Genomic DNA, 64,663 nt, shown 5'->3' with positions numbered 1-64,663 from the left:
GTTACAGGCTAGAAATTCTATACCATTATACATATATATTGTAATTAAACAATTAAGTAAATGAATGGTAGATCAGAGAGTCAAGTCTCTCACTGATTGAGTGGGAGGTTATAGATAAGCAAAGGAAGAGGCTTGAATTATTCCTGTGGTAATGATTCAGAGTTAGAGACATTAATTTGAACTCACTGTCAGCTCAAAATAAATACAGATGGTTTCATATATTAAATATTTGTAGACATGTATATACAGAAGTTAACAGACACATGTATGTCCTTGTTCTGTTAGTTGAAAGGAACTAGAAGCAATGAATTCCCCAGTAGCAAAAAACACTCCAAGCAGTTGAACTTAGATTTTTAAAATCACTCTCTAATAAATTAACCAAGGCTTCTTGCAAAAATGATTCTAGGACTGAAACAGGAAATATATGCAGTGATTCAGAGCATCTTGTAGTGTTAGAAAATAATGAAGTGATTAAAAATAAGTCTACACTGATGGGAGTATATAAAAGGGACAAAGTAGCCAACTGAAAGAGCTCCCAATGGCCAGAACTAGAACTTTGAGCAACAAAATAAACTAGTATTAGCTAATAGCCTAAAGTCTAAAATAAGTTTTAATGAGTCCATATGGATATAATTAAATTATTGAATAAATAAATAGGTAGGGGAGAAGAAATAACCATTGCAGAAGAATTTCAGATAATTTTGTTGATACTTCAACTTCAAGGAGAGGGAGTATAAATCCTCGTTATGTAAGTATGGGTTGTGAATAGTAGCTTTCTTGCAAAATATGGGAAGGGGAAAATAAGAATAATTTCATATGGGAGAAATCTGACAACTATTGCCTTAGCTAGATGGCGAAAGTTAATATCAACAAGTCACGTTGATAGTATGTACCCTTGATAGGATGTGATGACTATGGCACTTCACCTCTGTGGTCTTCTTCCCCAAATGCATAACCCCGGTTTAACTGTTCCAGGCACAGATGGCTTTACTGGTGAATTTTATCAAACAGCTGTTAAAGAAATAATAATAATTTCACAAAAATTCTTACAGAAAATTGAAGAAGAGAGAATATTTTCTATCTCATTTCTATGAAACTCTCCTCACCCTAAACAGAAAAAGACATTATAAGAAAAATAAACTATAGACATATGTCCTTTATTAACATGGATGCACCAATTTCAAGCAATTTTTTAAACAAATTGAATCCAACAATGTACAAAATAATGATATACCTGGAACAACCTTGATTTATGTCAGAGATGCAAAGTTGTCAACATTTGAAAATCAGCCAAGTCTCCATATTAACAGACAAAATGAAAGATGGTATGGTCCTCTCAATAGAAAAGAAATTATTTGAGAAATCTAACTTTTATGATAAAAACATTCTACAAACTAAGAATAGAAGAGGAAACCTCCCCAACTTGATAAAGGCTTTCTGTGAAGACCATAAACAACATTATAGTTAATGTTGAAAGACTGAATGTTTTCCTCCTAAGATCAAGAACAAAGCAAGGAAATCCACTCTCACCACTTTTACTTAACACTGTACTAAAGGTTCTAGCACAGCCAAATAAGCAAGAAAAAGAAATGAAAAGCATTCGTTTTTGAAAGGAAATAATACAACTGCATTTATTCACAGAAAACATAATCATCTACTCATATATCTGATGAAACCTTTAAGACTTATTATAAGTAACACATAAATTTGACAAGTTTGCAAGATACAAGATCAATATAAAATGCATTTTATTTCTTTTTTATGTTATGTTATGTTATGTACTACCAATTAGCAATCAGAAATTGAAATGGACAAAGATAACATTAGTTATAATAGATCAAAAATACCAAAATATCAAACATTTTAGAGAAAATATCACAAAGTATTGGCAAGATATATATACTAAAAACTCTAAAACATTGTTAGGAGAAATTAAAGAAGACCTAAAAAATGGACAGAGACATTCTGCCAGTGGGTCTCAAGACCAAATATTGTTAAGACATTAATTTTCCCAAATCCTTTTATAGATTTACCGCAATCCCAATCAAAATAAGAGTAGGCATTTTTTTTTTTGCAGACTAGACAAGCTAATTCTAAAATTTATATGGAAACACAAAGTAACTGGAATAGCCAAAATAACCCTGATGAAGAAAAACAAAGTCAGAAGACTTACATCTCCTAATTTCAAGATTTATTATAATGCTAAAGCAATAAAGCAAAATACACTACAGTAATATACAATTACACAACTGTTAGAATGAGAATCCAATGTGCTGGGAAACTTGATAGTCCAGGAAAATCTAAGAGGTTGGTCACCCTAATTACATTTATATAAAATTTTATAAAATACAAACTAATATATAGCGACAGAAATTATATCAGGGGTTGCCTGGGATAGAAAAGGGAAGAGCCCAGGGCCAGATGGCTTCCCAGGACAATTCTACCAAGCAATTAAAGAAGAATTAATACCTATTCTCCCGAAACTGTTTCAAAAAACAGAAATGGAAGGAAAACTTCCAAACTCATTTTATGAGGCCAGCATAACCTTGATCCCAAAACCAGACAAAGACCTCATCAAAAAGAATTACAGACCAATATCCCTGATGAACATGGATGCAAAAATTCTCACCAAAATACTAGCCAATAGGTTCCAACAGTACATTAAAATGATTACTCACCACAACCAAGTGGGGATTTATTCTGGGGCTGCAAGATTCGTTCACGATCTGCCAGTCAATCAATGTGATACCATACTTTAATAAAAGAAAGAACAGGGGCACCTGGGTGGCTCAGTGGGTTAAGCCGCTGCCTTCGGCTCAGGTCATGATCTCGAGATCCTGGGATCGAGTCCCGCATGGGGCTCTCTGCTCAGCAGGGAGCCTGCTTCCCTTCCTCTCTCTCTCTGCCTGCCTCTCCGTCTACTTGTGATTTCTCTCTGTCAAATAAATAAATAAAATCTTTTAAAAAAAAAAAAAGAACAAAAACCAAATGAAAAAGTATTTGACAAAGTACAGCATCCTTTCTTAATCAAAACTCTTCCTAGTGTTGCAATAAAGGGTACATACCTCAATATCTTAAAAGCCATCCATGAAGAACCCACAGGAAATATCATTCTAATTGGGAAAAACTGAGAGTTTTTCCCCTAAGGTCAGGAACATGGTAGGGATATCCATTATCACCACTGCTGTTCAACATAACACTAGAAGTCCTAGTCTCAGCAATCAGGCAACAAAAATAAATAAAAGGCATCTGAATTGGCAAAGACGTCAAACTCTCACTCTTTGCAGATGACCTGATACTTTATGTGGAAAATCCTAAAGACTCTACTCCAAAACTTCTAGAACTCATACAGGAATTCAGTAAAAATTGTCAGGGTATAAAGTCAATGCACAGGGCACCTGGGTGGCTCAGTGGGTTAAGCTGCTGCCTTCCGCTCGGGTCATGATCTCAGGGTCCTGGGATCGAGTCCCGCATCGGGCTCTCTGCTCAGCAGGGGGCCTGCTTCCCTTCCTCTCTCTCTGCCTGCCTCTCTGCCTACTTGTGATCTCTCTCTGTCAAATAAATAAAATCTTTAAAAAAAAATCAATGCGCAGAAATCAGTTACATTTCCATACACCAACAGCAAGACAGAAGAAAGAGAAATTAAGGGGTTTGATCTCATTTACAATTGCACCCAAATACACAAGATACCTAGGAATAAGTCTAATTGAAGAACAAAGAACCTGTACTCAGAAAACTAAAGAATCCTCATTAAAGAAATTGAGGAAGACCAAAGAAATGGAAAACGTTCCATGCTCATGGATTGGAAGAACAAATATTGTGAAAATGTCTATGCTACCTAGAAAGATCTACACATTTAATGTAATCCCTATCAAAATACCATCAACTGTTTTCAAAGAAGTGGAACAAATAATACTAAAATTTATATAGAACCAGAAAAGATCCCAAATAAATAGAGGAATGTTGAAAAAGAAAATCAAAGCTGGTGGCATTACAGTTCCATACTTCAAGCTCTATTACAAAGCTGTATTCATTAAGACAGTATGGTACTGGCAAAAAAACCTGATGCATAGATCAATGGAACAGAATAGAGAGCCCGGAAATAAACCCTCAACTCTATGGTCAACTAATCTTTGACAAAGCAGGAAAGAATATGCAGTGGAAAAAAGACAGTCTCTTCAACAAATGGTACTGGGAAAATTGGGCAGCCACATGCAAAAGAATGAAAATGGACCATTTCCTTACATCACACACGAAGATAGACTCAAAATGGATGAAAGACCTTAATGTGAGACAGGAATCCATCAGAAATCTTGAGGAGAACACAGGAAGCAACCTCTTCGACCTCAGTCACAGCAACTTCTTCTTAGAAACATCCCCAAATGCAAGGGAAGCAAGGGCAAAAATGAACTACTGGGGTTTCATCAAGAGCAAAAGCTTTTGCACAGCAAAGAAAATAATCAACAAAACCAAAAGACAACCAACAGAATGGGAGAAGATATTTGCAAATGACATATCAGATAAATGGCTTATATCTAAAATCTATAAAGAACTTCTCTAACTCAACACCCGAAGAACAAATAATCCAATCAAGAAATGGGCAGAAATGGGGCACCTGGGTGGCTCAGTCACTTAAGCAGCTTCCTTTGGGCTTGGGTCATGATCCCAGGATCCTGGGATCGAGCCCTGCATTGGGTTCCCTGCTCAGCATAGAGCCTGCTTCTCCCTCTCCCTCTGCCTGCAGCTCTGCCTACTTGTGCTAACTCTCTGTCAAATAAATAAATAAATAATCTTAAAAAAAGGAAATAGGCAGAATACATGAACAGACATTTCTGCAAAGGAGACATCTAAATGGCCAACAGACACATGAAAAAGTGTTTAACATCATTTCACATCAGGGAAATACAAATCAAAACCTCAGTGATAGACCACCTCACACCAGTCAGAATGGCTAAAATTAACCATTCCAGAAACAACAGATGTTGGTGAGGATGTAGAGAAAGGGGATTTCTCCTACATTGTTGCTGGGAATGAAAGATGGTGCAACCACTCTGAAAACCAGTATGTAGGTTCCTCAGAAAGTTGAAAATAAAGCTACCTTATTATCCAGCAATTGCTCTATTGGGTATTTACCCCAAAGATACAAATGTAGTTATCCAAGGGGGCACATGCACCCCAGTGTTTATAGCAGCAATGTCCACAATAGCCAAACTATGGAAATAGCTTAAATGTCTATCAACAGATGAATGGATAGAGAAGATGTGGTATATATTAAAATGGAATATTATGCAGCCATCAAAAATGAAATCTTGCCATTTGCAATGATGTGGATGAAACTAGTGGGTATTATGCTAAGCGAAATATGTTAATCAGAGAAAGACAAATATCATATGATCTCACTGATATATGGAATTTGAGAAACAAGACAGAAGATCATAGGGGAATCAAGGGAAAAATGAAACAAGATGAAACCAGGGAGGGAGACAAACCATAAGAGACTCTTCATCTCAGGAAACAAACTGAAGGTCTCTGGAATGGAGCTGGATGGGAGGGATGGGTAGCTGGGTGATGGATACTGGAGAAGAATATGTGCTATGATGAGTGCTGTGAATTGTTTAAGACTTATGAATCACAGACCTGTACCCCTGAAGCATATAATACATTATATGTTAATTAAAAATGTGCAGTTTATTGTATGTAAATTATATATCACAGTTTTGCTAAAATAAAAATATTGTCTTGGTTGTATCTTGAAGTCTTAATATATGTTGTTTTCACTATCATTAAGTTCTGAGTATTGTTATATTTCCATTGTGATATGATTAAATTCCTAAGTTACTTAGAAGTACATTTTAAAATAATTTCTAAATGCATGGTCATTTGTCTTTTTTGGTTATTACTTTCATATCTCATTTTGCAGTGGCAAAAGATCAGTCTGTATGATATCTAATGCTTTAAAACCTACTGAGGTTTTCAGTAGACCATGATCATTTTTGGGGGGTGTGAATATTTTATACATGAGAAAAGTCTGTGGTCTGTAATAGTTGGCTAAAAATTTATATATGTCATTAGGTCAAGCTATTAATACCTTTCCCCACTGTTTATGAAACTGGTTCTTCTCAATCTAGCTGAACTTGACAACATTCTCTACTGTCTGCCCATTAGTATATTTTTGTTACCACTATTGTAACATTTATTGTAATATGACTTGATTGTGGAGATTTTACAGTGTACTTTGATGGAGCAAGAGTAGAATTCTTACTTAGTATCAGAAGTACCTACTACGAAAAGCCCTTACCTGCAGCTTATTAATAGAGGTAGTGCATGGGGCTATGTATATACCCTATGGAAGTAGCTAACAAACTGAACGACATCTCCATCTGAATAAAGAAGGAAAACAGTCTCACAGGACTCACTAAGCCTAGGTGGGCTAGAACTCAAGACTGCCATGAAAAGGGTACAGTTTGGAGGGTCGCAAACACTAAAGTTGCACTACAGATGCAGGACATGGAATGCTGGCACTAGAACCATGGAGACCAACTGCTGGCTAAAGAAACAGGTGGTGCTAACTAGCTCCACTGCCATTACTTCCAACCAAGTGGATTCTGTACAGTTCTGCTTCTTTCCTTCTCTAGCCTTAGAGCCTAGGCAGTCAAAATGAATGACAAATGGCCATTAAAGTTTATCACTTTGCTTTGTAATATCGACCTTTCAAGACACACACACACACACACACACACACACACACACACACATCTTTCTTTCCCTTACTGAAAATAATGGTATTTAATACCTTCACAATTGAAAACAAAACAAAACAAAACACTCAACCTCATCCCACAAAGCATAGATCCAATTTGTTCATGCATCTAATTCCAAGTCGGGGATCTCTACATGGTATCCAACTTTCCCTTACTTACATCAGGCTCCTGTACTAATAGTGTAACCTATGAACTAAATTTTCAAAATAAATATTCCCCAACACTCCTCATATGTATAATTCAGTATCCAGGTAGTAGCCTGGAACCACAGCAATTTTTCTTAACAGAGAGAATGTTAATTAAAGAATTGCTAACTAGCATAACTTTTGTTAGGTAACTGAAAGGATAAAAAGAAAACTCTAAGCTATCATATAGGTAGTGACTTCAGGAAGTAGAGTTGGTGGAACAGAGAAGAGGTCAAAATTATTGAAACTCTTAGAAACTTACAGGAGCTGAAATCCAGAAGTAGGCAGGAGGAGTAAGTCATATCTCCCTCTTCTAGTCTTGCATTCATCCTTGAGCATGCGTTGTTGGCAAAGCATATTTGCAGAGTCTCAGCTTCAGCATCACAGAGCAGAGCACAGAAGGGTGGGTGTAGAGTTGAGAGAAAATTACTTAATATCTGGCATAGTCTAAGTGCCCCTTTGGCCATTCACCATCATTACATACTCTTTTACACTCCTATACCATACTTCAAAACTTTAATATAATAACTAAAAACTCTGTGTCTGACAAGATCCAACCATCCTTTATATAAAAGAAGATATTCTCACATTCTCTTCAAAATGCATCAAGAAGATGTGGTATATATACACAATGGAATACTATGCAGCCATCAAAAGAAATGAAATCTTGCCATTTGCAACAACATGGATGGAACTAGAGCGTATCATGCTTAGCGAAATAAGTCAAGCAGAGAAAGACAACTATCATATGATCTCCCTGATATGAGGAAGTGGTGATGCAACATGGAGGCTTAAGTGGGTAGAAGAATAAATGAAACAAGATGGGATTGGGAGGGAGACAAACCATAAGTGACTCTTAATCTCACAAAACAAACTGAGGGTTGCCGGGGGGAGGGGGTTGGGGAGAAGGGGGTGGGATTATGGACATTGGGGAGGGTATGTGATTTGGTGAGTGCTGTGAAGTGTGTAAACCTGGTGATTCACAGACCTGGGGATAAAAATATATGTATATAAAAAATATATGTTTATAAAAAATAAAAAAATTAATAATTAAAAAAAAAAAAAATGCATCTCCAAAAATTATTGTATCTACTTTCATGATCAATCTCTGAGATATATTAATTTCTCCTCAAATTCAATCACAATATATTTGAACATTATTTTATATAGAAATAAAACCTTAAATTTAACCACCAACTACACTTGTTTTAAAAAATAGGGGAAGAAGAATAGAAGGGAAGTTTCTATATCTGGTCATGATATCTTCTTTCTTCCACTTCTCATTCCACAATTCTCTTGTCCTCAGTTATGACCTCAACTGGTTAGGGTTTTTATCTGGTAGCATAGACCAAACTTTCATCCCTGAAGGACCTAAACTTCAATGGTCCTGTCTTTTTTTTTCCCCTTAGTTGCTATAATTTTCCTTTAACTTTTTTTTTTTTTTTTTTTTTTTTGGATATGGAAGTATTTATCTTAAAACACCGAGGAGTCCCTTGGGTTCCAGACATGGTGCTCAATGTCCTCATTGTATATCAGCAATACAATCCCCCTTTCATAATTAAGATCAGTCACCACAGTCTGTATAATAATCCCTTTCTTGGAAACCTAGGTGGCTCATTCATTAAATGTCTGCCTCTGTCTCAAGTCATGATCCCAGGGTCCTGGGATCAAGCCCCACATCAGGCTCCCTGCTTGGCAGGAAGCCTGTTTCTTCCTCTCCCACTACCCACCTTCTTGGGTTCCTGCTCTCACTGTCTTTGTCAAATAAATAAATAAAATCTTTTAAAAAAAAAATTAGTCCCTTTCTTTAACTCTTGGTTTAGTAGAATGAAGAGCCAAAATGGCTAGGTAGTTGTCTTACCTTGTATTCAATGGAACTATTATTTTATTCCCTCATGAAAGCATTGCCCCTTTGGAAACTAAGACTACCAAATCAGAAATGCTCTGAATTGTGCTCACTAGTAAGCATAAAGTTCACAAATATGTTATCAGATATAATTGTGAGAGAAGATAGTCTTACTTCTATTCTTTCTTTGATGAACAGACCCACGTATTTTGGCAATGGGAGAGACAGTACCATATACTGGTGTTATAAGCTGAATTATGTCCCTTAAAAATTCATATGCTAAATCCATAATCATGTGATTGTGTTGGGTATAGGGCCTTTAAGGAGGTAACTTACGTTAAATGAGATCATAAAAGTGGAGCCCTATCTGATAAAAGTGGAATCCTTACAGAAGAAAAGACACTATTAGTTCTTGCTCTCTCTCCAACATGTGAGTACACAGCGAGAAGACAGTCATCAGAAAGTCAGGAAGAGAGCTCTCACCAGAAATAAAACCCTGTTGGAACCTTGATCTTGGACATTCCAGCCTCCAGAGCTTTAAGAAAATAAATTTCTACTGTTTAAACTATTCAATGTATGGTATTTTGCTATGCGAGCATAGCAGACTGAGACAACTGGTCTCTAATTCAAAGCATATACCATATATTATAAAACAGAGCCCCATCATTTCAAGTTGTCTTATCCCAGCAGTATGGTCTTTTACTTCTATTATGCCAGATACTTCAGAGTAATTAGGTATGTGGTAAAGCATTGAGTTACATGAACATGAGTCTATTGTTACACTTTTTTTTTTTTTGCAGTCAAATTATTTCTTTGACTAAAAGCATTGCCATGCTGAACACCATTATGATACATTAGGCAACCAATGAGCTCATGAATTGTGATAAGGGTAGAAGTATTTCATGTAGGGAGGACAAACCCATATTTTTAACATGTCTATTCCTACAGAGATGAACCTCTTCCTCCTCTGTGTTAGAATAGGGCCACGATAACCAGGTTGCCACCACATGGTTAGCTGGTCTCTCTCAAGGAAATGTTGCCACATCAAGTACTTAGTGTTGTTCTCTGATGTTGGCAGGTAGGATGTTCAACAGTAGTGATAACCAGGTAAGTTGCTGACCGCATGCTAACCCTGTCACCATGACCACTCTGTTCATGGAATCACTGAATGAAAATTTGGATGGCTGGGAAAGAGGCTGGAAGAAATTGAAAGAAAGTACCTTTTTTATCTGTTACTTAAAAAAATTTAGGGGTGCCTGGGTGGCTCAGTGGGTTAAAGCCTCTGCCTTCGGCTCAGGTCATGATCTCAGGGTCCTGGGATCGAGCCCCACGTCGGGCTCTCTGCTCCGCAGAGAGCCTGCTTTCTCCTCTCTCTCTCTCTGCCTGCCTCTCTGCCTACTTGTGATCTCTGTCTGTCAAATAAATAAAAATCTTTTAAAAAATTGAGGTATAATTGGTATACAACACTATATTAGTTTCAGGTATATGATAAGTCAATATTTGTATATATTGCAGAATGATCACTGCAATAATTCTAGTTAACATCCATCCCCATACATAGGTACAGAATTTTTTTCTTGCAACGAAAACTTTTAAGATCTACTCTCTTAGCAACTTCCAAATATGTAACACAGTATTATTAACTGTAGTCTCCATGTTGTCAGTGTACTCTTTTGTCTGTGTAATCACTGAGCTGCCTCTGCAATGTATGCCATTAGTTAGCATTCACATGGTACAAAAATAACTTCATGCTCTGACCACACTGAGAGGTCTTTTATTGTCACTCGTCTTCAATTCTACCCCTTCCAAGTCCTGACCATATAACTAAACTATTGAGAAGTTCCCATGAGTCAGCATAAATTTGTACATCTGGCCATCTTTCATTCTGGATCAAGTTGACAACAAAATGTACAGCTTGAATCTTGGCCCACTGGGAGACTTTCCCTTCACCGTTGTCCTTTAGGGTTACCTCTGACTGGGGCTTTAATGTCCAATTCCAGAATATCATACAGAAAATCTATAAAATAGGTCTGATATGTCTTCTCAGCCAAATCATTTAAAAGATTACCTATGAAACCATAAATGTGAATACAATGAGAGGAGTCAATGTAGCAGGTGTCGGTCTAAATCACCTGTTCTTACAAATTACTTGGATTTTTAAGACCTGCCTCAGCTGTTAGCAATCATTTCCACCTGGTGAAAAAGTTCTGCTGTGTATGCTCAACGTTAAGCCTTTCTGGGTCAAATAATAACTAGTTCATGATAAGAAAGTGGGCTGCATGATCATTTAATAGCACATGATTAGGTATTCATTCTATATTAAAGCTCAGAAGCAATCCAGGGCTGTTTTGCAAAAGCTAAGTATAGATTTTCTCCAAAAATCCTAGAGATATGGTATATGATTCTCATAGTGATGCTTCCAAGAGGTTCCACGTAGCATTGCTATTTACCACAGATAATGAATCTGCTGGATTATAAGGCCAAAATGAAAAAGCAGCTTGCACAGTTTTGCTGCAGCTTGCACTCACTGCTGAGTCTTTTCTTTCTCTGGCCCTTAACGATACTGGAAACCTTAGGGATTACTGAGTAAATAGTACAATTAGGATATCCAAATGTAGTATATATTGCCTCATAAATTTAAAAAAAGAATAAGGAAATAAAATTGTGTCTCTTTCTTTGATAGGTGGTTAAAAAAAAACAGGAATTTTTCTTTTCCTTTTGGTGACTATAGTGATTCTTCAAAGCACTGAACCCTCTGAAACTTCACTAAGGTAGTGGATCCCTGAATTTTCATGTGTTTTTTTTTTTCCTCTTCTACTCTCTGATTCATACATGTCTTACCAAGGCAATTAAAGTACATGCCATTCCATGCACTTCTTTCTCATATGTAATTAGCATAATGCTGCCAGGAGAGTAGACCAGTGTGTAGTATGAAATGTCCAAACAATCAAAATGTCTAGGCTCTATATTTTGGGGGGGAAAACAGAATAGTTGATGGCTCCTTGAGGAAAAACTGTGAAGATGTACTATGTGCTCTTCTGGGTAAAGTAAACATTTCTGGAGATTTTTTAAAATTAGTCTGGAGAAAAGCATTGTAAAGGTCAGTAGATGAATAGCAAATGTCAGGAGCTATGTTGATTTTCTTCAGCAGAAACACTGTATGTGCAAAAACAGCTTAAAATTGAAATCACTACCTGATTAAGATAAAAATAATCAACAGTTATTCTCTAAGATCTATCTTTCTTCTCTGCAAGCCAAAAAGATGAGTTAAGTGGAGGTGTTAAAAGTATCACATCCTTGAATTTTGATGAGCTGTTATATTTAAGTTATTTTGTAATTTTATAGCCAGCATAATTTTGTTCAGTGCCCTATTGTCAGTAATATTGGCCCTACAGCTACAAGAAGTAAATTATTTTGGGTTACCACAAGAACTCTCTCTGGTTCTCTATGATTTGAGTTTAAAGTGTATAGACTCAATCTTGTCATTTTCATTCTATACAAGCTCCATTTTACTCAAAAGAGTTTATCCAACTCTACAGGCTTTGTGATAATAATTACTTTCATAGCAGTCAATATAGCAGCAGTTTGGACTCTCAAAGCATGTATGTTAACAAGAATCCCATGACAGTCAGCAGAAGATATACACGAATTGCCAACATCCCAGTTTATATTGACTCAGAGTTGAGCATTATACTCTATCCCAAAGACACAACCAAACTAATCTCCGAATACAACTTTAGGGTGTTTCCTGGAGCCACTTCTGTTATTGCCTTCTTTATAAACAAGGAGACAGAAATAGCACAAATAATTTGAACAGAGAGGACTTAATATAAAGAATTATTTACTAGGTATAAAATTATTAACTACATGACTTTAAGGGTAAAATGAGAAAGTTCAAAGGGATCATGGAGGTAATAACTACCAGAAGTAGCAGGGTCTGTGGAGCAAAGTGGAGGGGTTGGAATTTTAAAATTTAATAAAGACATTGAAACTGAGGGGAATGGTGTTGTGTAATTGAAGCAAAGACTTCTGATAAAAGAAACTTCTCAGCTAGCATTGGTTTTCCTGAGCTTAGAGGAGCATGACAACTAGATTTCTGGACTGGACACTCTTTATCTGATTTCTCAAAAAAGATTTCAATGAAATTAGTTCTGCAAGTATTAGAAAAACTGCAAATAGGATCATTTGCTTCTGTCAGAAAGAACTTCATATGCCTACATTAGGAAGCATTGCTGGAATGATACCCAGAAGAACTGCAAGAAGACCACAGAAGCAAAGAGGAAAAAGCCAGTCTCTCCTTTTTCCTCCAAACTTAGTATCTCTCTGGTATCTTCTATTGGTAGAACTTAACAGGCATTCAGCAGGCAAAGTAGAAATCTGGTTTACAAAGTCCCGGGCCCAGCATCACAAAGCAGGGTATAGAAGAAGAATTGAATTGAAATTTTAAAAAAGAAAATATTAAAAAGCAAGTAATCCATAAAAAAGAAGAAGAAAGAAAATGTAAAATTAATTGATATATAAAAAGTATAGGGATACCTGTGTGGCTCAGTTGGTTAAGCATCTGCCTTCAGTGCAGGTTGTGACACTGGGGTCCTGGGATGGAGCCACACATTGGGTTCCCTGCTCAGAAGGAGCCTGCTTCTCCCTCTCCCTTTAATGTTCCCCCTTGCTTGTGCTAGCTCTCTCTTTTGTGCTTACTCTCTCTCAAATAAGTAAAAAAATTCTTCAAAGGAATGTATATATGACATAGCAAGTTCAGATATGAACAATAAATCTTTATTTCTGAAATAGGACACGAGGCTATGGGTGATATTTGACTTATTTTCTTCAATATCATTTCATGCTCTCATTTTTAAATATTTTGATAGAAACATTACATACATATACATAAAAATAGATAAATTATACACATATATATATCCAGAAGGTATTATGATTGTTTCACACCAGGGTCACAAAAAATCAGGTCAAGAAATAGAACATAACTAGCATCCCAGAAATCCCCTCAATGACTTTTCTAATAACTCCCCCAACCAACAAACACAAAGACGAACATTGTTCTGACTGTTAACATCATAGTGTTACATGTTTTTAACATAATAATGGACACACACACAGCAGGTAGTTTCTATCTAAATATATTTCTTTTTTAATTTTTTAAAATTAATTAATTAATTAATTAATTTTTATAAACATATATTTTTATCCCCAGGGGTACAGGTCTGTGAATCACCAGGTTTACACACTTCACAGCACTCACCAAAGCACATACCCTCCCCAATGTCCATAATCCCAACCCCCTCCCCCCAGCAACCCTCAGTTTGTTTTGTGAGATTAAGAGTCACTTATGGTTTGTCTCCCTCCCAATCCCATCTTGTTTCATTGATTCTTCTCCTACCCACTTAAGCCCCCATGTTGCATCACCACTTCCTCATATCAGGGAGATCATATGATAGTTGTCTTTCTCTGCTTGACTTATTTCGCTAAGCATGATATGCTCTAGTTCCACCCATGTTGTCACAAATGGCAAGATTTCATTTCTTTTGATGGCTGCATAATATTCCATTGTGTATATATACCACATATTCTTGATCCATTCATCTGTTGATGGACATCTAGGTTCATTCCATAGTTTGGCTATTGTGGACATTGCTGCTATAAACATTTGGGTGCAGGTGCCCCTTTGGATCACTACATTTGTATCTTTAGGGTAAATACCCAGTAGTGCAATTGCTGGGTCATAGGGCAGTTCTATTTTCAACATTTTGAGGAACCTCCATGCTGTTTTCCAGAGTGGCTGCACCAGCTTACATTCCCACCAACAGTGTAGGAGGGTTCCCCTTTCTCCGCATCCTCACTAGCATCTGTCATTTCCTGACTTGTTGATTTTAGCCATTCTGACTGGTGTGAGGTGATATCTCATTGTGGTTTTGATTTGTATTTCCCTGATGCCGAGTGATATGGAGCACTTTTTCATGTGTCTATTGGCCATCTGGATGTGTTCTTTACAGAAATGTTTGCTCATGTCCTCTGCCCATTTCTTGATTGGATTATTTGTTCTTTGGGTGTTGAGTTTGCTAAGTTCTTTATAGATTCTGGACACTAGTCCTTTATCTGATATGTCGTTTGCAAATATCTTCTCCCATTCTGTCAGTTGTCTTTTGATTTGTTTAACTGTTTCCTTTGCTGTGCAAAAGCTTTTGATCTTGATGAAATCCCAATAGTGCATTTTTGCCCTTGCTTCCCTTGCCTTTGGCGATGTTCCTAGGAAGATGTTGCTGCGGCAGAGGTCGAAGAGGTTGCTGCCTGTGTTCTCCTCAAGGATTTTGATGGATTCTTTTCGCACATTGAGGCCCTTCATCCATTTTGAGTCTATTTTCGTGTGTGGTGTAAGTAAATGGTCCAATTTCATTTTTCTGCATGTGGCTGTCCAATTTTCCCAACACCATTTATTGAAGAGGCTGTCTTTTTTCCATTGGACATTCTTTCCTGCTTTGTCGAAGATTAGTTGACCATAGAGTTGAGGGTCTATTTCTGGGCTCTCTATTCTGTTCCATTGATCTATGTGTCTGTTTTTGTGCCAGTACCATGCTGTCTTGATGATGACAGCTTTGTAATAGAGCTTGAAGTCCGGAATTGTGATGCCACCAACGTTGGCTTTCTTTTTCAATATCCCTTTGGCTATTCAAGGTCTTTTCTGGTTCCATATAAATTTTAGAATTATTTGTTCCATTTCTTTGAAAAAGATGGATGGTACTTTGATAGGAATTGCATTAAATGTGTAGATTGCTTTAGGTAGCATAGACATTTTCACAATATTTATTCTTCCAATCCAGGAGCATGGAACATTTTTCCATTTCTTTGTGTCTTCCTCAATTTCTTTCATGAGTACTTTATAGTTTTCTGAGTATAGATTCTGTGTCTCTTTGGTTAGGTTTATTCCTAGGTATCTTATGGTTTTGGGTGCAATTGTAAATGGGATTGACTCCTTAATTTCTCTTTCTTCTGTCTTGTTGATGGTGTAGAGAAATGCAACTGATTTCTGTGCATTGATTTTATATCCTGACACTTTACTGAATTCCTGTATAAGTTCTAGCAGTTTTGGAGTGGAGTCTTTTGGGTTTTCCACATATAGTATCATATCATCTGCGAAGAGTGATAATTTGACTTCTTCTTTGCCGATTTGGATGCCTTTAATTTCCTTTTGTTGTCTGATTGCTGAGGCTAGGACCTCTAGTACTATGTTGAATAGCAGTGGTGATAATGGACATCCCTGCCGTGTTCCTGACCTTAGCGGAAGAGCTTTCAGTTTTTCTCCATTGAGAATGATATTTGCGGTGGGTTTTTCATAGATGGCTTTGATGATATTGAGGTATGTGCCCTCTATCCCTACACTTTGAAGAGTTTTGATCAGGAAGGGATGCTGTACTTTGTCAAATGCTTTTTCAGCATCTATTGAGAGTATCATATGGTTCCTGTTCTTTCTTTTATTGGTGTGTTGTATCACATTGACTGATTTGCGGATGTTGAACCAACCTTGCAGCCCTGGAATAAATCCCACTTGGTCGTGGTGAATAATCCTTTTAATGTACTGTTGAATCCTATTGGCTAGTATTTTGGTGAGAATTTTTGCATCTGTGTTCATCAAGGATTTTGGTCTGTAGCTCTCTTTTTTGATGGGATCCTTTGCATTTGAACAACAGTAGGAAATGTGTGGCATTCCATACGAAGGGACTCTCATTCTAGCCCCAATTCTGTTACTTCCTGGCTGTGTGATCTTAGGCAAGTCATTTAATTTCTCTGGGACTCAGTTGCCTCATCTGGGAAGAGGGAAAAATAATGTCCACCTCATATAATTGAAGTAAGGATTAAATCAAATCTTGAAGATGAAGATTATTTTTAAAATACAAAGTGCTATATATAATATCATTCATAGTGTTAATAAGTCAGTCTCTAACCTGGACCTCTGTCCCATGATCCTGCTTGATACAGTCAACTGCCTCCTATAACTTTCCACTTGGTCATCCCACAGACACCGCAGATTCAACATATTCCAAACTACCAAAACTTTTATCTTCCATCGAAGGGCATTCTGCCTCTGCTATGGGGTCTATTTCAGTGAAGCACACTTGAGGCACTAGGAGGCCACACTTAAAACTTGAAAGTTTCCATAGGCTGAACCCTCCTTCACCATCTACATCCAATCTGTTACCAAAAACCAGGCTAAGACCAAAACATGATGGAATCAAAATCCTTTTTCTCTACCTGCTCTGCCTTGACCTAGGTCAGAGTCTCAGTATTTCTCTCCTGGAATATTGCAATAACATCTTAAGAGATTCAGCTACCTCTAGTCTCATACTCCATATTTCCAAATTAATACTTACCATCCTGGCCTTACTGGTCTTTGAAAAATATAAATCTGACATGCCAAACTCCTCTACCTAAATCATGCAATGTTCCTTAAAATTGATAACCCAGTCTTAGCACCTTGACATTAGAGATACATGCCAGCTTCACTTCCCACCCTATCCCTCTATGTACCCAGTGTTCTCACCACTCCTAACCAGAGGCATCTTAAACAGACCATGTCTCTCTAACCTCCATGCCCCTTTTCTATTCTGATATACCTTGAACATTTCATAGAATTACATCCTTCTGGGAGTATGTAGCTTTACAATGAATTGACATCAAAAGCTCCCGTGCCGTAGCTTTCTTCAACTTCCAGTGATTTTCCCCCCAACACAACCTCACACAGAAGACAATTGCTAACTGTGGAATATCCAAAATCCTAAGACAGCATGAACACTGGACAGCGTTCTGGGTTAATTGTCAGATGCCTTTAAGTTCATTCAGTTCTTGTTCCAATTCAAGTTCTGCCACTAAAGATAAAAGCCAACTACACTGTGTTATCTGTGAGATGGTCCTCAAAGACACTGTTGAGCAGCTGAATTAAGCAACATAACAGCTCACATTACCTCTGGACCTCCTTATAAATGTTTTTTGTTGTCTGGGTCAATCTAAGTAAGGGTTTTTATTACTCACAGCTAAAAGCACTATAAATGTTCCAACACAATAGCTGACTCAAGCAATAACACAGGCCTGCAAAATATACATGGGAGATATCATCTCTCTTACATCAATCAAGCAAACAAAAATAAAATCAGGCTCAGAGAAGGAAAGTAATTAACACACTGAAAATTCTATGGTTAATTCTATTGATTAAAGCTATTTGCAGTCTGGATTATCAGGTGGATAAGCACTGGTCCCTTTCTAATTACATTATTAAGTTGCAACAGGTTGGGTAACCATATTTCCACAGGATATTAGAACTGAGTGTAGACTAAGTAAACAGACTCTAAGTAAAGTCGTAAGGGCCTGTCCATGAAGAAATGGTAGAAATTTTCATGTCAACTTTGGGACATCCAGATGAGTGTGATGTCTCTGTATTCTTGGCTAATCTTTGGTCCATACAGTATCCGAAGCATTAAGATAATGTTTCACCTACTTGTGTGTGTGTGTGTGTGTGTGTGTGTGTGTGTGTGTGTGTGAGAAAATGATTAATGAATGTCACAGAGATTCTAGTGACCTATAAAGAGGGAACTCAGATCATACCTGCCTATGTGGGCAGGGCAAAAGAGTAGTAGGGATGGGCTCTTTAATTATCAGTTTAAATGTTTTTGTTTTTGTTTTTGTTTTTTTCTGGCCAACTTAGAATTGAAAAGCAAGGAGTCTGATTGACCTTTCTACCTTCCCTCAGGTAATTCTTCACTCATGTCAAAGGACATTTTGCTATACAGCTAGTCTAAAAGTGATACAAGATGTCCTGTGAGTAGTGGTCAGCCCATCCCTGGTTCGATCTAAGGATGAATGGCCCACTTGTGTGGGGAGACAATAAAAGAGATTCATATTTCAGGAAGAAGTTAGTACCAGCTTCACCAAATCTTTTATTATCCCTTCCAAATACTGATTCCCCTTACAGCCCATCTAATGCGAGGCCCTTTGAGATGAAAACATATTCTCTGTTGTTGTTGTTTTTTTTCTCTTGTCAAAATTTCCCATAGAGATAGGAAGTCTCAAATTTATTTGGCCCACCATGGAGTCCTTTCTATTTCATACAAGAGCGCCAGCCCTAATAATTTTGGAACGGAGGCCCAACCAGTGATACTATTGATGATGCATCAGAAAAGAAAGAACAACTGCTTTTTACAAAGACCTTTCTACATTAAAACTACATATTTCCTATCCTAGGTGAATTCACCTCTTAGTCTGTTGGAACCAATTGGTTTTATAGAACCAGCCACTTCACATTGTAGATTCAGTGGCAGAGCTTCCATACAGGGAGCCTCTCAGAGCACTTAATGGAGCCACACACTCCCAAATGTTACAAATGATAGGCAGTGGGACCCAGCAAGCATTATGAACTTGCCAATCAGTTTTCCAAAGCCTTGTGGGGAAAAATGTCTTTCATGAAATAGGCTACATTTGCCCAGAGCACTAGAGAAAAAGAGCATCTCTTGGTAATTCCAACAAAAGACTCCTTCCTTTCCTCCTTGGCCTACGTACGAGGCAGGGAAGTGTGTCTGCTGAGGGAGGGCAAATAAGACACGGACTCTTCCATCTAGCTGCCTAGCTTCATCCCCACCCAGAAACCACCCTGCTCCTAGTCATTGTTGAAGAATCTGTTCTCATGGAAACTTTGACTATTAGAAAATTTTTTCTAGAGCTGGAGTGAAGAAATGCAACTCCTCAGGGCTACTGGCCCTCGGAAGCTCTATCCCCTGAATTTTGGGCTTAGGAAAACAGGCAAGCCAATAAACCATCCACACTGTTTAGTGCAAAGTCCTGCAGCTCTGAAGGATGAGTCATCTGCTTTTACCACCACTTGAAATAAATGATAATGGCTTGGCAGCCTCTCATATATTAATAGCTTTGTCATTTTACCTTCCTCCTGCTCCCTTTACTCCACATTGGAATTAGAGATGGCAAAACTAGTTTCAGAGCTGAGTGCCTGAATGTCCAAGTTACCCAGAAGGTCCAGAAGGACCCAGGACATTTTTTTGCACCCTGCCCAGATTGACAGGCTGTTGTCCTTCTCCTGCAGCAATTCTTGGCTACATTACCACTTTTAATGGTCCCAAGGTATTTTGTACTGGAAATTATCAGATTTACTTCCTTAACTGGGTATTGCCTGTTCCTCGCATAAGAATGTAAGCTTTAGGGGTACCTGGGTGTCTCAGTTCATAGTCCCAGGGTCCAGCCCAGCATCAGGCTCTCTGCTCAGCAGGGAGCCTGCTTCCTCCTCTCTCTCTCTCTCTCTCTCTCTCTCTCTCTCTCTCTTTCTCTCTGCTTACTTGTGATCTCTGCCTGTCCAAAAAAAAAAACAAAAAAAAAAAAACCCAAAACCAAACAAACAAAAAAACACGTAAGCTTCATGAAGGCAGGGACTTAGTGTGGCTTGTCACTGTATCCCCAGCACCCAGAACAGCATCTGTGAGAAAGGAGAGGGGATTTCAAAACGTTAGCCCCTCCCTATATAAGAAAGGGAGGATATACAAAGAGGGCAGGACTTGGTAATGGGGAAAGGGTTCTATGAAACGGAGAACAGAACTCTCTGTAACAAGGGGATTCTTGATATAAAGTCCCATTTCCCCAAACCCCTACTACAAACATGAGGGTCATAGTTCAACCTATGGTTAATCTTGGACTTAATCATTAAGCTTAAGTGGTTAGAAGAAATAAAACCCTGGAGATTATAAGTGAAATGTTTCATCTTCTATTTAGTGTCTTCACTTTGCCTATACAACAGGGAGCTTCAGTTGCCTGTGCTATGTGATGAAGATTTCTTCTACTTCTCTTACTCCTCCCTAAGGAGAAGCAGTGGCATACCTGACTGGTAAGAGAGAACAAAGGAAAACACAAGCCACCCTTGGTTCTTCTGTGCCAGACTTCTGAGATATGCAGGAAGGCCACTTGCCTTTTGTAGCTGCCTGTCCTCAGGAAAGGTAGTTAAGTTTAATTTGAAGGAGGGATGAGGGATAGGATGGCATTTATGGAAGCCAGTTTGGAGCCTCAGCTCCTTTTATTAAGGGATGTGGGGAATCATTTGTTCTCCTCTCTCTGTCTGAGCCCTATATCTTATTTTTAAATTACTATGAATTTGGAGCAGATAGGATAGGGATGCAGGTAATCATATCCCTCAAACTCCAGGGAGACCCACCACATTCCACAACCCAGTTCCTGTAAGTCTCTGTGCTCATTGCTTTCTATATAGCACATCCATCCCTGCACTGCTCTGTGCTTCTGTAACTATAATCAGACCCTGACCACTCTGGCATCCCCTATATCTTCAAAGCCTCCCACTAGGCCACCAGCACCTTGCTGTATGAGAGAGAGGCCTCCACCTTCCCACCTCTTTATCCAAGTGTTAACTCTAACTCCTCTCCACCTGGAGGGCATGGCTTCCCATGCAGGCCTCTCATTCACACACTCAGTCACTGATCCAGTCGATACGGTGAGATAGGGCACCAGCTCTGGGGGCCATTTGAAGGGGTTTATTCTCCTGTACTCCATGTCTCTTAGGGTCTCAGGTAGGGTTGTCACCTTCTATAGTGCTGCTTCCAAACCATTACATCTTACCCCCTTTTGCTGACTTAATAACATCATCTTCACCCTCATTCCAATGTAGCATAGTTTTCACTCTATACTTGGGCTTTCCCATCAACTTATACATATGCTATCACTTCTCCCATATAACCTCTTGACTCTCCTTCTTTCTCCAACAACTGTCCCATTTATCTGCTGTCCTCTGCAATGAAACTCCCCCAAGGAATTTTATATGCTCCTTATTTCTAATGCTCCATCCAGCCAAAAACACACATCATACAAACTTCTTTTGTCAAAGTCACGAATGACTTACATATTGTTAACTACAATGATTAAGCCTTACTCTTATCCCACTTGACCTTCTAAGCAGAATTCAAGCTATTCGAGGAATAGGAGGTCTAGAATCTGTTTTGTCCTTCTTGACTTCAATGATGCCTCACTCTTGATTATTCTCTCACCTCACTTAATTTAAATTTAAATTTAAATTTAAATTTCCCTCCTGAAGGACTTCCTCCCCCCCTCTTTCCCCCAATTGGCTTCTTCCTTGTAGCCTATAAACAGATGTAATTCATCTTTAAGACACAAAAATCAGAATTTTCCAAATATTTTCTTCCCCTAACTGTTGCACTCTGACCTCCTTCACTGTAAACTTCTTAAAAAGTTGTCTGTGTTTTCTGGCTTTACATCCTCACCTCACACATTCACTTCTCACAGAAGACACTGAAGTTCTTTCCTTGAACCTCTTTCTCTTATTCTCTGAGGCCTTGGTCCAGGCCATAGGGACCCAGAGAAGAATCAGACATGTCCTCTTCATTAAGCCCCATCTCCTCTTTTGGTCTGGGAGACAGTGACAGCTCTCCTTGCTTTCCTCACTGCCCCTTTTCTGCACTCCTCAACCCTCTGTCAACTGGCCTCCACCCCAATGCTCCACTGCAACAGCTTCGGTCAAGCTTGCCAATAACTTCCCTGTTGATAAACCCAATCAGCATAATTCAATCCTTGTCTCACTCGAATGTTGTTGAACCTGCCATCCAATAGAAATTCTCCTTTCTTCTTTTGGTTACTGTGACAGCTCTCTCAAGACTCAGGCTTTTCATATCTTCTTTCCCCTTGGGTGATTGCATCTAGTCCCATGGCTTTAAATAGCACCCATGTGCTGGGACTCTCAATCTCCATCCCCAGCAATGCCTTTCCTCCCTTGTAAACTGGACCTGAGTACCATCAGCCTAGGGTGCTGGCTCAGTGATCCAATTCCCCAAGGTCTAGAATCTGTTTTGTCCAGTCCATTATCACCTTCTGTAAATAGAAGCCCAGCTCTGCCATGCACATCTGGGGCTGGGCACTTGCTCTTTCTCCCTGGTCAGACACTTGCTAGGTACTGTTCAAGACCTTAGGGATACCAGGTGTACCTTCACTGCTAATTTTCAGTAATTATCAGTAATGGCGAGAATTACACATAAGTTTTGTTAATTCAGCTAATATCTAGTGGAGGATCTGAAATTCAAACCCAGTTCCACCTATAGGGGGACACAGGGACACACGACCTAATCACTGTCCTGTGCTGCCTCTGCCTCTACTATCCATTTGTTCTGACGCCTGAATGTCCCCTGCTTGCCCCTTCATCCATTTAATCTCTCAGCTTAGCCCTGTGGAGATTCTTCCCCCAGCCTGCTTCCCCCAGTATTCCAGGCACCTTGGTCTTGCTGTAAGCCCAGATACGTAACTAGCTAAGACTATTGCAAAACTTATTGGGATGAAAATTTTCCCTTTGGTCTAACAGGAAAAACACATTGTGCATGTGTTACAGTTTGGGCCACGCTAGACGGGAACACAGAGATGTTATGACCAGCAGCTCTGGTTTTACCCCTAAACCACATGTATAACATGACACATGGTGGGTTGGTATTGATTATTAAAAGTGATCATTCACAACTGACAAAGGGGTTGCACAGGGCTATTCTAATCAATGTGTAGTTTGGTTTAGTTATCAAAATAGAGCTGATATGTTAACTTTTTTGTTTATATCCAGCTTGAATAGCTAATTGTAGAGAGATATATTTGAAGTAATCAGAATAGGGAAGTGGGGAGACACACACACACACACACACACACACACACACACACACACATCTAGACAATAAACATTAAGGTTCTTGGGACATCAGAAAGTGAAACACAAAATGCAAGGGACTATTCTCATTACTGTGACTAAAAGATCACCCCCTCTTCCTTCTGCCTTCCTTACTACTGTTCTGCCACCCTGGTCACCTGGGGGAAGACCCTGCACCTTCTCTAGCAATCCTATTTCTTTTGCCTCCTCCCTGACTCCAAGTAGATCTCATTTAAACCTCCCCCATGTTGTTCTCTCCCCTCTGATCATCCTGAGAGCTCTGCTCACATTCAGATCCATACAACTCCTTTTCTGGGAGAAAATGGGCTCCAGCCTGTCCTTCCTGAAAACACTCTTGCCTGACCTATCAGAAGGGTGAGTCTCCTCGAAGAACAGTTCTGACATGCAATGATCCTGTTTGAAACTCTTCTGTAACCTCCCCCTTGCCTACAAGAAAAAGTACAGGTTCTTGGCTCAGCATTCAAGGCACAGAAATAGCCTGTCCAGCCTGCCACTCCAGCATGATCTCCCACAATGTCTCTTCATGCAAATAACTCCCGGCAAACTCTTCCTTGTTTTTTATCAAGCACCACACATTTCTGATTTCAGTATCTTGGCTGACTCTATGCTAGGAATGCCCATCTCTGTATCTCTGCTGGTAAGGCTCGTCTATTGCTACAAATCTCAAGTCCCTGTAAAGCATAGGCTCCTCCTCCTGCCTGCAGTTTCCAGAACTGCCCAGCCAGAGGGAGACCTGGTCTTTCTGGGAACTCCAAGGCACTCATGACTTTCTACCTTGTGCTAGTAATTTCTGAGAGAAGTCCCTTCTCCTTTTTTTGAGCCATGCATGTGAGAACCAAAACTATGTCCAAGGCCTTGCTTTATATCCCTCCATTGCCAAGCCCATGGCCTGGTATACACAAGCACACAGAGAGCACTGTGAGAACTGCAACACAGTGATCAGGCTCTGACTTTTAGAAGGCTCATGAGGTTTCACAGCTCCTTGTAGCTATCCTGTTGGATGAGGTGGGTAAGGAGAATGGTAAAATGTGACTACTCTCCACCCTTAAGAGAAAGGTGCCCCGAGTGGGTCCTCTGACTAAAAAGCTATAACTGCTTGCCTCTTTTGGCTGCCCGGGACTCAGTCACTTATTCAGTGACCAACGAATGCTGGTCATTAAGCACTGCACTCAACCCAGGGGAGGACAGGGAAATCAGTGAAACCTCCATCTCTTGGAACTCCAGTGTCAGTGAAAGTAGGGACATCCATATAAGATACTTCAAGCCTAAGGCTGCTCTGCACAGCACTCTGGTGCTGGACAGGAGGGCTGGCAGATAATGGACAGCGTTCTTCTTGTAGTGAGCTTGGGAATGCTCTGCACTTGCTGGTCCCTGCTTTGCAGCATATCTCCCTACAGCAAGAATGACTACATAATCTGCAGGGCTGAGGGAAAAGTAAAAATACAGGGGCACAGTTCAAAAATTATGAAGGATTTTAAGAGGAGGGCAGCAAAGTGTTAAACAAAGTGGGGCTCTTCTCTACAGGTCACAAGCCCATGAAGTTTGCCTTGTTAAAGGGCTAGGAAGCATGCACACCAGAGGCCTGAATGTGCCCTGCAGTGTTTTTTGCTCCCTTGCACAGAGGCTGAAGGGAGGCTAGGTCCCAGTAAACTCAGTGGCACTGGCACATACACAGCTGCACACGGGCCAAAACCAAATATTTGTTGAGTGCCTATTTTGTACGCAGAACATATCTAGGTTTCAGAGATATGCTGGAAAACCAGACAGACGTGTATTTTGGTTTGGTTTGGCTTGGTTTCTGTCACTGAGCTTACTTCAGTCAGGAGAACCCACTATACACAAGCTCACAAAGAACTGCCCAAGAAGACCATCAGTGAGTGGGCAATATTGTGGAGATGACAAAGTAGAGTGATGGGCTAAGGATAGAGAGCTTGTATTAGGTTAGCTTGGTACAGCAAGGCTCTCCAAGGAGCCTTCTGACAGCTAAGATGCACGCAGCCCCTTGTAGAGCAGCAGGTAAGGATGCTGTTAATGTCCACTATCCGCTTGACAGGCAAATCTCTGCAATCCTTTCCCTTCTCAAGTGAATCATGAGGTTCTGGGTGACAAAGAGGAAGTCCAGGGATACTTGAGACTATTCCCACTGAGGAATGGGGGCACTGACCTCCACTCTCATCCCCAACCCCAGTGCTTTCTCACTTCTATTTCTGGCATGACTGAGAGCCAAGTTTCCCGAAAGCCAGTCCAGGCAGTCTTGGAGAGTTTTCTGAGGTCCCCCAGATGGTTCCTCTCAGAACCAGGCCCCTGGGGCTAAGCCTGGACCCACACTGAGTCAGTTATTGCCTCTCTGCAGTTAAGGGAAAATGCTCTAGTGAATGCCTAGGCCTGGTCCTCTGCCGGTGGGTCTTCCCCTGCCCCCCAATACCTGAGAAACAGGCCTGTGTAGTAGCTCAGATGATAGCTTGCTGGGGAGATTCCCCACCCCACCACCACCCCCCCCCCCCAGCCAAGACTCTTTTCTTCCCCTGTGCCAAGGAAGGTACTCAGTTACTAGCTTCCTTCTGATGCCAAGAGATGCTCTGAAGGACTGGAAGGTCTGGAGTGAGGGTAAGGGCAAGGTCAGAGGCCAGGAGACCTGGGGAAGCAACAGGTGATAGGGGCGGGGGCAGAGGGCTGGAAGCCACAGTTCGATCCCGCGGTGCCCTAGCGGACTGGAGGGGTTCTATAAGGAGGGAGGAGCCCACCTACTCCCCCATCTTGCCTAGCCGGGCTCACTTCGTGGCCGCCCTCCCAGCCGCAGCCGCGGACCTCCGTGCTTCCCCTGCCCGGGGCCCGCGCCGCCCGCTCGCCTCTTCCTCCCTTCTCGCGTCCCCCGCCCGTGGCAGTCTGGCAGCGCTGCAGTTGTGGCGGCGGGGGGTGGGGGGCCTTGGCGACAGGGCTCCCTCCTCTTCTCCCTCCTCCTTCCTTCCTTCCGCCCGCCAGAGCCTATCCACCCTACTCTCCGCGGCAGCAGCGAACAGGTCGTCGGAGATTTCCATCGGGGCTCCGGGGGGCGGAGCCAGAAGGGGGGCGCTGGGCGGGGCGAGTGGGAGGAGTGGAAGTTGGAGCCCAGTAAAACCCTGCACACCGCGCTCGGTGCGGCCAGACCGTGCGCAGCGACCTCCGAACAGGTGGTCGCGCCGGTCCCCACCAAGATGTTAACCAAAGTTCTCCTGATCCTCCTGGGCATGTCCATCATCCTCCCGTCTAGGTGAGTCTCCATCTCGGAACCCAGGAACCCTCTGCACCCGGCTCCTCTCCCCTGGAGCTAGACCAGCTCTCCGGACCCCCGATCCCCTACGTTCCTCCAGCCCCGCGCCCACCTCTTCCCGGATCCCGGGTCCCCGCTACGCGCCGTCAGCCTCCAACCCGCTCCCTCTAAGACGGGCACTCCAGATCCCTGAAGAGGCGCCCACGAAGGAATGCGGGACTCCTGTTTCCTGACCGTTTCGGTCCCAGACTCCTGCTCTCCAAAACCACGGCGGTGGCTGGGGGCCTGAGCACGCTTCTGCCTCTCTGGGTCTTCCGTGGGAAGAGGCGGGTGGCCCGCGAAGTGACCGGCCGGCGTTGGCTCGCGCTGCTGAGGACTGGGGGAGACTCTGGGAAGGTGGCGCCCAGGAAGGCGCTCTGGCTTGGGGAACGAAGCTGCGCCTAAATGCTGAAGTGTTAGCTTATCTGTCCTCTCATTCAGATTTGTTTTCCTGGGCGCCTAGTACCAGGCGCCGTGCCAGATAACTCTGACTTTACTTGTTTGCCTTCCCGCCGCGTCTCTTGGTGCCAGTGCCAGGCACCAGCCCCGGTTTAGCCCAAGGATTCCCAGCCCGGTTATCCACCCCACTCCACTGTGCCGCCAGCCTCCTCTTTCCTCCTTCATCCCCCCCCCCCCCGCCCGCACCGGACGCCCTGCTGGGTCTTGGGTTGACCGGCCCCGCAGGCCAAGTCTGCTATTCTCTGAGGTCTGCGGTTTGGGTCCTCGATTCCAGTCCCCATCGCCTTCCCGAAAGGCTTGGACAGCCAGCTGCCTTCACACTTTCTTCTGGCCCTGAGACTTTGCTAGAAAGGTTCTTCCCTACACTTCTGAGTTTTTAGAGTAGAAGATGACTGCTTCCTATTTTTCAGACGGTTTCCATTCCAGAACTTTCCAGGGCACTGAGCTCCTGTCTTGCTGATCTGTTTTGAGAAGGGAGAAGGCTACTTTCTTCACCCCAGAATGCTTCAGCCCCTCAGAGGAGGGACTATGGGGCTCCCTGCTGGCTCACCGGTGCCCTGGGGTGTGGGGGTTGGTCTCAGCAGGGCCTTGGCAAATATTTCTGAATGCGTCCTAGGAATTTCCAGTCATCTACCTCCCTCCAGATATGAATAAAAGTGTTTGGGAGAGCTGGCATGGTGACTGGCTAGCTCAAAAGAGGGGTCTGGGAGCAGAAGCAGAAGGAAGCAGGAGGAGCAGGAACAAACTAAATAAATAAAAGCTGGGAAGAGGGGCTGTTGACCAGGAAACTACCCTTCCCATCCAGTGGGGTGAGTGGGGAGGGAAGGGCCTCAGTATCTGGAGTTCAGACACTGTCAACATGGCAACCCATGATGTCAGCGAAGAGCTGGAGATGGCTTTGGGGTGTGTTGGCAAGGGCCACATCGAACCAAGAAACCTTGCTCTGTTCCCAGCTCAGCAGCCTCCAATGGTTGTGACTTTGGGCACAGCCCTACCCCCCCCCCCCCCGGTGGGATTGTTTCTTAATCTGTAAGGTGAAAAAGAGGGATGATTTGGGGGGAAAAAAACCAACCCAGTGGACCCTCTCCTAGAGCATTTCCAGTCCCCTCCTCCTCCCGCCCCCCCTTCCCCCACAGTTAGTTGAAAGAACATCCTCAGTAGTGGGAGGGGGTGCAGAATTTCAGCTCCCTCTTGAACCATTGCATATAGAGAGATGTGGATACGTGAAAAGGCCCCATGGAAAGATTCCGCTAAACCAGTGCGTGAGTGTTTTTCAAGTTGTTATTATTTTTAGCCTTGAAAGGGGGCTTAATGGCTGGCTGAGAAAAGGTATGCAGTATCAGCAGCTCCTTAACCTCAAGGACCCCAGAATGAGTGTGTTTGTTTTGTTTGTATTTGACTGGCAAAGGATGATGGCAGAATTACAGCAACCTCAAGACCTTCTGATATCATTTTCATAGTAGACATAGTTTGGGAGCAGGGGGGCTTCAGTGGTCCCTGGGCTTTTGCTTGCTTGTTTGCCTCTTCAACCTTGGGGCTACTCTTGTTGGCTTCAGACATTTGGGTGGTCTTGGCTGGCCTGACTGTGCCATGCTCCTAGCCACATCACTCATTTTGCAGGGTCTCCGGCCTCTGTTCTCCCTCTGCCCCTCCAGCAGTCAGAGGACTGGGGGGAATGCCTCAGGGAAAGAGGATATTGCTGCTCGTGTTATTTGGAAATGGAAACTGCTTTTCTCAAGCCCAGTTCTTCCCTTGCCCACAGTGGGAATAAGCCACTTGAGACATGAAAAATGGTATAAATCTGGCACATCTGTATGCCAGTTAGGCAATTCTAAGAGCTTGAAATAGTGCAGGAAAATGTGTTTTGCTACACAAGTTGCCAGGCCCTGCGTCTGCACCACAGAGGCCATGCTTACGTTGCTAGTCCTCTCTACCTACCCCCACCACAAGCTTCACCACATGACCCCCCACCCCCCTAGGATACTCTCCTATCCAAAGGACACCACTGTCCTGCTTTACAACACCATAGTTTAATTTTGCTGATGGTTTGTTTTTTTTTTTTTTTTTCAAAGACAGAAAAGCAGGGGGAACAATAGAGTGAAACCCTTCACCAGCCTCAGTAATTATAAATTCATGGCCACACTTAATTTCTCTGTCCTCCACCCACTCTGCATTTCTGCTTACATTATTCTAGAGCAAATCTCAAATCTCTTATCATTTTCTATGCAATTATTTTAGTATGCATTTTTAGTCATAAGGACTGCAAATACATAATAAAATACCACTATTACACCAAAAATTTTAGAATAATTTTGTCATAGTGAAGAAACTAACCAGTCAGTGTTAACATCTCCCCTATTGCGTTATAAATATTTTTTGTTTTGTGTTTTAGTTTGCCTTTTAAAATCAGGATCCAAATAAGATCCATATATTAGCAGATTTTTATTAGCATTTTTTGGAAACACTTTTTTATTGAATTAGAACATATATACAGAAAAGTATTCAAATGATTAGTGCGTAGCTGATGAGTTGTCAGAAAATGACCACACGGGTATCAGTACACCCACATCAGGGACTAGAACATGACCGGAGCCTCAGAAGCTCCTGAAGCCCACTCTTCACAAAAGTACAAGGACCCTAACTTCTAACACCATCAGTGAATTTCATACATTGCTAGATGGCTTTTTAATTTTTTGTTTTATTTAATTTAATTCTTATCTTTTGGCTGTGGTGCAAGGCTGTGGCACTCAGGCTGGATTCCAGTCGGTCCTCTCTCCCAGATGACAGTCTCTGAGTAAGGAAGGGACTCTCCTGCCTTTTCTCAGTGCTCAGAGCTTCTCCTCACCCCTGGCCCCCAACTCCAAACTGTGAATATCACAAAAGCAAAGAAATGCAGAATATTCCCACGGTGCCCTAGTCCTCTGAAAACGGAAAGCCGTTCTGGCTTTCCGGAGCATTCCTAGGCAATCTGGGCCCTCTGCCCACCCATTTGCTCCCGGGTGGTGCTGGTCAGGCAGACTGGAGGCCAGGGCTAGTAACGGCTGCTGATTAGCCAAAGCTCATCCAGCAATATCCTCTTCATCTTACCTTTAGAAATTCTTTCAAAATCTTGAACTTGGTTTTGTTATTAGGCTATTTTTAAAATAAAGAATTTCCAGGGCGCCTGGGTGGCTCAGTGGGTTAAGCCGCTGCCTTCGGCTCAGGTCATGATCTCAGGGTCCTGGGATCGAGTCCCGCATCGGGCTCTCTGCTCAGCGGGGAGCCTGCTTCCTCCTCTCTCTCTCTCTGCCTGCCTCTCTGCCTACTTGTGATCTCCGTCTGTCAAATAAATAAATAAAATCTTTAAAAAAAAAAAATAAAGAATTTCCATAAAGGAAGGGTAATATGGAAAGTTTCCAAAGAGCAGCAAGATTTAGAAGAAATTAACAAATATAATGTTACTGGCACAAAATTTGCTATTACTGGTTACTCTTTATGCCTTGGGATGCAGACTTATTTTGGTTTGCTTCTGTCCAAAGAGGCCTCAGCTGGGTCCCCTTCAGAGTGGAGAGAAGAGCTTTATTCTTTTCTTTTCTTTTTGTTCTAGGAGCGAAGAACCTCATGTTGAATTAGAAAATGGACCCTCTGCCCATGATGATGTCTACGGGCACCAGCCCCAGGCTCCTGAAAACAAACTCCTTTCGGAAGAAACAGTGTCCACCTTTACTGGTCCCTATCACAGACTTGGGAACCTGCAAGCAGCCACTCACATTCTGAACAGTATCCTGAATAACTATGACCACAAACTGCGCCCTGGCATAGGTGGTGAGTAGCAGAACACAGTTCTTCCCCTGCTGGAGCAGGAGATTGATGACAGCATAGGTGTGGATAATGAATGTGGGGTATAGGTAATGTGCCATGCACATGGACAGGAATATCTATTGCTGACCTGTCAGGTAAAAGATATCAACTCTACTCTTAGCAGTGCTCTTGACCTTGGTCTAGACTTTTTTTTCTTTTCTCATCCTCAGTTTTTCCAACAATAAAATGAGTAGACCAGATGACTGACCTTCAAGGTATGTCCAGCTCTTAGCAGTCTGTGAATTGGATCTTGCCATGAAAGAACAAAGAAAGAAATAGGACTGGATGTTGAAACTGTGTCTCTAGTCCTCACCCATCTCCCTGTTTTCCCCTCTGACAATGCCCCCCCCCCCATTGTCCCTGTCCCATTGTATTTGACACTTATCTCTACCACATCTGCTTCCTTGCAGAAAAGCCCACTGTGGTCACTGTTGAGCTCTCTGTCAACACCCTTGGTCCTATCTCTATCCTGGACATGGTAAGTACTGATTTTTGATTACAGTGTCTCGTAGCCCAGAGAGCTGACCCATGTGCCCTTTCACACACTTATTTTTGTTGTTGTTCTGCATCTAGGAGTTTTGTGGTTTGGGTTTTGTTTTTTGCTTTGAAGAGGGGAATATTATAACCAACACTGACTCTAGAAGGTGGGTAAAGGTAAGCCCCTTGCTGCCTGAAGAGTACCTTCAGGATCCTGACCACATCTCCTAGTCTTTCATTCAAAATAAAAATAATAAAGCAACTTTAAACACCACAGTGGAACAGCTCTTTTTTCTGATAGAGATTTTTATAGATTTAAGTCTGTAGTTACTAACTCTTATTGTCAGGCTGCTTCTCTCATGTCTCTTTCCTTTCCCATTACTATCATTCTAGTGTCAAGATGTCCTCAGTTAGCCTCTATTATCTCTCCTTGAAATATACAAAATTCAAGGACTCTCTCTACCCCGGTCTACCTACTGACCTGGCTTCCTGTGATATGCCTCCTGTGGGATGTACCTTCTATAGTTCTAACCTGGCCTAAGGTGTGGAGTTCAATACCACACTCTAGTAGTGCTCAAGATCTTCCATGGCTGGAGCCAGCCCAGAGCTCTGGTTTTATTTTTTTTCCCACCCATTTAGAGACCACATGCTCTAGTCACACTAGAGTGTGGGTGTTACCAAGTCACCTTGTATCTTTGAGTCTTTATTCCAGGTAATTCCTGTTTGGAATGTCATTACTCCAATTTTCTACTTGCCATGAGCTTTATCCTTCAGTTTCTACCTCTAATGCCATCTTCTCTGACCTCCACAACTATTAGTTGCTCCCTTCATAGTCACACCACACTCGTGTCTTTGGGATTCAGATTTTTCTAGTTTATATCATAGTTGTTTACCTGATCTTCCCTACCTCATTTATAATTATGTGCTGTTTATTTGCCTTGCTCTCCTGATTATGGTTTCCTTGGTGTCAAGGACTCAGTATATGTTAACTGAGCAAATGAATTATGAAAGATGTTGTATAGAAGTCACTATTTTCCCCCGATACCTAACAAGCCCGAGGGATACAGTCTAATAACTTAGCAGTCACTGAACCTGGCGTGCAACACAGAGCTGGTCCAAAGAGGAGCCAACAACTTGATTTTCTTTGGCCAATAAACTGCTGCTTTAGCCTAGGCCAAGTACCTTTAGAAGATGCCAAATACTCATATGGTATTAAGTTTCCCCCAAGAAGTCTGGTCTTTTACATAATTTCAGATAGCTCTTTAAAACTCTGGGAGTTCTCACTTCTTATACAGTCTACTTTTCCCTGGTAACACTGGAGTTGTATATTTGGTAAGGAGGGAGTGTAGAATGTATGACTCTCTCACAGCCAATGAGCAAAGCATACTTGTCTCGTTGGATCTTCATCATAGCCTGTATGGCAGGCAAGGCTGCCGCTGGGATATTCATTTTAAGTTTGAAGCAACTGAGCCTCTCAGCAAGCATTTTGTTACAAAAGGGGTGTGACTGTTTGAAGGGAATTCCTACACCCCTCAGCTAACCAGATGCTGTGTAGAGCATAGGATTATTTCTTAGGGAGAGAAACCTGAGCCCATAGCATGGAGATTTAAATCAAATGTTTCTATCAGTTTCCTGGTTAAATTTTTGAAACACCTAGCCTGAGCTTAGAAGGCAGTGACCAATCTGGGAATGACTGCCCATCACAGCATCAACAGTTGCTAAGGCTTCCTGCTGTGATAATTGTTGCAAGCAATCCTAATTAAGCCATTTCCTTGACACTGAATTTCTAGAATTTCAGCTGAGCTAAAAAAAGATATACAACCCAAGCTCCCTTGTCACACTGGGGAAAAAAATGAACTGTTAGTTATCAGTTGCTGTGTAATGAACTTAAAATTGGTATCTTGTTTCATAAAAAATAAATGCTCATTTGAAACACTGTAACACGGAGCAAGAGCACAGCACGCAGGAAAAGACCTACGGATTCTACAGGAGAAAATTGGAACTTGGTAATTGTGCTCTGACCATCAGAGCCAATATGCTGCCATTAGCTATTTGTGACTTTGGACAGTCTCTTTTCTCTCTGAGCCTCACTTTCTCTACCTCTAAAGTAAAGGGGGTCGAGTTAGCCCTCAGGATTCCCCCTTGGTCTAGTTCTGACACTTGCTCTTCACACCACTTGCAATTCTGTTGCAGTCTGTTTTTTACCCTTTAATACCAGTAGTGCAAATCTCTAGCTTCTCATGATTCTTCCTATTAAACATCCTTCTCAATGTTTAACAGACAGTTTACAGGATAGATTATATCATCTGGCTACCAGATAATCATAGGTATAGCTATACATATGCACACACACATTCAGAGGTCAGGTGCCCTTGTTTAAGAAGAACAAAACAAAACAATTATTTAAAAAAATGAGACTAAATGCACTCTTCTCTTATGACTCAAAACTTCATTTTAAAATATAACTCTGGGAGTGCCTGGGTGGCTCGATGGGTTAAAGCCTCTGCCTTCAGCTCAGGTCATGATCCTGGGGTCCTGGGATCAAGCCTCACATTGGGCTCTCTGCTCAGCAGGGAGCCTGCTTCCTCCTCTCTCTCTGCCTGCTTCTCTGCCTACTTGTGATCTCCATCTGTCAAATAAATAAATAAAATATTTAAAAAAATACAATAAAATATAACTCTGGAAAACAAATAATTGAGGTTAATTAACATTCGTGCTCCACAAATAATCATCAAACTGAAAGGGAAAACTTCACCATATACAACCAAAGGTGTGAGTGTATTTGTAAATGTTTAAGATGACTTTGAGTTGAAATCTTTGGTTTGCTGTGGAAACGTGGGGCTGGGAGGGTGTTAACCTTGCTGGAGTACATAACCCTACAAGGTAGTGGTGATGTGATGAGCCTAACCTGTGCAATTAATTCATGTGTTTCTAGACGAAATGTGTCTTCCCTGATTGCTGTTTATCTGGGAATGTTCCTTTCTTTTGGGAATCCTGGAAATAGAAAACTCCTACAACTTAATTCATGCTGTTTTCCTCTGTGAAAACTTAACTCGGTTTCTATCTGCTCGATAGGCCCTTCACAGGATGGCATGAGAATACACTTTGCCTGTAGAGTTCTAGGTGTGTGATTTTCTTTCAATCCCACCAGGAATACACCATTGACATCACCTTCTGCCAGACTTGGTATGATGAACGCCTCCGTTACAATGGCAGCTTTGAGAGTTTTGTTCTGAATGGCGACATGGTGAGCCAGCTATGGATCCCAGACACGTTTTTTAGGAATTCTAAGAGGACTCAAGAGCATGTGATCACCATGCCCAACCAGATGGCTCGCATCCACAAGGATGGCAAGGTGTTATACACAATTAGGTATGTCAAGCCTCTAGAATATTACCTCTTGGGACTCTTTTCACCAAGTAACCATGGATATGGGTTTCATCCTGAATGATATTTCTAAGGGCCTTTCCAGCTTTGCTAGAGCTTGAGCTCAACCTCCTCATGTGTAGACATAGACACTAGGCCTCAAAACTGAAAGATTACCTAAGGTTACACACCAAGTTCATGACAGAGCTGGGGCTGTCAGCCAGTTACTTGGCTCCCAGTCCACAGCCGCCACCCCCCCCCCCCCCACCAACTAGAGTATGACTGCACTGTCTGGACAATTCCATTCCAAGTGGGCACTGGATGTAAAGACACATCCACGGTGGTGGAATTGTCCAAGTGGAGCAGCAACACAGCCTTTGGGAAATACCTAAGAGCAGGCTGGACATTTGACCGTCTGGCAGGGGAAGGTTGTATATTCGTGGCATGCGATGGGAAGGTGGTAGAGAGTAGGTAGGCAAGTCCTGGCCGCTGGGATGGGCAAGAAACAAAAGCCTATCTAAATTGGTCCACACATTTCTCTGATGTTAGAAACCAAAGGAACCAGATACTTTCAAGCTGTTCTTCTCTCTTTTTGTTTCTCTTATGAGCTCTTTGTTTCAAATCCTACTGTTGCTACTCATTACTGGTGGTCCCCAGGCCAAGGAGGGTGGATACCTAAGTGCTCAGGGCCAGCCTAATAAGGCTCCTTTCTCCCTTCCAGGATGACCATTGATGCTGGATGTTTACTCCACATGCTCAAATTTCCAATGGATTCTCACTCTTGCCCTCTGTCTTTCTCTAGCTGTGAGTACCTTCTTAGGTCTCTGGGGCCCCAGAGTCATCCTGAGCCCCTTCTTTTTTCTCATCTTTGCCCTTTATATTTTTCTGCCTCTGTTTTTCTCCTAAGATGGTGTCAGATTTGCCCACAGCCTCCTCATCTCCTGTCCTGCTGACAATACTGTGTTGCTTCACCTGGAACACTTGTTGGGTTCTTCCCTCTTCCTCCCACTCCATCTCCAGTCAGTCACCCATCTCTGAAATGTAATTCAAGTGTGTCTGCTCCTCTCCATCTCCACTGTCAGTACCTTGACTTAGGTCTCTGTCCTCTTTCACGTGGGCTTTCACAACATCTTTGCTTTAAAACTGAACATGTCCAGAACTAAATACATTGTCTTCTTCCAACCTCTACCCTCAAAACAAATGTGTTGCTTCTGTGCTCACATTTGTCTCATTGATACCCACCATCAGCCACTCAATTGTCCAAGCCAAGAACTTTGATGCTTTTTTTCTCCATCACCTGCTACATCTAATCAATCAAAACATCTTATTGGTTTTCCATCCTGAGTCTCTGTTGATCCTATTTCTCTGCATTCTCACGGCCACAGCTTTGATTCCTGCCTTCATTCATTTTGTTGTGCCCAGATTCCTGCATTGGCCTCCCAAAACTCATCTTCATATAATGACAAGAGTGACCTAGCTGAAACATCATCTAGACCAGGTCATGTTTTAGTTTCAAATACTCCCTGAACTCTCATAGATCAATACCAAATTCCTTGGAATGACTCCCAGGGTACTTCATTATCTGGCCCCTATTACTCATTCCTGTATGCTTCATCCAGCCTCTGTGAGCTAGCCATCCTGAACCTTTGGCATTTCCATAATCCATCAGGTATTTTCACCTTTCTATGCATAGAACACCCTCCTCACCCTTTCAGCATCACCCATACAGAGAATATTTTGCTTAGCTTTGAAGATTTATTGAAAATGGCACCTGTTCTATGAAATTTTTGTTGGGTGTGTCCCCAAGTGGTCTTTCCCTCTGTTTTTCCATTGCCCCATGGGTGGAGGTTTCTCAGCAACTCCAACAATTACAGATGTATACTTACTACCTTACTTAATAAAATGTGAATGTTTGAGGGCAAGGCTTCTGCCTTGCTCATCTTTATATTTCTAGCATAGAGCCTGGTACTAAAAAATGCTCAGTCAATGCACATATTGCATGAACTTCAACAATGAGGTAAGAGAGGCAAGGTCCCACAGGTGGTGAGGCCAGAGTCAAGACTCCAAGGCATTGCTCAGACTCCATGCTGATGGAGACAGCTGGTCTTTCCAGTCTCACAAGACCTTCCTTCCCATGTTGCTTTACAGTTTCCTATCCTGAGAGTGAGATGATCTACAAATGGGAAGATTTCAAGCTTGAAATCAATGAGAAGAATTCTTGGAAGCTCTTTCAGTTTGATTTTACAGGAGTGACTAACACTACTGAAACTATCTCAACCCCTGCTGGTATGTGTGTCTTTGAAACCATAGCTAGGCGGGGCCCAGGAGGGTGGTATGGATGACTAGAGGTGACCATTTGTACATATAAATGTATGTCATCATCCCATGAAAATATTGTAGAATATGACTCCTGTCTTATAAATGCTAAGCACTTACAACTATTTGCAGAGTGTTTAGGATGAGTGTGTCAGAATATAAGTCAGCATGAAGGGTGTAAGAGAAGATGCCAACTAGAGATGTAAGTTGTCATTATGTGCTATAAAAACAATCACTGTAGGGGAAGAGCCAATCACTGTAGGGGAAGAACTATCAAGGACATGATGCTCCAATTTTTATTTTCATCTAATTCTTTTATTTTTTTGAGACACTCCGTTTGGATTAGGGTAATAGACTGAGAATAGGGAATCTAGGGTTTGGATATTGGTGCAAATATGCAAGCTATCTCAGGAAATCTCAGAGTATACGGGATTAGTTTACAGGAAGATATGTGTGTGCATGTGTGTGTGTAAGATGTCAGTTGGAGCCAGGTCATAGTGGGCCTTCAGTGTCAGGTCAGAGTATGCATTTGATTCTGTAGCTGTTGTGGAATAAGGAACAACTGGAGGTTTGGGATGGGCATATGAATGAATAGGAAGAAGGCCAAATGAATTCTGTGCTTCCCCCACCACAGCACAGGTTGCTCTCAGCTCATTCCCTGAGAGTATACATTGTAAAGGCCAGTAGTGCATGTGTCGGACTATGATTCTGCAGACTAGGTATGGCACTTTAATGGATGTGAAGGTCTCAGTCATCCTTCTGGACATTAGCTCTATAGTCCTGATAACTAGAGGGCTAACTGATTTTTTCACCTTCCTCTGACACTTCTGCCACCCTGGGAAGACAGACACTGGGTGTGGGGCAGTCGGCTGAGAAAGAAGCAATGAAGTTTCTGGCCTTGGCTTAGCTCCTAACTGACCATGGGTCTTGCATGGATACTCTCTGGGTTTGTTCTGATTCTCTGTATGTGGCACTAGAATAATGTGCCTCTATCTTAGGGCTGTGGTATGGATCCTATGAGCTGAATAAGAACTTTAATGTGCTTGTCCTCTCGGGGGGAGACCACATGTCAGTACTGTAATGAAATGGTATTTTTTATGTCTTCCAGGTGATTTCATGGTCATGACGCTTTTCTTTAATGTGAGCAGGCGGTTTGGCTTTGTAGCCTTTCAAAACTACGTCCCTTCTTCTGTGACCACAATGCTTTCCTGGGTTTCCTTTTGGATCAAGAAAGACTCTGCGCCAGCCAGAACCTCTTTAGGTAAGTGGGTAATGCGTACACATGGGCCAAGAATTGCCTTCTCAAGGGTCCTTTCAACAGTGGAATATATGGATCGGTAGCTGAGCCCACCTTCACTGCTGTGCCTTCACAGGAATAACCTCTGTACTCACCATGACCACACTGGGCACCTTTTCCCGTAAGAATTTCCCACGTGTCTCCTATGTCACAGCCTTGGATTTCTATATTGCCATCTGCTTCGTCTTTTGCTTCTGTGCTCTGATGGAGTTTGCTGTGCTCAACTTTCTGACCTACAACTGGACGAAACCCCGTGCTTCTCCAAGATTTCGCCATGTATGACCTGGGTATGGGAGTGGTGGTAAGATTTGGAGTGTGGAGGCATGCAAGTGAGGGCACTAGAACTCATGGCACATGGATGGCCAGTTCACCAAGTGATGGGGATGCAGAACCCGAGATTGAATAAACTTTTTGATGTCATGCTGGGACTGGGAGGGGGGGCGGGTAACAAAAAACAGTGTGTCAGGGACAGAACCCCCAGAAACCCTGGGGCAGCACCTAGACTTGATTCATCTTTGTTTGACTCTTTCCCACTTCTTTCCTTGTCTGTTTCAGCCACATATTCGTGCTCGTGCCCTTACTCCTCCCCGTGCCCATGTCCACCAGCATCCAGAAGCTTTTGTGTGCCAGATCGAGGACTCTGAGGAGAGCGATGGAGAGGAGGGCCCATTTTGCCCAGCCCAGCAGTCTTTCAGACGACGTACCATCCAGAAAGCTGGTAATGGTTGCTGCAAGTGGTGCAAGAAGTACTTCTGCGTGGTCCCCAGCTGTGAGGGCAGTATCTGGCAGCAGGGCCGCCTCTTCATCCACATCTACCGCCTGGATAACTACTCACGAGTTGTTTTCCCCGTGACCTTCTTCTTCTTCAATGTGCTCTACTGGCTTGTTTGCCTTAACTTGTAGGTGCCAGCTGGTACCATGTGGACAGCCTCCCCAGTTCCCCAGGAGGTCCCACAGCCCTTTGCAAGGGGGTCAGAGGAAAGCAGCAGCAGCAGCAGGAGCAACAGGGGAGTGTCTCTCCTTCCCCATTCCCCAAATATAAGCCTGCATAGAATTGCTCTTTGCTGGCCCTCTCCCCTACCTGGCCCATTCATGGACTCTCCATGGCAGTCCATTTCAAGTAGAATGGCCTCCTCTTTATTACTCAAGAGGCATTGATGATGCTCAGATTTAATATCACAGGCTGTCAGTGATTAGCTCCCTAAGACTGTGCCCATGTATAAATAGGTTAGCTATCTCACAGTGCTGATACCCATTGCCTTTTTCCAGAAACAATACTGCCTTTGTGGTGCTCCAGGCCCAGCCCTGGCCTCACCGTCAAAGTGCATAGACCATCTACTTGCCTGTTCCTTAAAATGTTGGGCAGCAGTGTAAAGGGGAAGGGGAATCTAGCCCTTAGATCACATTGTTATATTCTTGGTATTTTCTTCCTGCCCTCCCTTCCCCTGCACAGAGACACTGGTATAACGCTTTCAAGAGGAAGGGAGCCAGCAGTTGAGCTTCTTTGGGATAGTATCTCCCGCTGCTACTGTGCCGCCTCCTTCTCCCCCCAGCACCCCCACCTCCATCCTTCATCGGCACTACGAATTTAAGGCCTTGCATCCATTGGGTATCTATTTTTGTCTGTGATAATAGTGATGACTCGCTGCTTTGTATGCCGCCTTCTTCCTCCTCCTTGACCCCTGGGACGTTTTCTGTAACTTCCCCAGTGGCTTTCCCAGCCCCGGCCCAGGTGTTAAGCCATGGTGACTTCTTGGGGCCAAGAAACTAAGAGGACTTTGCTCTGCAGTGGGTATTACTGACACAGATTGGTGCCCTCTAAAGGCACAAAATAAGAGTTTTGCCACTTCCTTGGCCCCTGGACCCATGAGCCAGTCCACTCTTATCCTGGGGCACTCACAATCACAATCAATGAATTGAATTCCCTTAAATTTGTATACCAATTTACCTTTTCCAAAACACTTTTGACAAATTAGTTCTATTTTGAGCCTCATCATAGCCCTGTGATATATTCAAGGCAGGATTCTTATTCCCATTTTGCAGATGAAAACCCTGAGGCACAAATTTCTGTGAGACTGTGAATTTCACTGGAAACTACTCAGGATCCCACTGTCACCTTCTAGACCACATGACAGGGCTAGGCAGCTCTGCTCACCGTGATTTGATTCTATAGCCTCTGCCATTGGCAAGGCCCAGAGTGGCAGCCTCTCTTTAGCACTGGCCTGCTCAATTCCTGGGCCCCCAAGACCGAACCTCTCCTGGCTCTGGCAACCCAGTGAGGTGAATTTGGACACGCCCCAATGCTTGTATATGCTGAATGAAATCTGTGTCTGTATTTTACTGGGGGGGGGGGTAGGGTAGGGAGATACATCTGCTTTTTGTCACCATCAGCTGAGAAGGGGAAATGTATCAATAAATATATCAGCAAAATATGAAAGGTATGGCTGGTTTCTTGGGCATTCAAGTTTGTTCTCAGTTCAGGATTTAAATCTTAAATCAATGACCCAATTATGTCTGTTCCCCTTTCCCATCCATGACTTCCAGACCTACCAAGTTTGTGCCCTCTGTCAGTGGAAAACTGAAGGGAAGAGAGTGATCAAGTGGGTGTTCCGCTTTTACTGATTCTCTTACTTGCTCCTATGTTCCTGCCCCCCACCATGTCCTTTTTGCTTTGCCCGTCATTCTTACCTCACCTAGTCAGAAAGCTAGAAGTTTCCTGGAGATTATCAAGTCGGAACACTCCTCCCCCACTTCTGTCATGTAAAGATAGAGATGCTGAGGCCAGAGAGGAATATCTACTGTCATAAAGCAGATAGTGGAGTGGAACCAGACCCCAGGAATTTTAATAACTTGTTTTGGTTGTAAGTCTGGAGAGCTTGGTCAACCCACTTTTCAAATGAAAAGTCCCTGAAGGTGTACTGGGGAGTACTAGCCCTGGCATCCCATGACACATCCAACTTTAAGGGAACTCAGAAACAATAACAAGAACGAAGTAGGAGACAAAAATGACATGTGAACAGCCAATGTTTTGCTTTAAATTTCTTGAATTGATGCTCAAACACTTAAGCTGTAAGAAATCCACATGATTTTACTGTGAATTTTTTGATGCCCTAACCCATGTCAAAGTACAAGTAACAATTCAGAACAAGGAAAATAGTTCCTCACTTTCACTTAATTAGAAAGATTCAGGGAAAAAAAATAGGTTATATTTTTGAAATAGAAATAGTGTAAAACAGATTCTTTAATCACACCACAAGAGAGCTAAGAGATAATAAAACTCCTTCCATTTATAAATTTTAAAAAGCTCATACAAATGGTTCTTCAAAAAGCAATTTGAAATTTGGTGCATAATATCAAAGAAAGTTAAAAATGAAAAAAAATTTACACACTAAAACACGTGGAATGTAACCAACAATGCACTCAGAAAAATTCATAATTCAAGCATTTCCAGTATTGAACACAGTGTATAAAAATTAGTTAAGTATTGAAACTTAGAAATTAAAGAGGATAAAAACACACCTCAGAAAAGATTTAGGAAAAGAGGAATTTTAAAAATAAATAGTGTAAGGAGAACCATTCAAAAAACAAAACTGAGTCTCTAACTGTTTAAGTCAAAATCATAGATAAATAAAAAATTCAAAAACTTTTGAGGGAAACTGTAAGACAATATTTGTGAGTATGCTTATAACCTTGGGATAGAAGAGACCTTTCTAAATATAACATAAAACACCAGAAACTATAAAGGAAAATATTGAAAAATCTTCTCATACTAAGAAATAGCAATAACTAAAGCAAAAGCAAAAACACAGTTACTTGTTAGTTCTGGGACACAGTCTCTAAGACTGAGATTAACACATGGGAGGTTGATTAGAGAATGCTTTTTTATTTTTTTATTTATTTTTTAAAAATTAACATACCCAAATTCGTAGCAACATGGGCGGGACTGGAAGGGATTATGCTGAGTGAAATAAGTCAAGCAGAGAGAGTCAATTATCATATGGTTTCACTTATTTGTGGAGCATAACAAATAGCATGGAGGACATGGGGAGATAGAGAGGAGAAGGGAGTTGGGGGGAATTGGAAGGGGAGGTGAACCATGAGAGACTATGGACTCTGAAAAACAATCTGAGGGGTTTGAAGTGGGGGGGTGAGAGGTTGGGGTACCAGGTGGTAGGTATTAGGGCTAGGGTTAGCATCCCTGTCTTGCACTACTCATTCTTGATTTATTCTTACTTTCAGCTAGTATCTCTGCTGCTCTTGGTATCTTATCTGGTTCTGTGACTAAAAACTTCATCCTTGAAGGGTCTGAGACTCTGGACATCATGTCTTTCTCAAGGCATGGCTGGAATTCTTATCATTTCCAAGGGATAAACAAGTGGGTCACTTATCACTGGTCACTCATCACTCTGTCTGCAGTATATAATAGAATCCCAAGGATGTCCTCAGTGTTGGACTCCCTTGGCCAGAAAGTGGATCTCTGGGTCCAATCCAGTGTTTTAGATAAAAAATTGTGTCTCAGTAGATCAATAGTCTATATTCACTAATAGCAGTGCTGCCTGAGGCCTTTTAGGAAAGAAAGGCGAACTCATAATCAGAAATTGTGTTGATTACAGCCAAGATGAATCATTGCCTCATACAGTTTTGAATAGGCTCAATGTAATCAACTTGCCCCCAAGGCACTTTTTGGTTTCCTTCAAGAATGGTGATATATTGGAGACTCACTATTGGTCTCTGTTGTGGGCAAGGTCAATAGCTAAAATACCCTTAGTGAGTAGGAGACCATGTTGTTGTGCTCACATATAACCTCAACTTTACCACTGTGATGGGTTTGACAAATACAGTAAATAAAAATCCATGACATCCAGTTAAATTTGAATTTTAGATAAGCATCGAATAAATTTCAGCATAAGTGTGCTTCATTTGAAATCATACTGTCCCTAGGCTGCTCCCAGCCAAAGATTGAGCAGAGCGGGATACTAGAATATGGACACTTCTTCCAAATGCAGAACGATTCCTCCAATAAGCAATCTGTACCAGAGCTTCCTGTTAACCTGGCTGAGACTTCATCAAACCTGCCTTGCAGTCTGAGGGTCTTCTTTCTATGCGTCCTTGATTTTCCCTCTTCTTTCAGGTGTCAGATCTCATTCCCATATAAAGGTTTCTCCAGTCTACTCCTGCTCCTTCTTTTTTTTAACCACTTTTAATTTATTTTTAATATATTCTTTAAATTTTTTATAAACATATAATGTATTATTAGCCCCAGGGGGTACAGGTCTGTGAATCTCCAGGTTTACACACTTCACAGCACTCACCAAAGCACATACCCTCCCCAATGTCCATAACCCCACCACCCTCTCCCGACCCCCCTCCTCCTAGCAACCCTCAGTTTGTTTTATGAGATTAAGGGTCTCTTATGGTTTGTCTCTCTCCCAATCCCATCTTGTTTCATTTATTCTTTTCCTACCCCCCAAACCACCCATGTTGCATCTCCACTTCTTCATATCAGGGAGATCATATAATAGTTGTCTTTCTCCAATTGGCTTATTTCACTAAGCACAATACCTTCTAGTTCCATCCACATCGTTGCAAATGGCAAGATTTTATTTCTTTTGATGGCTGCATAGTATTCCATTGTATATATATACCACTTCTTCTTTATCCATTCATCTGTTGATGGACATCTACGTTCTTTCCATAGTTTGGCTATTGTAGACATTGCTGCTATAAACATTGGGGTGCATATGACCCTTCGGATCACTACGTTTGTATCTTTAGGGTAAATACCCAGTAGTGCAATTGTTGGGTCATAGTGTAGCTCTATTTTCAACTTTTTGAGGAACCTCCCTGCTGTTTTCCAGAGTGGCTGCACCAGCTTGCATTCCCACCAACAGTGGAGGAGGGTTCCCCTTTCTCCGCATCCTCGCCAGCATCTGTCATTTCCTGACTTGTTGATTTTAGCCATTCTGACTGGTGTGAGGATATATCTCATTGTGGTTTTGATTTGTATTTCCCTGATGCCGAGTGATGTGGAGCACTTTTCCATGTGTCTGTTGGCCATCGGGATGTCTTCTTTGCAGAAATGTCTGTTCATGTCCTCTTCCCGTTTCTTTTTTTTTTTTAATTTTTTATTTTTTATAAACATATATTTTTATCCCAAGGGGTATAGGTCTGTGAATCACCAGGTTTACACACTTCACAGCACTCACCAAAGCACATATCCTCCCCAATGTCCATAATCCCACCCCCTTCTCCCAAACCCCCTCCCCCCAGCAACCCTCAGTTTGTTTTGTGAGATTAAGAGTCACTTATGGTTTGTCTCCCTCCCAATCCCATCTTGCTTCATTTATTCTTCTCCTACCCACTTAAGCCCCCATGTTGCATCACCACTTCCTCATATCAGGGAGATCATATGATAGTTGTCTTTCTCTGCTTGACTTATTTCGCTAAGCATGGTACGCTCTAGTTCCATCCATGTTGTTGCAAATGGCAAGATTTCATTTCTTTTGATGGCTGCATAGTATTCCATTGTGTATATATACCCCATCTTCTTGATCCATTCATCTGTTGATGGACATCTAGGTTCTTTCCGTAGTTTGGCTATTGTGGACATTGCTGCTATAAACATTTGGGTGCACGTGCCCCTTTGGATCACTACGTTTGTATCTTTAGGGTAAATACCCAGTAGTGCAATTGCTGGGTCATAGGGCAGTTCTATTTTCAACATTTTGAGGAACCTCCATGCTGTTTTCCAGAGTGGCTGCACCAGCTTGCATTCCCACCAACAGTGGAGGAGGGTTCCCCTTTCTCCGCATCCTCGCCAGCATCTGTCATTTCCTGACTTGTTGATTTTAGCCATTCTGACTGGTGTGAGGTGATATCTCATTGTGGTTTTGACTTGTATTTCCCTGATGCCGAGTGATATGGAGCACTTTTTCATGTGTCTGTTGGCCATCTGGATGTCTTCTTTGCAGTAATGTCTGTTCATGTCCTCTGCCCATTTCTTGATTAGATTATTTGTTCTTTGGATGTTGAGTTTGCTAAGCTCTTTATAGATTTTAGTACTCCTGCTCCTTCTTTCTTTACCTTTCACAAAATTAACATTTTTTTCCTTCTAATCCCATCTCAGCATCTGTTTCCCAGATGACCTAAACTGACATAGTTTAAATCATGACCAATATAATAAAGCACACAGTAAGATGGGGTTCTGAGATGGGATTGCTTGCCATCTGACTGGTAAGGAGAAACCCATCCTGGGTGGTATATGAAGGACAGACAACATGTGGCACAATGTGGCAGCCCAATCCCAATTCACTGCAAAAATATGCTAGTGAGGGGAGCTCTTGTTGCTGATTCAGGCACCTGCAGGCTATAGCAGAAGCAGTTCAAACAAAGAGAATGGAGCTAGCCAGTTATTACTAAATTGTACTGATGACCTACAGAGAGATCCTTATGACTGATTATATCCTCATTCCTTTCTCAAAGGATTGTCCAGCCATTTACTCAGATAACTGTAGACTTGGGAGAGAGGGGGATATCAAGATATCTCAAGGACTATGGGACATATGTCTGAATTAATTTTTATACCAGAAGACCATCATTAGACTTCTCTGTTAGAGCTAAGGACTTATGGAGACCAACTAATAAACTGAATCCTAGTTACAGGTTCACAGTGGGATGACCAGATACACAGACCCATTCAGTGACAATCTTTCCAGTCCTGTAATTGCATAATTGAATTTGAATACCTGGAAGTTGGAGTAACCACTACATTGAATCCATGGTCTGTGTTATAAGAGCCATCAAAAAAAAAATGCTCTTTCCCAGCCAAGAAAGTAAATCAAAAACAATATCACAAACCAGATGACAGAAATTAGTGTCACCCTTATAAGATCTCAAGCTAGTCCCCCTTCATGTTTCCATTTAATTTGCCAGACTGGCCCCTGAAGAAACTGGATGGATCCTGAATAATGACTATATATTACCACAGGTTTCAGCAAGTAATAGCTTGGATTAGAGCTGCTGTGCCATATTGTTGCTAGAGTAGGTTAACAAAGTCTCAGGTATCTGGTATACTGTCATTGATTTGGCAAATGTGTGCTTTTCCATTCCAATTAGAAAAGAGATTTAAAAACAATAGAACATTGTTTAAAATCTTGTTTAAAAACAAGAACATTTATGTATAGTTTTCCTCAGGACTTGGTTCTCATACCCCCAGTCATAATAATATAGTCTGAAAAGATCAAGATTGTTGGAATCTCACACAGAACATCAGTCATCTCCATTACACTGACACCATCATACTGATTGGACAGGATGAGTAAAAGGCTTCCATAAGACACAACATGTTCCCCAGAGTAGGCGATAAACCCTGTGAAGATTCAGGAAGTTATCAATTCAGTGAAATTTTTAGGAGTCTAGTAGTCAGGGGCATATCAGGATTCCACCTCCAAAGTAAAAGACAAATCATGTCTGGGATCCTCCACCACAAAGAAGGAAGTAGTGTACCTGGTAGGTCTCTTTGGGTTCTGGGGACAAAACATCCCACCCCCAGGATTATCGCTCTGGTCCATATATCAGGTGACATAGAAGACTGAGAGCTTTGAAAGAAGTGTGGTGCAGGACATTAATCTGCAGCAGATGCAGGTTACTGGGCAAGGAGCCACTCGGACCATCTCATCTGACAGACTCCATGGCATCAGAAGTGTCAGTGGTGGGCAGGGATACAGTATAGAGTTTGAGACCTGCCTTTGTAGGAGAATCACCACCCTGGACCTAAGGGCTCCAGAACAGGACCATGCCATGCATCTCAGAGAATTATATGCCTTTCTGTAAACAGTTTCTGCTGTGTTTCTGGGCCATGGTAGAGACAGAATTCTTGACTATGGGACACCAAGTGACTGTGTGTCTGGGAACTGGTTGCTATCAGACCCACCAAGGCATAAGGACCAACTCAGCAGCAATGCATCCTAAACTGAGCCTGAGCAGCACCAAAAGGCAAAAGTGCCAGAGCAGTAGTCATTAACTTTGTCTGGCATATGAAGACAGATTGTATCTGATACAATGTGACAGTCCAGTCCAAGGGTTGTGACCCAGGATAAGAAATAATATATGTAAATATATATGGTATATGTTCATTAACTGAAATTCATGTCCTGCCAAAATCCATATGCTGAAGCTCTAACACACAATGTAATGGCATTTGGTGGTGAGGCTTTTGGGAGGTAATTGGGTTGAGACGAGGTTATGACGGTGGAGTCCTCATGATGGGAATAGAGTTCTTATACGAAGAGGAAATGATAATGAAAGATTTCTCTCTCTTCACATGCACACTCTGAGGAAAGACCATGTGAGTGAGCATTCAGCAAGAAGGTGGCCATCTGCAAGCCAGAAAGAGGATTCTCACTAAGAACCAAATCTGCTGGAGCCTTGATCTCAGATTTTCCAGCCTCCAAAATTGTGAGAAATAAATATCTGTTGTTAAGTCATCCAGTCTATGATATTTTTTATAGCAGCCTGAGCTAAGAATATATATATTAAAATGACTGTGTTGTCTTATAGAAAGAAGAGCCCTGGAGGAGAAGAATAGATAGAAAAAGTGTTGGGGTCACAGAGAACAGGGAGAATGCAATGACTTCCAAGAATGATCCTGACCCTGTAGCTGAGGACTCCAGCCCCCAAGAATAATGTAAAAAAGATAAGAAAACTTGACTGACAGAAATACAAGCAATTTTATTGGCAAAAACATGTATCATTAAGATTGGAGTGCAACAAAAACTTTTTCTTAAGCTGACTTTCAGAAAAAGAGGTTTTCACAGGGATTTTTATGAGCTTAAAATTAAAATAATTTTCCACGTTCCCTTTGACAGTCCTATGTCTCTCCCCAAATAATAGTAAAACATAAGCAAATCTCATGAGAAGGGGGTGAGTTGATATAGAGAAAAACTTATAAGAACTGCTTTTACAACTTTTGCCCTCTTCTGATGTTCTGATGGGTGTCATGACTAAACTCCTGGGTGCCTTATGCTAAATTGCCTAATGTTCATATCAAATAGATAGAATATATATTATTCCTCTTTTCACATATAGCCATTTTATATCAATGGCATAAATAACTGTGCCCAGGATCTAGACAGCATTTAAATTACCAGAGACATCATAACTCAGTTAGCTGGGAAGAACAGCTAAAGAACATTAGAATGAAAATATCTGGCCATCTTTAGCTATACTGACTTGAAGAGTTTGGATATAGAATAGTATATTAGGAGTTTTGAGTGTGATGAAATGTTCAATTTTATTTGAATATTAGATCTCTAATTAATAATATTATATCTCAAAAGGAGAAATGCCACTGTGTGCTGAGCTTAGGACAAACTTTCCTTCAAGTTGGCTGTGGAGAGCAGGAATGGAGCCAGCCATACCAGAGGACCCAAGTCCAAGTCTCATGCCTTGAAGATATCACAAGCTCACTGAACATCTCAACATTATGATACACATATTTATGTCATTTCTGTGATATGGGTTTGTTTTCCTAACAAGATCATTAATTTTTTTTCTTTTTAATTTTTTTAAAAATTTCAGTGTGCCAGAATTCATTGTTTATGCACCACACCCAGTGCTCCATGCAATACGTGCCCTCCATAATACCCACCACCAGGCTCACCCAACTTCCCATTCCCTGCCCCTTCAAAACCCTCAGATTGTTTTTCAGAGTCCATAGTCCCTCGTGGTTCATCTTTCCCTCTAAGATCATTACTTTTTGGGGAGCTTGGGTGGCTCAGTGGGTTAATGCTCTGCCTTTGGCTCAGGTCATGATCCCAGGGTCCTGGGATCGAGCCCTGATCAAGCCCTGCATCGGGCTCTCTGCTCAGCAGGGAGCCTGCTTCCTCCTCTCTCTGCCTGCTTCTCTGCCTACTTGTGATCTCTGTCTGTCAAATAAATAAACAAAATCTTTTAAAAAATCATTACTTTTGACATTCAAGAGATATGGAATGAACTACTGTATATCAGAACCTATGACTAAAGGCCATGTAAATAAATAAATGAAGCAGAATAGGGGAATCAAAAAGTGTATCTGGAAACTGAGTAAGCCTTTTTTTTTAAGTAGGGCTTTTTTATATTGAGAACTCAGAGATGGATTCTTTGATGAGGTACCTGGAGGAAGTGAGAAAGTGAACTATGTGGCTATTTGGGTAAAGAATGTTTTATGCACGGGGAATAGAAAGTACAAAATCACTGAGGCAGGAGCATGCCTGATGTGGATGAAGTATAGCATGGAGACCAGGGTGGCTGGACTCAATTGAACACTAGGATGAGTAATTAGAGAGGTAAGAGAGGCAGAAGAGAGCAAGATCTTGTGAAGTCATTTAATCATCTGTAAGGAATTGGATGGCTGCTCTGAATGCAAGGGCTCTTAAACAGAGAAATGACCTGATCTGATTTCATTTTAAAAGAGTCTCCCAAGATACAGTGTTAAATTTGATCCATCAATGGAAAAGAGCATATACAATGATATCACTTAGGAGACTATTGCAATAGTGCAGGTGAGAGAGTTCATGGTGGTTGGGACCACTATGAAGAGAGACTGAAAAGTACATCAGTAATGGAAATTGTTAAGGTTGAACCAATAACTTTTTTAAAAATGTTGTTCAATTAGCCAGCATATAGTACATCATTAGTTTTTGATGTCATGTTCAACGATTCATTAGTGTTGTATAACACCCAGTGCTCATTATATCACGTGTCTTCCTCAATACCATCACCCAGTTATCCCATCCCTCCCACCCCCTCCCTTCTATAACCCTCCCTTTGTTTCCCATAGAGTCTAGAGTCTCTCATGGTTTGTCTCCGTCTCTGACCCCTTCCAATTCAGTTTTCCTTCCCTTCCCTGTGGCCCTCTGTACTATTCCTTAAATCCCACATATGAATGAAACCATATGATAACTGGCTTTCTGTGCTTGACTTATTTCACTTAGCATAATACCCTCCAGTTCCATCCATGTCGATGCAAATGGTGAGTATTCATTTGTTGATGGTTTGGATAAGATTGTGCAGGTGAGACTTTTCTTTTTAAGATTTTATTTATTTATTTGTCAGAGAGAGAGAGAGCACGCACAAGAGGATGAGCAAGAGCCAGAGGGAGAAGCAGACTCCCCGCTGATCAAGGACACCCCTCGCCCCCCACAAACATGTGGGACTCAGTCCCAGGACCCTGGGATCAAGTCTCAAGCTGAAGGCAGCCGCTTAACTGTCTGAGCCATCCAGGCATCCCAATGCAGGTGAGATTTTTCTCTGCATAACTTAAATTCTCGGTCTTTGCACAAAGGAGTGTACCTGGAGTCCAAGTCAGAAAGGAAATCCATGAGACCTTGTACCTCTTAATTGATGGTCAGGACAGACTCTCCTTGAAAATGAAAGATCTGAGAATGGAAATTTCAACTGTGACGTTTGCCTTACCCTGTAGGGCACATTCAATCTAGCTTGACTATCACACTCTTAGTTTGAATTCAGTAATCATGTGGCATGCTTAATTCTTTGATAAATGTGGTTTTGTGTTGAATCCAGTGAAATTGATAAGGACCTGAATTAAAGGCAGACAAGTAAACCCTGGATAATTCCCACTGAAATAAGTATAAACTCAAGGGGAGATGCAGTGTTACGACTTTTTCCAAGGTCAAATATTCACATTTAAAGTAAGGTACTTGAGGGAAATCTCATAAAATGGACAAGATGGGTGATCCAAAGTGCACAAGAGCTTCATGTGGCACTTCTCAAAAGGTAGAATCAGTTCTGCAAGGACTCAGGCACAGTAAGTTGTTCCTTTGCCAGAAGAATAGGCTTTACAATGTTTCAGAAGCTCCTCTAAAAATAAAATGATTGCTTTGTAATAGGGACCTAGCCTTGGTATGAATTTCAAATCTGTTTCATATTTTATGAATAACAGCAGCCTGCAGCAAGGTCACTTAAATGTTTCCCATCTTTATCACCAAGTTTGACTGATAGTAAAGGAACAACTAACAGGCAGCTACATGCTGGTCAAAATTCAAATTCAACCCATCAGGAGAAGTGTGGTATTAATTCCATGTCAGGAAATGTTAGAACTTCATAGGAAAAGTGATTATGCTCTATTTTCAGACCTTGACTAGATCTCAACCCAAGACACAATAAGAGAAAAGGCAAATACTCTAGATAGTAGCCAAATTAACAGCAAACATTTGGTCAAAAGTCCATGGAAGAAAAACATTCATATACATGAACTTTGGAGAAGACTGGTAAAAAGGTACTGACCTGAGGACTCTGCAGAGTTTTGCTAATTTAAAAATAAAGGAGAGAGATCATCTTCCTGCATGACAGTGTGAGGAGTTCTGCCGACCTTCTCCCCAGGGAAAGGGTGAAAATTAAACAAACAAACAACAACAACAAAAACAAAACCAACACTCATTTAAAACCTCTGGAAATGGTTCTGAGAAAGAGCAGAAAATGAAGAAACATCTTTTCAAGAACATCTACAAATAATCCATAAAGGGCAAGGATCTATAGTATTTCAATGAAGACTGCTCCCCCTCTTTCTCCTTCCAGTTCAGTGAGGAAAGACTCCCAATATAGGAGATAACAATAATAAAAATTTGAATAGGTTGACATAATTGAAATGGAATCAGAAAGCTCTAACTTTAGGAATCATTAGTCACATATTTAAAATAACCATGTTTTATATGTTCAAGGAAATGAAACAATAGATTGAAAGTTTTTTAAGGGAACTGGTACTAATGACAAGATCAAGCCAAAGACTGAAATAAGAAAACAAATTACCTTCAGATATTAATTTCCCATGGCTGTTGTAACAAATTACCACAAAATCGGTGACTTAAAGCAACAGAAATGTATTCTTTCACAGTTCTGGAGATCATTAATCTGAAATCAGTAGTACTGGGCCAAAATCTAGGCATCAGCACAGTTATCCTCCCTCCAGATGCTCTAGGGGAGAATCTGTTCCTTGCTTCTTCCAGCTTCATGTGACAGCCAGCATTCTTTGGTTTGTAGCTGCATCATTCCAGTCTCTGCCTCTGTAGTCACATTGCCCCCTTTCCTTCTGTCTCTGTCAGATCTCCCTATGCTTCTCTCTTATATAGACACTTGTGATTACACTTGGAGCCCACCTGTATAATTGAGGAAAACCTCCCATTTCAAGATCTTTAAATTGCCACAGAAAATAGCAAAATGAAGTTATAGGGATTAGAACAACTGTATCATGTTGGGGGGGGGGCATTATTCAGTCTACCACACTTCAAAAGTGCAATAATTAAACTGACTACTAAAATTCTCAACAGAAACTGTGGAAGGCACAATATAATGGTATGCTTTGAAAAACACAAAAGAAACACAGTTTCCAATTTAGAATTCTATGTCCAGAGAAAATATCAAAAATGAAGGTAAGTGGTGCCTAGGTGTCTCAGTCGGTTAACTATCTGCCTTTGGCTCAGGTCAGAATGCTCAGCAGGGAGTCTGCTTCTCCCTCTCCATCTGCTCCTTACCCTCACACATGCTCTCTCGTGCATGCTCTCTCTCTCTCTCAAATAAATAATTTTTTAAAGGGTAAAATAAGGATGTTTTCAAACAAACAAAAACCAAGCAAATTTATCACCATCAGCTCTTTCCTAAAGGCAATACCAAAATGGGTTTTTCCAGCAGAAGAAAAATGATTCCAGTTGGAAGCCCAAAGATGCATGGAGTAACAAAGAACAAAAGAAATGGTAAATACTTTAGTGATAAATTTAAATAAATATTTACTGTGTAAAACAATATAATTATTCATACTCATATATGTGTATATATGTATATGTGTGTATAATAAAAATATATAATTAAACAACAACAAATACTTGGAAGTAGGAAGAGTTAAATAGAGTTAACTTGTTAACTAAGTTAACTAAGTTAACCAAGTCCCTTGCATTATTAGAGAAAAGGGTATAATTACTAATTTATACAAGCATTTGTTAAGTCAAACAAATATAAAGTAATATTTTAGATAACCACAAAAACAATAGTACAAGGATGCATAGCTTCCAAGTTACTTGAGAGAAAAATCAGGGAGAAAAAACTAACCAATTCAAAAAGAATGCAAGGAAAGAGGGAAAAATAGCATAGCATGGGTGAGACAAAAATGAAACAAAAAGTAAGATGATTGATTTTAACCCAAATATTTAAGTAATTACATTAACAGTGAATTAAGTGGTATTTAAAAGAGATACATATAACATATAAGAATACAGTAAAGTGGAAAGTAAAAGAATGACAATATGATATAAAAACCACAAATCACAAGGAAGTTAGAATAGCTATATTAATTTCAAAGTTAACTTCATAGTGAAAAGCATTACTAGAAATCAAGAAGACAGTTATTAATGCTAAATTTTCAAGACACAAAGAAGCTATAACTTCTCAAATTTTGTATTTATCTAATAATATAATATAAAAATATAGCATATAAAATAAAAATCAGTAAGACTAAAAATGGAGATAGGCAAATTGGCAGTCATAGTATGAGATTTTTTCACATCTCTCTCCATTACTAAAAGATCAACTAGACCAAAAAAAAAATTATGTAAACACATAGAATGTTTGACCAACACAAATAGGAATTCGACTTAATGGATATCTGTAGAACACTGCATACAACAAATGCAGAATTCACATCCTTTTCAAGTGATCATGGATTATTTACAAAGTTGTCTATATGCTGGATCATATGGCAAACCTCATATTTCAAAGGATGGAAATCATATAAAGTATGTTTTTGTTACCTGTGTTGTCTCTCAGATAGAATGATATCTACAACAAAATTAAGCTAGAAAAATAACAGAGACCTGGAAAATACCCATGGGTTTAGAGATTTAGAAATGCACTTCTACTGTGAAGTGTGTAAACCTGGAGATTCACAGACCTGTACCTCTGGGGATAAAAATATATTATATTATAAAAAATTAAAAATAAAAAAAAGAAATGCACTTCTAAATATCTAATAGGTCAAAGAATATCTCAATGGAAATTAAATAATATTTTGAGTGGAATGAAAATGAAAATACTACATAAGAACATCTGTGAGATGCAGAAAAAAAGTCGTTTGTAAAGGAAAAATTCATAGGTGAAATGTATGTACAACCATTCCCTGGCTTATCATTGTTTTATTTATGGTTTTTCAACTTTACAATGGTGTGAAAGTGATTTGCATTCAGGAGAAACTATACTTGAAATTCTGAATTTTCACTTTTTCCTGGCTAGCAATATATAGTAAAATCCTCTCTCCTGATGTTCGGCAGCAGCAGTGAGCTACAGTTCCTGGTCAGCCATGCAATTATAAGGGTAAAAAACCCATACATGTACAACCATTCTGTCCTCATGCAAACATTCTGTTGTTTTTTTTTTTTTTTAACTCTCAGTACAGTATTCAATACATTACATGAGATATTTAATGCTTTATTACGAAGTATGCTTTGTGTGAGTTGATTTGTCCAATTATAGGTTCATGTTAAGTGTTGTAACATGTTTAAGGAAAGCTAAGCTAAGTTATGATGTTTAGTAAGTTAGAGGTATTAAATGCTTTTAATCTTTTAATATTTCAACTATGATGGATTCATCAGGACTTAAACTCCATTGTAAGTCAAGGAAGAATTGTATTAGAAAAGAAGGAAGTCAATCAGAGAAAGACAATTATCATATGATCTCTCTGATATGAGGAATTTGAGAGGCCAGGCAGGGGGGCTTGGGAGGTAGAGAAGGAAAAAATGAAACAAGATAGGATCGTGAGGGAGACAAACCATAAGAGACTCTTAATCTCACAAACAAACTGAGAGTTGCTGGGGGGAGGGGGTTGGGGAGAGGGTGGTTGAGTTATGGACATTGGGTATGTGATATGGTGAGTGCTGTGAAATGTGTAAGCCTGACGATTCACAGACCTTTATCCCTGGGGCAAATAATACATTATATGTGAATAAAAATAATTAACAAAGAAAAGAAAAGAAGGAAGGCTGAATATCAATTAGCTAAGCATTTATCCTAAGGAATTAAGAAACAATAGAAAAGTAAATCCAATAAAAACAAATATAGTTGGACAAATAATAATGAGCATAAGTTAATGAAATAGAAAATAAGCATAACATAGAAGAAAGCCAAGTTTGTTCTTTAAAAAAAAATGATACCCACTTAAGCCCCCATGTTGCATCACCACTTCCTCATATCAGGGAGATCATATGATAGTTGTCTTTCTCTGCTTGACTTATTTCGCTAAGCATGATACGCTCTAGTTCCATCCATGTTGTTGCAAATGGCAAGATTTCATTTCTTTTGATGGCTGCATAGTATTCCATTGTGTATATATACCACATCTTCTTGATCCATTCATCTGTTGATGGACATCTAGGTTCTTTCCATAAAAATAAATAAAAAATAAAAAAAATGTAAAAAAAAAATGATAAAACTCTAGAGGAGCCTAGGTAACTGAGTCAGTAGAGCATGTGACTCTTGACCTAGGGTTGTGAGTTTAAGCCCCACATGGGGTGTGCAGATTATTTAAAAATAAATAAATTAATTAATTAAATAATTGGATAAAATATTTTAATTGATAAAATCCTAGTTAGACATATTTAAAGAATCAAAAATGTACTAATAGTTGATATCAAGAATGATAAAAGGAGAAAATTTAAAAATCATGAATGTTATTAAAAATAACTTTTGCTAAATCTGAGATAGGAAACCATCAAAATCCTTGAAGAGAACATAGGCAGCAGCCTCTTTGAGCTCAGCCACAGAAACTTCTTACTAGACATGTCACTGGAGGCAAGGGAAACAAAAATAAAACTGAACTATTGGGACTTCATCAAGATTAAAATCTTCTGCACAATGAAGGAAACAATAAACACAACTAAAAGACAGCTTACAGAATGGGAGATGATATCTGCAAATGATATATAAGATAAAGGGTTATTATTCAAAATATATAAGGAACTTATAAAACTCAACACCCCCAAAATCAATAATCAGTTAAGAAATGGGCAGAAGACATGAATAGACATTTTCCAAAGAAGACATCAAGATGGCTAACAGACATATGAAAAGATGCTCAGTATCACTCATCATCAGGGAAATACAAATCAAAACCACAATGAGATACCACCTCACACCTGTCAGAATGGCTAAAATTAACAACACAGGAAACAACAGATGTCCGTGAGGATGCAGAGAAAGGGGAATCCTCTTACGCTGTTGGTGGGAATGCAAATGGTGCAATTACTCTTGAAAACAGTATGGAGGTTCCTCAAAAAGTTAAAAATTGAACTACCTACAAACCAGCAATTTCACTACTAGGTATTTATCCAAAGGATACAAAAATACTGATTTGAAGGGGTACATGCACCCCGATGTTTATAGCAGCATTATCCACAACAGCCAAATTATGGAAAGAGCCCAAATATCCATTGATAGATGAAAGGATAAAGAAGATGTGGTACATATATACAATGGAATATTACTCAGCCATCAAAAGAATGAAATCTTGCCATTTACAACAACAGGGATAGAACTGGAGTGCATTATGCTAAGCAAAATAAATCAGCCAAAGAAGGACAAATACCCTATGATTTAACTCACATGTGGAATTTAAGAAACAAAACAGATGAACACAAGGAAAGGGGGAAAAAAGAAGGGAGAGAAGGAAGGAAACCATAAGAGACTCTTAACTATGGAGAAGCAACCAAGGGTTGATCGAGGGAGGTGGGCAGGGGATGGGCTAGATGAGTGATAGATATTAAAGAGGGCACTTGTGATGAGCACTGTGTGTTATATGTAAGTAATGAATCACTAAATTGAACACCTAAAACCAATTTTACCATATATGTTAACAACTAGAATTTAAATGAAAACTTGAAATAGAAAAACAACTTTTGCTAATAAACTTGGAATTTTAGATAAAATTGTCAAAATCCTGATGAATACACTCACCAAAATTTACAAGGAATTTGTAAATCCCAATATTTATATAAGTATTGAAGGAATTGAATCAGTAATTTAAAATTTCCTCAGAAAGGACTCCAGACTCAGATATCTTCACCAGCAAAATTTTCTAAATATTTAAGGAATAAAAAAAAATCAATCTTAAACAAAACCTCCCGGGGGGCGGGGGAGGGAAGAAGAAAAAGAAAGAGAGAACTCCCACTATGCCAATCATTAGCTTGTTTCCTGTCATATGATTTCCCTGGCCTTTGCATCCACTGCTCTGCATTTCAGGGAATTATGTGTCTCAGATTACCTTTCTAACAGACTTTCATATAGATTCAGTCAACAAGAGGCTGTGATGTGTAAGACTGGTGTGTAACAGAAGGGGAGAAACCAGAACACTCCTTCCTTTCTCTTATCTTTGAACAGCCTATCAATTCCCTCCTGGATCCCGGGTCCAAAGTCCAACTAGACTGTCCCAAGTTTAGTGGGCAGTTGTTATTTTTTTTTTTTTTTTACGATTTATTTACTTATTTTAGAGAGGATGTGGGTAGGGGCAGAAGGAAAGAGAGAATCTTTTTTTAAAAATTTATTTATTTTCAGCATAACAGTATCATTATTTTTTCACCACACCACTGCTCCATGCAATCTGTGCCCTCTATAATACCCACCATCTGGTACCCCAACCTCCCACCCCCCCGCCACTTCAAACCCCTCAGATTGTTTTTCAGTCCATAGTCTCTCATGATTCACCTCCCCTTCCAATTTACCCCAACACCCTTCTCTCTAACTCCCCATGTCCTCCATGCTATTTGTTATGCTCCACAAATAAGTGAAACCATATGATAATTGACTCTGCTTGACTTATTTCACTCAGCATAATCTCTTCCAGTCCCGTCCATGTTGCTACAAAAGTTGGGTATTCGTCCTTTCTGATGGAGGCATCATACTCCATAGTGTATATGGACCACATCTTCCTTATCCATTCGTCCGTTGAAGGGCATCTTGGTTCTTTCCACAGTTTGGCGACCGTGGACATTGCTGCTATAAACATTGGGGTGCAGATGGCCCTTCTTTTCACTACATCTGTATCTTTGGTGTAAATACCCAGGAGTGCAATGGCAGGGTCATAAGGAAGTTCTATTTTTAATTTCTTGAGGAATCTCCACACTGTTCTCCAAAGAGGCTGCACCAACTTGCATTCCCACCAACAGTGGAAGAGGGTTCCCCTTTCTCCACATCCTCTCCAACACATGTTGTTTCCTGTCTTGCTAATTTTTGCATCAGAATCCTAGAGGAGAACATAGGCAGTAATCTCTTTGATATCAGCCACAGAAACTTCTTTCAAGATATGTCTCCAAAGGCAAAGGAAACAAAAGCAAAGATGAACTTTTGGGACTTCATCAAATTCAAAAGCTTCTGCACAGCAAAGGAAACAGTCAACAAAACAAAGAGGCAACCCACGGAATGGGAGAAGATATTTGCAAATGACAGTACAGACAAAAGGTTGATATCCAGGATCTATAATGAACTCCTCAAACTCAACACACACAAAGCAGACAATCATATCAAAAAATGGGCAGAAGATATGGACAGACACTTCTCCAATAAAGACATACAAATGGCTATCAGACACATGAAAAAATGTTCATCATCACTAGCCATCAGGGAGATTCAAATTAAAACTACATTGAGATATCACCTTACACCAGTTAGAAAGAGAGAATCTTTAAGTAGGCTCCATGTTCAGTGCGTCTTGATTCCACAGCTCCATGCCCACAGGGCTCCAACATGGGGCTCAATTTCAACAGATCCCATGACCCTGAGATCAGGACCTGAGTTGAAATCAAGAGTTGGATGCTTAACTGAATACAACACCCAGGAGCCCCCCTACTGTGGTTCTTAATTGATGACACTAGCTTCTAGTTTTCTCAGGTTTTTCCACTTTCTCCATTGTCTCTCCAGACCTAGAGGTGGTCTTCCCTGAGTTGCCTCACTCCACTTGTTCATTAGCTATGTAACAATTTTCTGTACTTAACCTCCCCTCTGTTTTTCAGGCTGGGCACTGCCTGATATACTTTTGCATTAAGAATGCCCTCAAGGGATAGGCCCTCACGGTGAGTTTCTGGAAGTGGCTTTTGAGCTGAAATTCAGTGAGGCTCTCCTTGCAGATGGAAAAATGGAATACTAGAAATCTATATTGTAATTATCTTCTATATTACTTGGAATTAAGTGCCCCTTGTAAGATTTTGGAAAATCACATATCTTCAATGCTTGATCTGTGTAGGAGTAATGACTGTGGGTGAGGTAGGGTGGTTAATTTTATTTTACCTCTGAAGGAAAAATTTTATTCTTGCCTCTGACTTTCTCCACTACAGTATTATGTACCCAACATAGAATGGTGGGTGACAATGGAGATTTTTTTCAACATTCCATTATAAAAATTTTCAAATACCAAAAAAATGAATGAATTATATAATAAATGCACATAAACCAACCACCTAGATTCTACAACATTTATGAAATTTTAGAATCTCATATACTGAAAAGATAGCATAATATTAAAATTTGCAAGAGACTAAAACAGACTCTTCATAAGAGAAGATGTACAAATTGGAAATAAGCATATAAAATGGTGGTCAACCTATTTAGCAAATGCAGGAATACAGATTTATAACCACTATAAAATACTAGATAAAACATGCCAACCAGGATTGATAAAATAATTTTCAAAATCAAGTCAATAAGGATGTAGAGCACCAGTATAAGACCTAAACCTTGCTAGTAGGAGTGTAGATTGTTATAATCTCTGGGAAAATATTAGGGCATTATTTACTAGATTTGTTTTTTTAATGTTATGTTAGACACTATACAGTACTAGATTTGAAAACATGTTCCTACTATATCTCAGAAATTACTCTGGAACATTTTTAATGATTTTAATGGTAGGATCATCCATAATGCCTCAAATTAGAAAAACCTCAAATATCCGTTACTAGTAAGATAAACTTTTTAAATGGTGGTTATGTATACAATAGAAAACTAAACAGCAATGGGAATGAATAAAGTAATGTTATATCAACAACATGGATGAATCTCACAAACATAATACCACATTAAAGAAGCCAGACCTAAAAGACTATATACTATATGATTCCACTTATATAAAACTCAAAAATAAGTAAAAGTAGAGTATCAATTAGCTATTATCTTGTGGTGGAAGCATCAGCAAAAGCTGTGTAGGCACCTAAAACTCTCAGGGAATTCATCTCTCTAACAAGAATGTTGATCTAAAAAGTGTGTTGTGAGAGGACTCCCTTTTGCTATTTTTTATTTTCCCACAATGTAGCCATTAATGAAAAACCATTCAAAGGAAGTGTACAGTATAGTGGCTAGACTACAGACCCACTTTCTAGCTAGAAAACCGAAAGGGAGCCCCTTAGGGACAAGAGTAAGGTGGAGATCTCTGAGAAGAGGGAATGCGAGAAAGGAATTCCGTCAGATGGTGTATCAAGTCCTCAGTTCAACTCCAGCTACTCATGCAGGAATCAAATACATATGGAACAAATATCACTTTACCCATTACCAACAAAATACATATTTTCCAGGCACATATGGAATAGTCACTAAAGCAGACAATATTCTTGGTAATAAAACAAGCATCAACAAATTTTCAAAACCTGAAACCATGAAGACTCTATTATCTGAACATAATGAAATCAAATTAGAAATCAGTAAAAATACAGTGGGAAAAATACCATAACACTTGGAAATTAAGCAACACATTCTTAATCAATGGGTCGAAGAGAAAGTCTTAAAAAAATAAAAATGTATTGAAGTGAATTAAATAAGTGCAGTATATCTTAACTTGTGGAATGCAGCTAAAGGAGTATTTAGAGGGGACATGATAGCATCTAATGCTTAGATAAAGAAAAATGAAAGATCTCAATTCAATAATCTACGCTTCTACCTTAACTGTGAAAAAAAGAAAAAAAACAAAGCAAGCAGAAGAAAGGAAATAAAAGATAAGAAATTGATGAAATTTAAAAAATGAATAAAGGAAACCAAAAGCTGTTTCTTTGGAAAGCTGAGATCATGACCTGAACCAAAGGCACTGAGCCACCCAGGTGCCCCTCTCCCAAAGTTTTGAAGAGTTATCACCAATTCTATAAAATCTCTTCCAGAAAATAGAATAGGAGAAGATTTTTGTGATTGATTTTATAGGGTTATCATTACCTTTATATTAAGACCAAGATAAAATAGCCTAAGAAGAGGATAAGTACAGATCAATACTCCTCATGAACTAGATGCAATGAGCCCCAATGAAATAATACCAAATGGAGTCCAGCAATATATAAGAATAATAATACAACACAATTAAATGGGATTTATCTGGGGAATGCAAGGCTGGTTCAGTATCATAATTAATCAGTATGATAAACCATATTAACAGACTAAATAATTTTATAATCATCTCAATTAAAGCAAAAAAGACATTTCAAAATAACACACAATATTCACTTATAATAAAAATACTCAGAAAACAACAAAAAAAAAAGGAGCTTACTCAACATCGTAAAGGATATCTACAAAAAACCTACAGCTAATATCAAACTTTTTAGTAAAAGACTGGATGTCTTTCTCTTCGAATCAGGAACATGGCAAGGATGTCTACTCTCACTGTTCTTATTCAAGATTGTGTAGAATTCTTACCTTTGGAATAAAGCAAGAAACATAAATAAGAGGTATACAATGTAGAATGAACAACAGTGTCCTTATTCTCAGAAGACACAATTGTCTATGCACATATTGCATGGAGCACTGGGTGTTATATGTAAACAATGAATCTTGGAATACTACATCAATAATTAATGATGTACTATATGGTGACTAACATAACACAATAAAAAAATTTTCAAGGAAACTATTAAAAACTCCTAGAACTAACAAGTGTAAAATAGTAGGATAGAAGGTCAACACATAAACATAAATCATAGTCCCATATAACAATAAATATTGGAACACAAATTTTCTAAATACCATTTCAATAGCTTGAAAAATGAAATTTAAAAAAAAAATTAAAAAATATTTCATTTTTTAAGCTATATATATATATATGTACATGTATATATACATATATATATAAAACCAAAGATAGTATCTGTATGTTGAAAACTACAAAATGCTAATGGCAGAGTCAAAGAACTGAATAAATGGAGAAAACATGAACTAAAACATTCAACATAGTGAAGTGGTCAATTCTCACCAAAATGATTTATAAAGTCAAAGAAATGCCGATCAAAATCTGAGAAGTTTTTATAGATAAAGGAAATCTGATTCAAAAGTTTATCAAAGGGCAAAGGAACTAGAAGAGTTAATTTTTAATTTTAATTTTTATTATTTTTATTTATTTTATTTTTTCCAAAATCAAGACATATCAGTTTATTTCAATATAAAGATATTTTAAACAGATAAAATTGTGTCAGTGTTTAGAAAAAGTTATTTCCTGGGGTGCCTGGGTGGCTCAGTAGGTTAAACATCTGCCTTTGGCTCAGGTCATGATCCCAAGGTCCTGGGATCAAGCCCCGCATCAGGCTTTCTGCTCAGCAGGGAGTCTGCTTTCCTTCCTCTCTCTCTGCCTGCCTCTCTGCCTACTTCTTGTGAGCTCTGTCAAATAAATAAATAAAAATCTTAAAAACAAAGAAAGAAACTAATGTTATGTAAGTGTTGAATTATTATACTGCACACCTGAAACTAATACAACACTGTATGTTAACGCTACTGGAATTTAAATTTTGTTTATTTATTTGACAGACAGAGATCACAAGTAGGCAGAGAGAGAGGAGGAAGCAGGCTACCTGCCCAGCAGAGAGCCCGATGCGTGGCTCCATCCCAGGACTCTGGGATTATGACCTGAGCAGAAGGCAGAGGTTTAACTCACTGAGTCACCCAGGCACCCCAACGCTACTGGAATTTAAAACATTATTATAAAGTACAGAAAACTATACATAAAGAACAAGGTATATATGATACAGCAGTTTTGAGAAAGGATGAAATGACGGAACACATAAAATCAGATTATGGCCTAATAGTAATGTGTAATTGTTTAAAAGTGTGAAGTAGCCAGCAAATCTTTTAGATATACAGCAAATGCATATAAGGAAACAAAGTGAGAATGTGGAAAAATAATTTATTTTTTTATTTTGCAAGGGGAAAATTCTGATTAAATATAAAATAGTATTGTCAAGAAAAGGATATCAGCAAAAATATTAGTACCTACTTTTTTCATTTTATCCTTTTTTTGATAATGTAAATCCACATTTTAAAATTAGAAAAATAAAAATATTATAAGATTGTTCCATTGTAAAAATTATATGTATATATTTTATAACTGAAAATCTGTAGAAACAATTTTTAATCAAAATAATTTAGTGAAACTCAGGGGCTTATTAGTTTTTCCAAAAAAAGCTTATGGAACAAAAATTAAAGTATTCACAGGAGAAAAAAAGAAGTGTAGTTCTGAAAAAGGAAAAGCGCATAACAATTACAGAAGAAATTTTAACAGAATTATGAATTACAGTTCTTTTCACATGGTATTCATGTTGTGAAAGATAATAACTTGTTAACTTACAAAACTATGTGTTGTTTAATTGCTTATGAAGGAAATTGCTGGTCATACTCATGAAAATCTTGCATTGTTCTTTTTAAAAATTCTACTGATGTATTTTACTTAACAGAAAATACCCTAAGTAGTATTATTTCAACATGTCATGGATATACACATGTATGAATGAGATATTTGCCTTTGCTTTCTTCTTTGCACTCTTTTTCTTGCATTGTTCTTATGAAAATCAAGGACTGTTTAAATCAAAATGTTTTCAGGCAATACTGGAAATTAATGGCAGTATGGACTGAAGCACGTTTTAAAAAATAATTGTATTGGCTTATTATGAACTTGGAAAAGAGACATATAAATAACATGTAATAATGAATGTGATCATTATAATTACTCTTGCCTTTGCACAGGTCCTTTTTTTTAAGATTTTATTTTATTTTTTTTGACAAAGATCACAAGTAGGCAGAGAGGCAGGCAGGCAGAGTCAGGCAGA

General features: G+C 40.1%; 1 protein-coding gene across 1 annotated transcript; it reads left to right on the top strand.

Moving 5' to 3' along the window:
- The first annotated feature begins 26,685 nt into the window (after positions 1-26,685).
- Positions 26,686-40,910, top strand: GABRE (gamma-aminobutyric acid type A receptor subunit epsilon). The gene is made up of 9 exons (XM_059157305.1): positions 26,686-26,776; positions 30,861-31,078; positions 31,525-31,592; positions 34,743-34,963; positions 35,679-35,761; positions 37,106-37,243; positions 38,382-38,534; positions 38,647-38,846; positions 39,126-40,910. The coding sequence occupies exons 1-9, from the start codon at positions 26,721-26,723 to the stop codon at positions 39,471-39,473; spliced, it is 1,485 nt and encodes a 494-aa protein (XP_059013288.1). The 5' UTR covers positions 26,686-26,720; the 3' UTR covers positions 39,474-40,910.
- Positions 40,911-64,663: the final 23,753 nt, after the last annotated feature.

The sequence above is a fragment of the Mustela lutreola genome, chromosome X (genome assembly GCF_030435805.1).
Source record: "Mustela lutreola isolate mMusLut2 chromosome X, mMusLut2.pri, whole genome shotgun sequence".
Lineage (NCBI taxonomy): Eukaryota > Metazoa > Chordata > Mammalia > Carnivora > Mustelidae > Mustela > Mustela lutreola.
This window is presented reverse-complemented; position numbering and strand designations above follow the sequence as displayed.

What these genes read in the sequence shown, in the direction of transcription:
- GABRE (XM_059157305.1), top strand. Translation starts at nt 26,721, where the DNA reads ATGTTAACCAAAGTTCTCCTGATCCTCCTGGGCATGTCCATCATCCTC. An exon ending in AAGGTGTTATACACAATTAG is followed by an intron (nt 34,964 to 35,678) that starts GTATGTCAAGCC and finishes TCTCCCTTCCAG; the next exon opens with GATGACCATTGATGCTGGAT. An exon ending in CTTCTCCAAGATTTCGCCAT is followed by an intron (nt 38,847 to 39,125) that starts GTATGACCTGGG and finishes TGTCTGTTTCAG; the next exon opens with CCACATATTCGTGCTCGTGC.